Raw genomic sequence first — 72,089 nt, 5'->3', positions numbered from 1 at the left:
GAGCTTCAAATAAATTAAACTCCAACAAACAACACACAACAACCATACACAAAGCATAGGATCCATACACCCTAATATGGACAACTTATGCATACTCAAGCACAACTCCCCTTTCCCATCATCAAACTCATTTAAAACATGATAAAAACAAAGGATTCACTCTTACCCTTTGAAGAACAAAGGCTGGCGTGACCCCAAATTTGAAGAAATGAAGATTCAAGCTTCACAAGTTCTCAAACTCCACAACTTCTCAAAACTAGTTAAAACTCACCATAAACTTATTTTTCTTTGAAAGATTTGATTAGAAACTCAAGAAAATCACCAAGGGGAAACATGTGCTTGTTCCTGACCCAAAGGAGAGCTTAAGCACCTCCATAGTCGGTCATATCCACTTAAAAAAAGTGAACCACCGCTTCTCGTTCGGTGGCCAAAGCTATATGTAACACCTCATCACGTTCGGGGGCCGAACATTGAGTTTAGGGGGCCGAACATGAGCTACTTTAGGCGGCCGAACTTACACTTTAGGGGGCCGAAAGTGGCAAAACTTTCCTTAGCCTTGTTTCTTCAAAACTTATTCCTTTGCTAAAACAAAAGCTTAAAACATCTAAAAACATTTTAGAAAACCTCCACTCTCCCTTCAGGGATGCTCTGACATCCTCGATTCCACCGAACGATAGGAATTCTGATGTCTGAACATGCCGGGTATTACATTCTCCCCCCCTTAAGAACATTCGTCCTCGGATGTTCCTAAAACAAATTAGAAACATACAAAAAGGAGGAAACGAACCTCAAAACAGATATGGATACTGCTGGAGCATAGACTCCCGCGTCTCCCACGTGCACTCTTCTACATTATGGTGGTTCCATAGGACTTTCACCATCGGAATCTCCTTGTTCCTTAGCTGTCTGAGCTGTGTGTCCATAATCCGCACTGGCTGCTCTACATAGGTGAGATCTGTGTGAATCTCCACCTCAGGCTCACTCAGAACCTGAGTCGGATCTGACACAAACTGCCGTAGCATAGAAACATGAAAGACCGGGTGAATCCTCTCCATCGAAGCAGGTAAATCTAGCTTATATGATACATTTCCGATCCGCTGCACAATCTCAAAAGGTCCAATGTACCGTGGAGCTAATTTACCCTTCTTCCCAAAACGAACCACACCTTTCATCGGAGACACTTTCAGCAATACCCAATTACCCTCCTGAAATTCTAACTGCTTTCTGCGAACGTCTGCATAACTTTTCTGTCTACTTTGAGCTGTTCTGATTCTATCTCTGATCATGGGCACCACTCTACTAGTAATCTCGACTAACTCTGGCCCTGCCAGAGCCTTCTCTCCTATCTCTTCCCAACAAACAGGGGATCTGCATTTCCTCCCATACAACGCTTCATACGGAGCCATCCCTATGCTAGCATGATGGCTGTTATTGTAGGCAAACTCCACCAAAGGTAGATGCTGCCTCCAAGAACCGCCAAAGTCTAACACACACAATCGAAGCATATCCTCTATGGTCTGGATGGTCCTCTCTGACTGTCCATCAGTTTGTGGGTGGAAAGCAGTGTTAAACTCTAATCTTGTGCCCATCGCACTCTGCAGACTTCGCCAAAAACTAGAGGTAAACTGAGGTCCTCTATCTGAGACTATTGATACTGGAACACCATGTAATCTCACTATCTCATCTAGATAGACCTGAGCCAACTTATCCACAGAATAGGTACTCCGAACTGGAAGAAAATGAGCAGATTTCGTGAGTCTGTCCACAATCACCCATATCGAGTCTATTCTGTTGGACGCTGCTGGTAAACCCACTACAAAATCCATAGCTATGTTTTCCCATTTCCATTCGGGAATCGGTAATGGGTTAAGCATTCCTGCTGGTTTCTGATGCTCTAGTTTCACCCTCTGACAAACCTCACAGGTTGTCACAAACTGCGCTACTTCTTTCTTCATAGCTGGCCACCAATAGACCTTTTTTAGATCCTGGTACATCTTGGTGGCTCCTGGGTGAACACTATATCTCGCATTATGAGCTTCCCTCATAATGTCTTCCTTTACACTGCCCCTATCTGGTACACAAAGTCGACTCCCATAGCGAAGGATCCCTTTGCTGTCAAATCTGAACTCTGCACTGTTGCCTGACTGAACAGTCCTGGCAATTTTCATTAATTCAGGGTCCTCGTGCTGTCTCTGAGCTATCTGCTCCAGAAATACAGGTGTCACTCTCATCTGTGCTATCAATGCACCTGTACCAGACAACTCGAGCTGTAGTCCCTCTTCTAAGAGCTTGTAAAGCTCCATCACAACTGGTCTTCGCTCTGCTGATATATGGGATAAACTGCCTAGTGATTTCCGGCTGAGGGCGTCTGCCACCACATTCGCCTTACCCGGATGATACTGGATCTTACAATCATAATCACTGAGCAATTCGACCCATCGTCTTTGCCTCAAATTCAGTTCTCTCTGACTCAAGATGTACTGTAAACTCTTGTGATCAGTAAAGATCTCGCATTTAACCCCGTAGAGGTAATGCCGCCACATCTTAAGTGCAAAGATAACTGCTGCCATCTCTAGGTCATGGGTGGGGTAATTCAACTCATGCTTCTTCAACTGTCTAGAAGCATAAGCTATTACTCTATCACTCTGCATCAATACACAACCCAATCCTACTCGGGATGCATCACAGAACACTGTGAAATCCTCATGACTTACAGGCAGAGCTAAGACTGGTGCTGTAGTCAATCTCTTCTTGAGCTCCTCAAAGCTCTCTTCACACTGGGCTGACCAGACAAACTTCTGGTTCTTTTGAGTCAATTTGGTCATAGGAGCCGCTATCTTTGAAAAGTCCTGAACGAACCTCCTGTAGTAACCTGCCAGTCCCAGAAAGCTTTTAATCTCAGTCACTGTCGTGGGTCTGGGCCAGTTAGCTACAGCTTCTATCTTCTTGGGATCTACCTCAATACCCTCTGCTGATACCACATGTCCCAAGAAGGAAATGCTCCTTAACCAAAACTCACACTTCGAGAATTTGGCATACAAACCATGCTCTCTCAGTGTCTGCAGAACTATCCTCAGATGCTGGGCATGCTCCTCTGCATCTCTGGAATACACTAATATATCATCGATGAAAACAATGACAAAGTGATCCAGAAACTCACTGAAAACTCTGTTCATGAGATCCATGAATGCTGCAGGGGCGTTAGTCAACCCGAACGGCATCACTAAGAACTCATAATGCCCATATCTAGTTCTGAAAGCTGTCTTAGGCACATCTGCCTCTCGGACTCGCAACTGATGATACCCGGATCTCAGATCTATTTTCGAGAAACAACCTGCTCCAGCTAGCTGGTCAAACAGATCATCAATCCTAGGTAGAGGATACCTATTCTTGGTAGTGACCTTGTTCAACTGTCTGTAGTCGATACAAAGTCTGAGGGATCCATCCTTCTTTCTGACGAAGAGCACTGGAGCACCCCAAGGTGAGGTACTAGGGCGGATGAACCCTTTATCTACCAAGTCCTGCAACTGTTCTTTCAACTCTTTTAACTCTGCTGGCGCCATCCTGTAGGGAGGAATAGAGATAGGGTTGGTACCTGGCAGCAATTCAATTTCAAACCCTATCTCCCTATCAGGTGGTAGTCCTGGTAAATCGTCTGGAAACACATCAAGAAACTCTCGGACTACTGGTACTGCGGCTGGTTCCCTCACCTGACTGTCTAGCTCTCTCACATGAGCTAGAAACCCCTGACAACCCCTCCTAAGCAAACGACGAGCCTGAAGGGCTGAAATCAGACCTCTGGGTGTACCTCTCCTGTCTCCTCTGAAGACACACTCTGACCCATCCTGGTCTCTGAGACTCACTAGCTTCTCTCGACAGTCCAACGTAGCACTATATGCAGATAGCCAATCCATCCCTAGAATGACATCAAAATCCGTCAAATCTAGAACCACAAGGTCAGCTGGAAGGTATCTACCCTCTATGAACACTGGACTGAAACGACAGACTGACACTGCCACTGATGGGTCACATTTAGGTCCACTGACCCAGAGAGGATACTCTAACTCAGAACTGATCAAACCCAATCTCTCTATGGCTCTCGAAGCAATAAAGGAATGAGAAGCACCGGGGTCCATCAAAGCATACACATCTGAACACCCAATGATGAGATTACCTGACACCACTGTGTTCGACGTATTAGCCTCCTCCTGTGTCACAGTGAAAATCCGTGCTGGGGCTACCGGATTTCCACCTCGGGAACCTGCTGCTGAAGTAGAGGCTGCCCCTCTCCCTCTACCTCTACCGCTACTCTGAGGCATGACTGAAGCTGCTGGCCGAACACCTGGCTGTACCACACTGCCTGAACTCATCTGCTGGGATGGTGCAAAAGTCATCTGAGGACAATCCCGAGCAATATGCCCTTCCTGTCCACATTTAAAACAAGCTGTAGATCCCAACCGACAAACTCCGCCATGTGGTTTTCCGCATCTTCTGCAGACTGTAGCTGTGCCAGAGCTTGAGCCACTACCTATTCCCAGACCTGACTTCACTTTACTCCAGAACTTACTCTTTGTTCCTTTTGCTCGATCCCATCTCTTGCCACCTGCGGCTGCTGCACTAGGGGCCTTAGAACTCGAAGCCTGTGCCTTTGACTGTTTCTGAATATTGGCACTAGCCTCCATTTTCCTGGCTGCATCTACTATCGTATGAAAACTCTCCTTTTCTGCTGGAAGAATCAAGGAAGAATACCTGGGATGCAATCTCATAGTATATCTCCTTGCCTTCTTCTGGTCAGTATCATAGGCTTGACCCACATACTGAAGCAAATCTAGGAACTTATCTGTAAATTCATCAACACTCATCTCATCTGTCTGTCGCAACTGTTCAAACTCTATGACTTTCATCTCCCTGGAGCTATCAGGAAAAGCCCACCCTGCAAATTCATTGGCAAACTCTTCCCAAGACATATTATCCATCCTGGGTTCCACATAATTCTTGAACCATTCTCTGGCCTTCTTGCATTTTAACGTGAAACCTGCCATCTCAATGGCTCGACTATCATCAGCTCCCAACTCACTGGTTATCATCCTAACTGACCTGAGGTATTCAAATGGATCATCTCCCGTGTTATACTTAGGAGCATCCAATTTCAAGTACTCCGTCATTTGTACCTTACCTCCAGATGAGCTAGGTTGATGTCTGTCAACAACAGGGGCTACTGGTTCTGGTGGTGATACTGGCTCATTTGGTTCTGGGTGTGCTGCACTTGGATGAGTAGGGGAAGATGGATACATAGGATATGGTGGGTAATAAGAAGGATAAGGCATATATGGCATGTAAGGAGGATAGGGGACAAAACTCGAGTACTCCGACATACCTCCCATCTGATACTCTGGGTAGCCGAAGCCTGACGTCTGAGCGCCTCCCTGCGACTCTCCCATACCTTCCTCAAATCTGCCTATACCCATACTGTCATCCCTCGACTGCTCAATCTCCTCCTCTGATCTTCCTCCTCTTGCTGTACCTCTTCTGCTCTCGTCCACAGACCTTCTAGGGTCTATTGACGTACCTTCCCTGCTAGATCGCTGAGACCTTGCCCTCGGCAATGCAGGAGAACGAGCAGCTGGTCTCTCACTATCTAGTGGGACTCCAGTCAATCGAGCTGATCGACGAGTTCCTCGCATCTTTATTCTATCTGGAAAACAATACATAACATAACACTTAGCACATAAACATCACATATCAATACAGCACATGCATAACTTATGGCATGAAACAGATAGGACGCAACACCCTATCCTAGTGGACATGATTTCCTATTGTGCTTGACCACCCTCTATGAGCCCGACACTAGCGCTATAGGTCCGATCATGTGAACCTAGGGCTCTGATACCAATCTGTAACGACCCCAAAATGGACCATCACCGGCGCTAGGATTCAGGTCGGCTTAAGGCCGCCAGAACCCGTAGCAAGCCTGCTATACTCTCTGTGTACCTGTAAATCTCATACATGATCATACATTTTCTGTGAAATAAAAACTCTTTTCTGGCCCAAGGCTTAACCTGTGCATGCACTATCTCTGTACTCTGTACTCTGTACTCTGTACTCTGTACTCTGTACCCCTGACTAGAGCTTGCTCTAGATGGGTTCATTCATACCTGTTAAGCCTGGTAGTCCACATACAGTAAAACATATACATATACCGATCATGTACAACACAATAGATTTACAACTACTAAGTCAAGCACATATATAACTATTACATCTCTTTAACAGTACATGTCCACTCTAGACTATTACATTTCTCTTTATTCTTTCTCTGAACCCTGCTGGACTGTCCCTGTACACGGTATACTGAACCTGCAAAACTGGGGTTAAGGGAGTGGGATGAGCTCTATAGCCCAGTGAGTAGAACAGTAAAACAATTCATTAACAGATGCTCTCATGGAATGCGTCATAACACAAACATTTCACATCAAGAGTAAACCTGTCACCACATAGTCCCAGTAACTCTGTGCCAGGGCGTAGTCAAAGGCTCCTGGACTTCCTGTCATATATGTATATGTGTATATAACACCATTGTACTTACCATTGCCAGGGCGTAGTCAAAGGCTCCTGGACTTTACTATATACCTGCCAGGGCGTAGTCAAAGGCTCCTGGTCTTTGCTATACTTGCCAGGGCGTAGTCAAAGGCTCCTGGTCTTCCTGTCTGTGACTATGGGATCATTCAGCATTTACCCACATCAACAAATAACAATGCAATGCAACATATTCGTGGATACTAATGCAATCAACTTATGGCATAATCATGATGCATGAGATATGCTAAAACATGTCTTTGATCAATTCAAAAAGCATTAAGTTTAGTTCCACTCACCTCTGGCTATCTGAACTGACTGACTCTGCAGGCTCTGAAAACTCTGGAGCAGTACTCACTGCTGCTCTCTCTGGTTCCTCTGCTCTGTGCCTACACAGATAGACTCAAATGAGGGACCAAACATACTCGGACATACCGCTAAACATCTCCCCTTAAAACCCCTTAAAACACCTTAGACCAAACATAGAAAACATGCAAAGGAAGGCTGGACAGGGCACTTTCGGGGGCACCTTCGGCGGCCGAATGTCCCTTCCAGAGACGAAAGTCAGGCATGTTCGGCGGCCTAACTTGGACTTTCGGGGGCCGAACCTGAGTTCATCCAGAACTCAGTTTCGTGCACAAGGACGCCTGCCAATCCCTCCATCACCTGCTCAGACCTCAACACATGCATTTAACCCTTCTAAAACATGCATAAACACTTCAATAAGCATAAAGGAGCTTCAAATAAATTAAACTCCAACAAACAACACACAACAACCATACACAAAGCATAGGATCCATACACCCTAATATGGACAACTTATGCATACTCAAGCACAACTCCCCTTTCCCATCATCAAACTCATTTAAAACATGATAAAAACAAAGGATTCACTCTTACCCTTTGAAGAACAAAGGCTGGCGTGACCCCAAATTTGAAGAAATGAAGATTCAAGCTTCACAAGTTCTCAAACTCCACAACTTCTCAAAACTAGTTAAAACTCACCATAAACTTATTTTTCTTTGAAAGATTTGATTAGAAACTCAAGAAAATCACCAAGGGGAAACATGTGCTTGTTCCTGACCCAAAGGAGAGCTTAAGCACCTCCATAGTCGGTCATATCCACTTAAAAAAAGTGAACCACCGCTTCTCGTTCGGTGGCCAAAGCTATATGTAACACCTCATCACGTTCGGGGGCCGAACATTGAGTTTAGGGGGCCGAACATGAGCTACTTTAGGCGGTCGAACTTACACTTTAGGGGGCCGAAAGTGGCAAAACTTTCCTTAGCCTTGTTTCTTCAAAACTTATTCCTTTGCTAAAACAAAAGCTTAAAACATCTAAAAACATTTTAGAAAACCTCCACTCTCCCTTCAGGGATGCTCTGACATCCTCGATTCCACCGAACGATAGGAATTCTGATGTCTGAACATGCCGGGTATTACATCCGGGCAAATGTATGATTATTTATGGAAATGAGAGTTATTGGTGACAAGTCCGTCCTTAATGTGAAATGTCTGTGCTATGATGCATTCCATGAAAGCATGAATAATTAAAATGTTTTATGGTTCTGCTCACTGGGCTTTTTAGCTCACCCCGCTCCCTTGACCCCCAGGTTTGCAGGTACAGGATAGAGCAAGAGATCGGATAGAGTAAAGTTTTGGTTATGTAATAGCTAGTAGTGGACATAATTTATTATGTAATGTAATGACGGTATTGAGGTTTAGAAGTGTGCTTGACCCTAGATGTGTAATCTCTTTATGAATGCATGATCTTTTACTGATGTTTATGTTTTACCAAACTTAATGCATGATTATGGCGCCCCATTGGAGCATTGTTGAGGACTCTATGGTGGGGTTAATGTTAATGTCTATGTTAATGCATGCACAGGTTGAGTTTGGTTCATGAATGAAAATAAAAGTTTTAATGTTTATGTATGTTGTTAATCATGTATGGGATTAAACAGGTTCACAGGATGTATGTTAGGCTTGCTACGGGTCCCGGCAGCCTTAAGCTGATTTGGATCCTAGCGCCGGTAGCGGTCCGATTTACGGGCTGTTACAGATTGGTATAAGAGCCCTAGGTTCATATGGTTGGACCTATAGTGTGTCGGGCTCATAGATGTTATAGAAGGTCAAGCACAATAGGAAAGATCATGTCCACTAGGATAGGATGAGTAGTCCTGTCTTTTGATGATGATGTGAAATGCCATGACTATAAGCATGAGCATTAATGATATGTTATGTATGCTATGTATGTGATGCGGGTTCATGTGTTCTCACATGAACCATATGATGCTAATGTTTATGTGATGTGTACTGTTTTTCAGAAAACAGGATGAGGGGAACTCGTCGATCTGCACGATTGACTGGAGTACCACCTGAGGATGAGGGCATGAGTGCCCGTCCCTCTGCATTGCCAAGGGCAATATCTAGCAGGTCTAGCAGGGAAAGAGCAGTAAGAGACCCAAGAAGGTCTTTGGATATGAGCAGAAGTAGATTAGTGAGGGGAACAGTTCAAGGTGGGATGTCAGAGGATATGGAGGATCAGATGGATGTGGACCAGAGGAGGGATGGCAGTCTCGGAGTAAGTATGTCGGAAGAGGGAATGGGAGAGTCCCACGGAGGCACTCAGGCCTTGGGATTTGTTCAGCCACCTTACTACCCACCCTTTTTTCAAAACCCCAGGTATTCGATGGGAGGTACATCGGATTACCCCAGCTATAACCCTTATCACTCTCAGATGCCATACCCACCTTACTACCCACCATACTCACAGTACCCTATGTATCCACCCCCTCCCTACCATCCAAATCTAGCAGACCCTACCTCGGGGAATGCTGTACCTCCTCCACCCCCAGCAGAACCCACAGTTCAAGAAACCCACATACCTAAACCTAGCTCATCTGGAGGGAGCAAGGCGAAGATGACCGACTACATGAAGCTTGGTGCTCCTCAATATGACAAAGGGGATGACCCGTTCGAGTACCTCGGAAGGGTCAAAATGATTACAGATGAGATAGGAGCTGATGATAGCAGAGCCATTCAGATGGCTGGGTTCACATTCAAATGCAAGAAGGCCCGTGAGTGGTTTAAAAATTATGTGAACCCGAGGGTGGACAGCATGACCTGGGAGGAGTTTGCAAACGAGTTTGCGGGATGGGCTTTCCCTGATAGCTCCAGGGAATTGAAAATGATTGAGTTTGAACAGTTGAGGCAAACCGATGGGATGAGTGTGGAGGAGCTCACAGACAAGTTTTTGGAGCTGCTGCCGTTTGCAGTGCAAACCTTAGACACAGATCAGAAGAAGGCAAGGAGGTATATCATGAAGCTTGATTCCAGGTATTCCTCCTTAATCCAGTCAGCAGAAAGGGAGAGCTTCCATGCCATAATGGATATGGCCCGGAAAATGGAGGCTAGTGCAATCATCGAGGGGAAGGTTAAACAGCCAGTGGATCAGTCTTCAGCTTCTAAGACACCGAGCAGTGCAAAGTGGGATAGATCCAAGTCCAAAAAGAGCAAGTTCTGGAACAAGATAAAATCTAGTCTGGGAATGGGAGGTGGCTCGAGTTCTGGTTCGGGCGGACATGTCTGTATGAAGTGTGGTAGACCACACAAAGGAATCTGACGGGCTGGGACGAACACATGCTTCAGATGTGGACAAGAGGGACACATGGCTCGTGTCCTAGAGGAGTTTCAGGGGCACAGTCTCAGCAGACGGGTTCTGATAGTGCAGCCCAACCAGTAGCTCCAGCCATGACACAGGCAAGTGGCAGAGGCAGAGGGAGAGGAGCAGCCTCTTCTTCAGGTTCCCGGGGTGAAGGTCCATCAGCTCCAGCACGGATCTTCACCATGACACAGCAGGAGGCGAACACATCTAACACCGTGGTGGCAGTTAATCTCATCATTGGCTGTTCTAATGTGTATGCATTAATGGACCCTGGTGCATCTCATTATTTTGTGGCTCCGAGAGCAGTAGAGAGGTTGGGTTTGATGGTCTCTGGGTTAGAGTGTCCCCTCTGGGTCGGTGGACCCAAGTGTGACCCGTCAGTGGTAGAGTCAGTCTGCCAGTATAGTCCAGTTTTTATAGGGGGAAGATGCCTTTCAGCCGACCTTGTAGTTCTAGATTTGACAGATTTTGACGTCATTCTAGGGATGGATTGGCTATCTACCCATGGTGCTACCTTGGACTGCAGAGACAAGGTAGTCAAGTTCAGATGTTAGGATGGGTCAGAGGTTGTCTTCAAAGGAGACAGGGGGAGTACACCTAGAGGTTTGATATCAGCCCTACAGGCTTGTAGGCTACTCAGGAGGGGTTGTCAGGGTTTTCTAGCACATGTGAGAGAGATCGATAGTCAGGTCAAGGAGCCCGCCTCAGTGCCAGTAGTCAGAGAGTTCTTAGATGTCTTCCCAGACGAGCTGCCAGGTTTACCACCTGCTAGGGAGACAGAGTTCGAAATTGAGTTGATGCTTGGAACTAGACCGATCTCTATCCCTCCCTACAGGATGGCACCAGCGGAATTGAAAGAGCTTAAGGAGTAGTTGCAAGAGTTGGTAGATAGAGGCTTCATCCGACCGAGTACCTCACCTTGGGGTGCTCCAGTGCTATTTGTGAAAAAGAAGGATGGATCCCTCAGACTTTGTATCGACTACAGGCAGTTGAATAAGGTCACTACCAAGAATAAGTACCCGTTGCCAAGGATAGACGATCTATTCGACCAGCTAGCAGGAGCAGGTTGTTTCTCCAAGATAGATCTGAGATCGGGGTACCACCAGTTGAGGATAAGGGAAGAGGATGTGCCGAAGACAGCCTTCAGGACCATATATGGGCATTATGAGTTCCTTGTAATGCCGTTCGGGTTGACCAACGCCCCTGCAGCATTCATGGATCTCATGAACAGAGTGTTTAGCCAGTACCTGGATCACTTTGTTATTGTCTTTATAGATGATATCTTAGTGTATTCCAGGAATGCAGAGGTGCATGCCCATCATCTGAGGTTGGTTTTGCAGACCTTGAGGGAACATGGCTTGTATGCCAAGTTCTCCAAATGTGAGTTCTGGCTGAGGAGCATTTCATTCTTGGGGCATGTAGTGTCAGAAAATGGAATCGAGGTAGACCCCAAGAAAGTGGAAGCTGTAGCTAACTGGCCTAGACCCACCACAGTGACAGAGATCAATAGCTTCTTGGGTTTAGCAGGTTACTACAGGAGGTTCGTTCAGGACTTCTCTAAAATTGCAGCTCCCATGACCAGACTAACTAAGAAGAACCAGAGGTTTGTGTGGACCGACCAGTGCGAAGAAAGCTTTGAGGAGCTCAAGAAGAGGTTGACTTCAGCACTAGTGTTAGCTCTGCTATCTGGTAATGAAGACTTCTCAGTCTATTGTGATGCGTCCCGTGTGGGACTGGGTTGTGTGCTAATGCAGAATGAAAGGGTGATCGCTTATGCTTCTAGGCAGCTAAAGAAGCATGAGTTGAATTACCCTACGCATGACCTAGAGATGGCAGCAGTAATCTTTGCACTCAAGATGTGGAGGCACTACCTCTATGGGGTTAAATGTGAGATCTTCACAGATCATAAGAGCCTGCAGTACATCTTGAGTCAGAGAGATTTGAATTTGAGGCAGAGAAGATGGGTAGAACTGCTCAGTGATTACGAATGCAAGATTCAGTACCATCCGGGTAAGGCGAATGTTGTGGCGGACGCCTTAAGCCGGAAATCACTTGGCAGTTTGTCCCATATTTCGGCAGAGAGGAGGCCAGTAGTGAGGGAGTTCTTCGAGCTCATGAATAAAGGTCTACAGTTGGAGCTGTCTGGTATAGGTGCTTTGATTGCTCAGATGAGAGTGGCACCCGTGTTTCTGGAGCAGGTGGCTCAAAAACAGCATGAGGACCCAGAGTTAGTGAAGATCGCCAGGACTGTTCAGTCAGGCAAAGATAGTGAGTACAGATTCGACAGCAAGGGGATCCTCCACTATGGGAGCCGACTATGTGTACCAGACGACATAGGGCTAAAAGGAGACATTATGAGAGAAGCTCATAATGCCAGATACAACGTTCACCCTGGAGCCACCAAGATGTATCAAGATCTGAAGAAGGTCTATTGGTGGCCAGCTATGAAGAGAGAAGTGGCACAGTTCGTATCAGCCTGCGAAGTGTGTCATTGGGTGAAGCTGGAACATCAGAAGCCGGCTGGAATGCTTAACCCACTACCTATTCTAGAGTGGAAATGGGAGAATATAGCTATCGACTTCGTGGTGGGGTTACCGGCGACGTCCAATAGATTGGACTCTATATGGGTGATTGTGGAAGACTCACCAAATCTGCTCACTTCATCCCTGTCAGGAGTGGCTATTCTGTGGACAAGTTGGCGCAGGTGTATGTTGATGAGATCGTCAGGCTGTATGGGGTCCCTGTTTCTATAGTGTCCGATAGAGGACCCCAGTTCACCTCCAGGTTTTGGCGGAGTCTGCAGAACGCTATGGGTACCAGGTTGGATTTTAGCACTGCTTTCCATCCACAGACGGATGGACAGTCAGAGAGGACCATCCAGACAATAGAGGATATGCTCAGAATGTGTGTGCTGGACTTTGGCAGTTCTTGGAGGCAGCATCTACCTTTGGTGGAGTTTGCCTACAATAACAGCCATCATGCTAGCATAGGGATGGACCCATATGAAGTTTTGTATGGAAGGAAGTGCAGGTCACCTGTATGCTGGGAAGAAGTTGGGGAAAAGGCCTTGGTAGGGCCTGAGCTAGTAGAGATCACCAGCAGGGTGGTGCCCATAATCAAAGAAAGGATCAAGACTGCTGCAAGCAGGCAGAAGAGTTATGCAGACATTCGCAGAAGACAAGTAGAGTTTCAGGAGGGGGATTTGGTATTGCTCAAGGTGTCTCCAATGAAAGGGGTGATTCGGTTCGGGAAGAAAGGTAAGCTGGCTCCACGGTACATCGGACCCTTTGAAGTCTTGCAAAAGATTGGGAATGTATCGTACAAGCTGGACTTGCCTGCTTCAATGGAGAGAATCCATCCGGTTTTCCATGTTTCCATGTTGAGAAAGTTCGTGTCAGATCCGAGCAAGGTTCTTAGTGAGCCTGATGTGGAGATCCAAGAAGATGTCACCTATGTTGAACAGCCGGTACGGATCTTAGACACCCAGATCAGAAAGTTGAGAAACAAGGAAATCCCGATGGTGAAAGTCTTTTGGAATCACCACAACATAGTGGAGTGTACCTGGGAGACACGGGAGTCCATGCTCCAGCAATATCCTCATCTCTTTTGAAGTAAGTGTTATGTGTTTTATGTTAATGTGTATGTTGCATGCTATGTATGTTTATGTTTTATGCCATGCCAGGTTTGTTGGTGAACATTCGGGGACGAATGTTCTTAAGGGGGGAAGAATGTAATACCCGGCTAGACTCCGGTATCGGAATCCCTACCGTCCGGTGGGATCTCGGATGTCGGAAACCTCTAGAAGGGTAAAGTCATGTTTTCATAAAATGTTTTAATGTATTTTATGGTTTTACTCAAGTAAGAATGAGTTTTTGCATGAAAATAATCTTGGAGGAAGACCCAGGTTCGGCCGCCGAACCTCAAGTTCGGCCGCCGAACGTGCATGCGCTTCGGGTGTACCTTAGGCCCCCAAAACCATGAGTGAGGGAAGTCCAGGTTCGGCCGCCGAACCTTATGTTCGGCCGCCGAACATGGCATGCATGCGGGTGCACGTTCGGCTCCCGAATGTGGCCTGGCCAGCCACCTATAAAGGGGTCCCTTAGCCGAAATGGGCGAGCTTTTCTCCCCATTTTCGGCCAAGGTGAGCTCTCCGCCGTCTCTCACTGATCTTGAGTTTCTTCCTTCAAAATCTTTCACTATTTTCACAAGTTTTCACTTTGTTTTGAAGATTTTGAGCATTTGAGCAAGTTTTGAAGCTTGGAAGACACAGGAGCTCTTTTCCTTTGGTTTCCAAATTTAGGTCATTTTCCTCTCGATCTCCAAGAGGTAAGGGCCGATCTAGAGCTCACTGTATGTTTTAAACAAGTTTTAAGTTGATCTATGGGGTAGAAGTACATGTTTAGGTTTTGGTTGGTTTTATGGGTTATGTTAAGTTTTTTGAGCAATGTATGATATTTGTGGTTTCTTGATGTGTTGTAGTTGGGGTTTAAGATAGTTTGAAGCCTCTAGGAGCTTGTTGCTTGAGTATGCATGTTGTAGATCAGGTTTATGCATGTTTGAAAAATTTGGGAGGCGTTTGTGCATGTTGGAGTTGACTTTCTGCCACTTTGGAGAAACTCAAGTTCGGCTGCCGAATGGACTTTCGGCCGCCGAATCCGCTTGTGGAGGCAGCCTTCGGCTGCCGAAGCCTGCCCTCGAAAGAGGACTTTCGTCTCTGGAGGGCAGTTTCGGCCGCCGAAAGTGCCGCTGAACATGCATGAGTTTCGTCTCTGTCTAGGAGTTTCGACCGCCGAACCTACCTGACTTTCGGCTCTAGAGGGACTTTCGGCCGCCGAACCTGCTGCCGAAAGTGCCCTGTCCAGACATTTCTTGCATGTTTTTTATGATTGTTTTGAGGTGTTTTAGGGGGTTTTTAGGGGATGTTTTAGGGTTATGTTTATGTATGTTTGGTCCCTCATCTGAGTCCACCTGTGTAGGTTCGGAGCCGAGGAACCGAGGAGGTCAGCAGTGCTAGCTGCTTCAAAGTCCTTAAAGCATCAGCCAGAGGTGAGTGGAACAGAACTATGTTTTAAATTTAATAAAATGTTTAGCATGATCCATGCATCATAAATGCCATGTTTATGTAGGTTGTATTATATTAGTAATCACGAATATGATGCATTGTATTTTTACTGTTGATGTGGATGGATGTTGGATGACCCACTAGTTCTCAGTATGTAACCTATGAAGTCCAGGGCTGCCCATGCCACGTGTCCTGGCACCATGTTATGAAGTCTCGGGCTGCCCATGCCACGCGTCCTGGCACCATGTTATGAAGTCCCGGGCTGCCCATGCCACGCGTCCAAGCAAATGTATGATTGTTTATGGAAATGAGAGTTATTGGTGACAAGTCCGTTCTTGATGTGAAATGTCTGTGCTATGATGCATTCCATGAAAGCATGAATAATTAAAATGTTTTATGGTTCTGCTCACTGGGCTTTTTAGCTCACCCCGCTCCCTTGACCCCCAGGTTTGCAGGTACAGGATAGAGCAAGTGGTCGGATAGAGTAAAGTTTTGGTTATGTAATAGCTAGTAGTGGACATGATGGATTATGTAATGTAATGACGGTATTGAGGTTTAGAAGTGTGCTTGACCCTAGCTGTGTAATCCCTTTATAATTGCATGATCTTTTACTAATGTTTATGTTTTACCAAACTTAACGCATGATTATGGCGCCCCATTGGAGCATTGTTGAGGACTCCATGGTGGGGTTAATGTTAATGTCTATGTTAATGCATGCACAGGTTGAGTTTGGTTCATGAATGAAAAGAAAAGTTTTAATGTTTATGTATGTTGTTGATCATGCATGGGATTAAACAGGTTCACAGGATGTATGTTAGGCTTGCTACGGGTCCCGGCAGCCTTAAGCCGATCTGGATCCTAGCGCCGGTAGCGGTCCGATTTACGGGTTGTTACAGCATCCACCCTCAACAAACACTGGACTGTATCGGCAGACTGACTCTGCCACAGATGGATCACACTTGGGCCCACTGAAATAAAGAGGACACTTTAGCCCAGAAGCTATCAAACCCAACCTCTCTACGGCTCTCGGAGCAATAAAAGAATGAGAAGCACCAGGGTCCATAAGGTCATACATATCAGAACATCCAATGATGAGATTACCTGACACCATGGTGTTTGACGTGTTAACCTCCTACTGAGTCATGGTGAAGATCTGTGCTGGAGCTGATGGACCTTCTCCGTGGGAACCTGCTGAAGAAGAGGTTGTCCCTCTCCCTCTACCTCGACCTCTGCCCTGTGACATGGTTGGAGCTGCTGGCTGGGCCACGCTGCCAGAAGCTGTCCGCTGGGATTGAGCCATCATAGTTGCATTAGGACACTCACGTTCCATGTTCCCTTCCTGTTCGCATCTGAAACATGCTGTAGTCCTAAACCGACAGACCCCCTTGTGCGGCTTACCGCACCTCATACACTCGGAGCTATCCCAACCAGAGCTCGAACCACCCCCCATTCCCAGACCAGACTTTAACCTATTTCAGAACTTGTTCTTCTTGGGCTTGGACTTGCTCCACTTCTTACTCTTTATGGCAGCTTCACCTAGAGAGGAGAGATCAATATTCCCTGTACCTGGGGTTTTGGAACCCGAGGACTGTGCCACTTGCTGTTTTACTGTTACCTGAATAATGGCACTAGCCTCCATCTTTCTAGCTGCATCCACTATGGTGTGAAAGCTCTCCCTCTCTGCTGCTAGGATCAGGGAGGAATACCTTGGGTGGAGTCTCATGGTATATCTCCTAGCTTTCTTCTGCTCCGTATCATATGCTTCTCCCACAAATTGAAGCAACTCCAGGAATTTATGTGTGTACTCATCTACACTCATGTCTTCAGTTTGTCTCAGCTGCTCGAACTCAATTACCTTCAGCTCCCTTGAACTGTCAAGAAAAGCCCATCCTGCAAACTCATTGGCAAACTGCTCCCAGGATAAGCTATCCAGTCTCGGGTTCACATAATTTTTAAACCACTCCTTTGCCTTCTTGCATTTAAGAGTGAACCCCGCCATCTGAATGGCTTTGCTGTCGCTAGCTCCCAACTCATCAGTTATCATCTTCATCGTCTTAAGATACTCAAACGGATCATCTCCTGTTTTAAACTTTGGAGCATTCAACTTCAGATAGTTGGTCATTTTTACTTTGCTCCCATCTGATGGGTTGGGTCGAGAAGATCGGGTTTCTATTGGGGGAGGAGGAGGTGATGCAACATTCCTAGGGTTAAGGTTTGCTAGACTTTGATAAAAAGGTGGGGGTAAAAACATCGGGTAAGGTGGATATGAAGGGTAAAAGGGTATAATACCCGGCTAGACTCCGGTATCGGAATCCCTACCGTCCGGTGGGATCTTGGATGTCGAAAACCTCTAGAAGGGAAAAACCATGTTCATATAAAATATTTTAATGTATTTTATGATTTTAAATAAAAAGGAAGTTGAATTTTAATGGAAATAGCCTTGGAGGAAGATGCAGGTTCGGCCGCCGAACCTCAAGTTCGGCCGCCGAACATGCATGTGTTTCGGGTGTGCCTTAGGCCCCCGAAGGCATAAGTGAGGGAAACTAGGTTCGGGGGCCGAACCTTATGTTCGGCCGCCGAACATGGCATGCATGCGGAGGCACGTTCGGCTCCCGAATGTGGCCTGACCAGCCACCTATAAAGGGGTCCTTTAGCCAAAAACGGGCGAGCTTTTCTTCCCATTTTCAGCCAAGGTGAGCTCTCCGTCGTCCCTCACCGATCTTGAGTTTCTTCCTTCAAATCTTTCAAGATTTTTATGAGTTTTCACTTTGTTTTGAAGATTTTGAGCATTTGAGCAAGTTTTGAAGCTTGGAAGGCACAGGAGCTCCTTTCCTTTGCTTTCCAAGTTTAGGTCGTCTTTCTCTCGATCTTCAAGAGGTAAGAGCCGATCTTGAGCTCATTGTATGTTTTAAGTAAGTTTTAAGTAGATCTATGGGGTAGAAATGCATGTTCAGGTTATTGTTAGGTTTATGGGTTTATGTATGTTTATGAACAATGTGAGTTGTTTGATGTGTTGTAGTTGGGGTTTTTGATGGTTTGAAGCCCCTAGGAGCTTGTATGCTTGTTTTTGTATGATTGGGAGTGTTGTAGAATAGGTTTATGCATGTTGAAAGGTTTGGGAGGCGTTTGTGCATGTTGGAGCTGAGTTTCTGCCACTTTGGAGAAACTCAGGTTCGGCCTGTAATACCCGGCTAGATTCCGGTATCGGAATTTCTACCGTCCGGTGGAATCTCGGATGTCGGAAACCTCTAGAAGGGTAAAATCATGTTTTCATAAAATGTTTTAATGTATTTTATGGTTTTAAGTAAAAAGAAAATGAGTTTTTGCATGAAAATAATCTTGGAGGAAGACCCAGGTTCGGCCGCCGAACATGCATGCCCTTCGGGAGTGCTTTAGGCCCCCGAAAGCATAAGTGAGGGAAGTCCAGGTTCGGCCGCCGAACATGGCATGCATGCGGAGGCATGTTCGGCCCCCGAATGTGGCCTGGCCAGCCACCTATAAAAGGGTCCCTTAGCCGAAACGGGTGAGCTTTTCTCCCCATTTTCGGCCAAGGTGAGCTCTCTGTCGTCCCTCACCGATCTTGAGTTTCTTCCTTCAAATCTTTCACGATTTTCACAAGTTTTCACTTTGTTTTGAAGATTTTCGAGTATAAAGCAAGTTTTGGAGCTTTGAGGTTCAAGAAACTCAATCTCTCCCATCTCCGAGCTAGGGTCGTTTTCCCCTCGATCTTCAAGAGGTAAGGGCCGATCTTGAGCTCACTATATGTTTTAAACAAGTTTTAAGTTGTTTCATGAAGTAGAATGCATGTTTAGGTTGTTTTGAGTTTATGGGTTTAATGTGTGTTTTTGAGCAATGTGGGTATGTTTGATGTGTTATAGTTGGGGTTTAGGCTAGTTTGAGACCCCTATGAACTTGTATGCTTGATTGTGTATGATTGAGAGTGTTGTAGAATAGGTTTATGCATGTTTGTAAGGTTTGGGAGGCGTTGGTGCATGTTGGAGCTGAGTTTCTGCCACTTTGGAGAAACTCAGGTTCGGCCACCGAAGGAACTTTCGGCCGCCGAACCCGCTTGTGGAAGCAGCCTTCGGCTGTCGAAGCCTACCCCCGAAAGAGGACTTTCATCTCTGGAGGGCAGTTTCGGCCGCCGAACATGCATGAGTTTCGTCTCTGTCTAGGAGTTTCGGCCGCCGAAGGTGCCGCCGAACCTGCCTGACTTTCGGCCGCCGAACTTGCCGCCGAAAGTGCCCTGTTGAGCCTTCCTTTGCATGTTTTGCATGATTGCTTTGAGGTGTTTTAGGGGATGTTTGGGGGACGTTTTTAGAGTCATGTTCTAGTATGTTTGGTCCCTCATTTGAGTCCACTTTTGTAGGTTCGGACCCGAGGAACCGAGAACCCCAGCAGTGAGTCAGCTGCTTGAGTCATTGTCAGAGCTAGCTGAGGTGAGTAGAATAAACCTTTATGTTTTAAAGCAAATAAATTATAAAGTTTTGAGCATGTTCATGCATCATGAATGCCATGTGATGATTTTAGGTTGTTTGCATTAGAACCCACGAATATGTTGCATTGCATTTTATAATGTTGATGCGGATTGGTTATTGGATGATCCTTTAGTCCTCATATGATATGATGATGTTACGGCATGATATGGTATGGAAGTCCAGGTTGACCCATTCTACGTCCCTGGCACTATGCAAGAGAAAGTCCAGGTTGACCCATTCTACGTCCCTGGCACATTGAAATGTTATGATATGTTATGTTTAAGAGAAAGACCGGTTGACCCATTCTACGTCCCGGCACTTTGGAATGTAGAGGACTATTGGTGACAATACCATTCTTGATGTGATTTGTTGTGATGTGTTGCATTACATGAGAGCATGAGATTTTAAATGTTTAATTATTCTGCTCACTGGGCTCTAGTAGCTCACCCCTTTCCCTAATCCCCCAGGGTTGCAGGTACGGGCTAGACAGTGAAGTCATGATGGATGAAGTCATGTGTATGTAATAGATAGAATGTGGACATGATAAATTGTAAAATGATGTAAAGTTATGAATAGTTATGTTATGTAAAAATGATATTGAGGATTAGAGGTTGTGCTTGACCCTATGTGTATGGAGATCCCTTTTGTATACATGATCTATGATTTATGATGTTTATGTTCCACCAAGCTTGTGCATGAGGAGATGCCCCATTGGAGCATTTGATGAGAGCTCCAGTGTGGGGTTTATGTTTATGTTTATGTATATGCTTATGTGCATGCACAGGTTGAGCTTGGTAAAAGAAAAGAAAAGTTCAAATTTTTTTGTATGTGTTGATCATGTATGGGATTAAACAGGTTTATAGGATGTATGTCAGGCTTGCTACGGGTCCCGGCGGCCTTATGCCGATCTGGATCCTAGCGCCGGTAGCGGTCTGATTTTCGGGTCGTTACAAAATGGTATCAGAGCCCTAGGTTCATATGGTCGGACCTAGAGTGTCGGGCTCATAGATGTTATAGAAGGTCAAGCACAATAGGAAAGATCATGTCCACTAGGATAGGATGTGGAGTCCTGTCTTGTATGATGATGTGAAATGCCATGATTATATACATGTGCATTGATGCTATGATATGAATGATATGTATGTGATGCGGGTTCATGTGTTTCCACATGAACCATTTGATGCTAATGTTTATGTGATGTGTACTGTTTTTCAGAAAACAGGATGAGAGGAACTTGTCGTTCTGCACGATTGACTGGAGTACCACCTGAGGATGAGGGCACGAGCGCCCGTCCTCCAGCATTGCCTAGGGCAATGTCTAGTAGGTCCAGCAGAGAAAGAGCAGTTAGAGACCCTAGAAGGTCTTTGGATCTGGGTAGAAGTAGATCAGTGAGGGGAACAGTTCAGGGAGGAATGTCAGAGGATATGGGGGATGAGATGGATGTGGACCAGAGGAGGGATGGCAGTTTAGGAGTGAGCATGTCGGAAGAGGGAATGGGAGAGTCCCAAGGAGGCACCCAAGCCTCGGGATTTGTTCAACCACCTCACTACCCACCCTTTTCTCAAAATCCCGGGTATTCAATGGGAGGTACATCGGATTACCCCAGCTTTAATCCTTACCCTTCTCACATGCCATACCCATCTTACTACCCACAGTACCTCGTGTACCCACCTCCATCTTACTATCCAAATCCGGCAAACCCTACCCCAGGGGATGCTGCACCTCCTCCTCCACCAGCAGAACCCACAGTTCCAGAAACCCCAGTACCTAAGCCTAGCTCATCTGGTGGGAGCAAAGTCAAGATGACCGACTACATGAAGCTGGGTGCTCCTCAGTATGAAAAAGGGGATGACCCGTTTGTGTATCTTGAAAGGGTCAAGGTGATCACAGATGAGATTGGGGCGGATGACAGCAGAGCCATTCAGATGGCTGGGTTCACACTCAAATGCAAAAAGGCCCGTGAGTGGTTTAAAAATTATGTGAACCTGAGGGTGGACAGCATGACTTGGGGAGAGTTTGCAAATGAGTTTGCAGGATGGGCTTTCCCTGATAGCTCAAGGGAATTGAAGATGATAGAGTTTGAACAGTTGAGGCAGACTGATGATATGAGTGTGGATGAGTTCACAGACAGATTCTTGGAGCTGTTGCCATTTGCAGGGCAAAATCTTGACTCAGACCAGAAAAAGTCAAGGAGGTATATCATGAAGCTCCACTCCAGATATTCCTCCTTGATTCAGTCAGCAGATAGGGAGAGCTTCCATGCCATAGTGGATATGGCCCGGAAAATGGAGGCCAGTGCCATCATTCAGGGGACAGTTAAGCAGTCAGTGGCACAGCCCTCTGGTTCTAAGACCCCAGGCTCTTCTTCTCTGAGTGCAGCAGCTTCAGGTAGCAAAAGGTGGGGTAACACCACTAGGAAGCCCAAGAAGAACAAGTTCTGGAACAAGATCAAGTCCAGTCTGGGACTAGGGAGTGGCTCAAGCTCTGGTGCGGATAATGCAGTTTGTGCAAAGTGTGGTAGGCCACACAAAGGAGTTTGCCGGGCTGGGACAGCAGCCTGCTTTAGATGCGGGCAAGAGGGACACATGGCTCGAGAGTGTCCCAGGACAGTATCTATGGCTCAGTCCCAGCAGACAGCTTCAGGTAGTGTAGCGCAGCCAGCAGCTCCAGCCACGACTCAGGCCAATGGCAGAGGCAGAGGGAGAGGGTCAGCCTCTTTTTCAGCGGATTTCAGAGGTGAAGGTCCATCAGCTCCAGCACGGATCTTCACGATGACTCAGCAGGAGGCAAATGCATCTAACACCGTGGTGGCAGGTAACTTAGTCATTGGTTGTTCAGATGTGTATGCCTTGATGGACCCTGGTGCATCTCATTCTTTTATTGCTCCGAGAGCCGTAGAGAGGTTGGGTCTGATGATCTCTGGGTTAGAGTGTCCTCTCTGGGTCAGTGGACCCAAGTGTGATCCATCAGTGGCAGAGTCAGTCTGCCAGTGCAGTCCAGTGTTTGTTGAGGGAAGATGCTTGTCCGCCGACTTGGTGGTTCTAGATTTGACTGATTTTGACGTCATTCTAGGGATGGACTGGTTATCTACCCATGGTGCTACCTTGGACTGCAGGGACAAGGTAGTCAGGTTCAGAGGTCAGGATGGGTCAGAGGTTGTCTTCAGGGGAGACAGGAGAGGTACACCTAGAGGTCTGATATCAGCTCTTCAGGCTCGTAGATTGCTTAGGAAGGGATGCCAGGGGTATTTGGCTCATGTGAGAGAGCTTAGCAGTCAGGTTAGAGAGCCCGCCTCGGTGCCAGTGGTCAGAGAGTTCTTAGATGTCTTCCCAGACGAGCTGTCAGGTTTACCACCTGCTAGGGAGATAGAGTTCGAGATAGAATTGATTCCTGGAACCAGACCGATCTCTTTCCCTCCCTACAGGATGGCTCCAGCTGAGTTGAAAGAATTGAAAGAACAGTTACAAGAGCTGGTAGAAAAGGGCTTCATCCGACCGAGTACCTCACCTTGGGGTGCTCCAGTGCTGTTTGTGAGAAAGAAGGATGGATCCCTTAGACTTTGTATCGACTACAGGCAGTTGAACAAAGTCACTACCAAGAATAAGTACCCATTGCCAAGGATCGATGATCTATTCGACCAGCTAGCAGGAGCGGGTTGTTTCTCCAAAATAGATCTGAGATCTGGGTACCATCAGCTGAGGATCAGAGAGGAAGATGTGCCAAAGACGGCTTTCAGGACCAGATATGGGCATTTTGAGTTCCTTGTAATGCCGTTCGGGTTAACCAACGCCCCTGCAGCATTCATGGATCTCATGAATAGAGTGTTTAGCCAGTACCTGGATCACTTTGTGATTGTCTTCATAGATGATATCTTAGTGTATTCCAGGAATGCAGAGGAGTATGCCCATCATCTGAGGTTGGTTCTGCAGACCTTGAGGGAACATGGCTTGTATGCCAAGTTCTCCAAGTGTGAGTTCTGGCTGAGGAGCATTTCATTCTTGGGGCATGTGGTGTCGGAAAATGGAATAGAGGTGGACCCCAAGAAGGTAGAAGCTGTGGCTAACTGGCCTAGACCCACTTCAGTAACAGAGATCAAGAGTTTCTTGGGTTTGGCAGGTTACTACAGGAGGTTCGTTCAGGACTTCTCAAAAGTTGCAGCTCCTCTGACTAGACAAACCAGGAAGAATCAGAAGTTTGTGTGGACTGACCAGTGCGAAGAGAGTTTTGAAGAGCTTAAGAAGAGGTTAACGTCAGCAACAGTGTTAGCTTTGCCAGCTAGCAATGAGGATTTCACAGTTTTCTGTGATGCATCCCGAGTGGGATTGGGTTGTGTGTTAATGCAGAATGAAAGGGTGATTGCTTATGCTTCTAGACAACTGAAGAAGCATGAGTTGAATTACCCCACACATGACCTGGAGATGGCAGCAGTAATCTTTGCACTCAAGATGTGGAGGCACTACCTCTATGGGATTAAATGTGAGATCTTCACAGATCATAAGAGCCTGCAGTACATCCTGAGTCAAAGAGATTTGAACTTGAGACAGAGAAGATGGGTAGAGCTGCTGAGTGATTATGATTGCAAGATTCAGTACCATCCGGGTAAGGCGAATGTTGTGGCAGACGCCCTAAGCCGGAAATCACTAGGCAGTTTATCCCACATCACGGCTGAGAGGAGACCAGTGGTGAAGGAGTTTTACAAGCTCATTGAGGAAGGTCTACAATTGGAGTTGTCTGGTACAGGTGCATTGATTGCTCAAATGCGAGTGGCACCCGTGTTTCTGGAGCAGGTGGCTCAAAAACAGCACGAGGACCCAGAATTAGTGAAGATTGCCAGGGCTGTTCAGTCAGGCAAAGATAGTGAGTTCAGATTCGACAACAAGGGGATCCTCTGCTATGGGAGCCGATTGTGTGTACCAGACGACATAGGGCTAAAAGGAGATATTATGAGAGAGGCTCATAATGCAAGATACAGTGTTCACCCCGGAGCCACCAAGATGTATCAAGATCTGAAGAAGGTTTATTGGTGGCCAGCTATGAAGAGAGAAGTGGCACAATTTGTGTTAGCCTGCGAAGTGTGTCAGAGGGTGAAGCTGGAACATCAGAAGCCGGCTGGGATGCTTAACCCGCTACCTATTCCAGAGTGGAAATGGGAGAATATAGCTATGGACTTCGTAGTTGGGTTACCAGCAGCGTCCAACGGATTGGACTCCATATGGGTGATTGTGGACAGACTCACCAAATCTGCTCACTTCATCCTTGTCAGGAGTGGTTATTCTGTGGACAAGTTGGCGCAGGTGTATGTTGATGAGATCGTCAGGCTGCATGGGGTTCTTGTTTCAATAGTGTCCGATAGAGGACCCCAGTTCACCTCCAGGTTTTGGCGGAGTCTGCAGAATGCCATGGGTACCAGATTGGATTTTAGCACTGCTTTCCATCCACAGACGGACGGACAATCAGAAAGGACCATCCAGACAATAGAGGATATGCTCAGAATGTGTGTGCTGGACTTTGGCGGTTCTTGGAGGCAGCATCTACCTTTGGTAGAGTTTGCCTACAATAACAGCCATCATGCTAGCATCGGGATGGCTCCATATGAAGCTTTGTATGGGAGGAAGTGCAGATCACCGGTTTGCTGGGAAGAGGTTGGAGAAAAGGCCTTAGCAGGGCCTGAGCTAGTAGAGATCACCAGCAGGGTGGTGCCCATAATCAGAGAAAGGATCAAGACTGCTGCAAGCAGACAGAAGAGTTATGCAGATATCCACAGAAGGCAAGTAGAGTTTCAGGAGGGGGATTTGGTATTGCTCAAGGTGTCTCCAATGAAAGGGATGATTCGGTTCGGGAAGAAAGGTAAGCTAGCTCCACGATACATCGGACCCTCTGAAGTCTTGCAAAGGATTGGGAATGTATCGTACAAGCTGGACTTGCCTGCTTCAATGGAGAGAATCCATCTAGTTTTCCATGTTTCTATGTTGAGGAAATTTGTGTCAGATCCGGGCAAGGTTCTTAGTGAGCCTGATGTGGAGATCCAATAAGATCTCACCTATGTTGAGCAGCCAGTACGGATCCTAGACACCCATATCAGAAAGCTAAGGAACAAGGAAATCCCGATGGTGAAAGTCCTTTGGAATCACCACAATATTGAGGAGTGTACCTGGGAGACACGGGAGTCCATGCTCCAGCAATATCCCCATCTTTTCTAAATTAAGTTTTATGTGCTTTGTATGTATGTTATGTGTATGCCATGCTATGTGTTGTTTGGTGAACATTCGGGGATGAATGTTCTTAAGGGGGGAGAATGTAATACCCGGCTAGACTCCGGTATCGAAATTTCTACCGTCCGGTGGAATCTCGGATGTCGAAAACCTCTAGAAGGGTAAAATCTTGTTTTCATAAAATGTTTTAATGTATTTTATGGTTTTAAGTAAAAAGAAAATGAGTTTTTGCATGAAAATAATCTTGGAGGAAGACCCAGGTTCGGCCGCTGAACCTCAAGTTCGGCCGCCGAACATGCATGCCCTTCAGGAGTGCTTTAGGCCCCCGAAAGCATAAGTGAGGGAAGTCCAAGTTCGGCCGCCGAACCTCATGTTCGGCCGCCGAACATGGCATGCATGCGGAGGCACGTTCGGCCCCCGAATGTGGCCTGGCCAGCCACCTATAAAAGGGTCCCCTAGCCGAAACGGGTGAGCTTTTCTCCCTATTTTCAGCCGAGGTGAGCTCTCCGCCGTCCCTCACCGATCTTGAGTTTCTTCCTTCAAATCTTTCACGATTTTCACAAGTTTTCACTTTGTTTTGAAGATTTTCGAGTATAAAGCAAGTTTTGGAGCTTTGACGTTCAAGAAACTCAATCTCTCCCATCTCCGAGCTAAGGTCGTTTTCCCCTCGATCTTCAAGAGGTAAGGGCCGATCTTGAGCTCACTATACGTTTTAAACAAGTTTTAAGTTGTTTCATGAAGTAGAATACATGTTTAGGTTGTTTTGAGTTTATGGGTTTAATGTGTGTTTTTGAGCAATGTGGGTATGTTTGATGTGTTATAGTTGGGGTTTAGGCTAGTTTGAGACCCCTATGAACTTGTATACTTGATTGTGTATGATTGGGAGTGTTGTAGAATAGGTTTATGCATGTTTGTAAGGTTTGGGAGGCGTTGGTGCATGTTGGAGCTGAGTTTCTGCCACTTTGGAGAAACTCAGGTTCGGCCGCCGAAGGAACTTTCGGCCGCCGAACCCGCTTGTGGAAGCAGCCTTCGGCTGCCGAAGCCTGCCCCCGAAAGAGGACTTTCGTCTCTGGAGGGCAGTTTCGGCCTCCGAAAGTGCCGCCGAACATGCATGAGTTTCATCTCTGTCTAGGAGTTTCGGCCGCCGAACCTGCCTGACTTTCGGCTCTGGAGGGACTTTCGGCCGCCGAACGTGCCGCCGAAAGTGCCCTGTTCAGCCTTCCTTTGCACGTTTTGCGTGATTGCTTTGAGGTGTTTTAGGGGATGTTTGGGGGATGTTTTTAGAGTCATGTTCTAGTATGTTTGGTCCCTCATTTGAGTCCACCTGTGTAGGTTCGGACCCGAGGAACCGAGGACCCCAGCAGTGAGTCAGCTGCTTCAGTCATTGTCAGAGCTAGCTGAGGTGAGTAGAATAAACCTTTATGTTTTAAAGCAAATAAATTATAAAGTTTTGAGCATGTTCATTCATCATGAATGCCATGTGATGATTTTAGGTTGTTTGCATTAGAACCCATGAATATGTTGCATTGCATTTTATGATGTTGATGCGGATTGGTTATTGGATGATCCTTTAGTCCTCATATGATATGATGATGTTACGGTATGATATGGTATGGAAGTCCAGGTTGACCCATTCTACATCACTGGCACTATGCAAGAGAAAGTCCAGGTTGACCCATTCTACGTCCCTGGCACATTGGAATGTTATGATATGTTATGTTTAAGAGAAAGACCGGTTGACCCATTCTACGTCCTGGCACTTTGGAATGTAGAGGACTATTGGTGACAATACCATCCTTGATGTGATTTGTTGTGATGTGTTGCATTACATGAGAGCATGAGATTTTAAATGTTTTATTATTCTGCTCACTGGGCTCTAGTAGCTCACCCCTTTCCCTAATCCCCCAGGGTTGCAGGTACGGGCTAGACAGTGAAGTCATGATGGATGAAGTCATGTGTATGTAATAGATAGAATGTGGATATGATAAATTGTAAAATGATGTAAAGTTATGAATAGTTATGTTATGTAAAAATGATATTGAGGATTAGAGGTTGTGCTTGACCCTATGTGTATGGAGATCCCTTTTGTATACATGATCTATGATTTATGATGTTTATGTTCCACCAAGCTTGTGCATGAGGAGATGCCCCATTGGACCATTTGATGAGAGCTCCAGTGTGGGGTTTATGTTTATGTTTATGTATATGCTTATGTGCAAGCACAGGTTGAGCTTGGTAAAAGAAAAGAAAAGTTCAAATTTTTATGTTTGCTGTTGATCATGTATGGGATTAAACAGGTTTATAGGATGTATGTCAGGCTTGCTACGGGTCCCGGCGGCCTTATGCCGATCTGGATCCTAGCGCCGGTAACGGTCCGATTTTCGGGTCGTTACACGGCCGCCGAAGGAACTTTCGGCCGCCGAACCCGCTTGTGGAAGCAACCTTCGGCTGCCGAAGCCTGCCCTCGAAAGAGGACTTTCGTCTCTGGAGGGCAGTTTTGGCCGCCGAAAGTGCCGCCGAACATGCATGAGTTTCGTCTCTGTCTGGGAGTTTCGGCCGCCGAAGGTGCCGCCGAACCTGCCTGACTTTCGGCTCTGGAGGGACTTTCGGCCGCCGAACCTGCCGCCGAAAGTGCCCTGTTCAGCCTTCCTTTGCATGTTTCCTATGATTGTTTTAAGGCATTTTAAGGGGTTTTTGGGGAGTATTTCAGAGTCTTGATCATAGATGTTTGGTCCCTCATTTGAGTCCACCTGTGTAGGTTCGGACCCGAGAAACCGAGGACCCCAGCAGTGAGTCGGTCGCCTCAGAGTCAGTAGAGCTTCAGCCAGAGGTGAGTGGAATAAACTCTTTATGTTTTTAAGTAAATAAATTAATTCTTAGCATGATTCACGCATCATAAATACCATGAGATATATTAGGTTGTTTGCATTAGAATTCACGAATATGTTGCATTGCATAATATGTTGATGATGTGGATGAATGTTGAATGATCCTTTAGCCCTCCCATGATATGATATGGTATGATATGATACGGTACGGAAGACCAGTGAGGCCTATTCTACGCCCCTGGCACAGTTGGAATGTTATGCTATGATATGTTATGTAAGAGAAAGACCAGTGAGGCCCATTCTACGCCCCTGGTACAGTTGGACCACTTTGAGGGCTATGGGTGACAAATTCATCCTTGATGTGATATGATTGTGATGTGATGCATTCCATGTTATCATATGTTTTAAATGTTTTATTATTCTGCTCACAGGGCTTTATAGCTCACCCCTCTCCCTTAACCCCCAGATTTGCAGGTACAGGGTAGACCAGGAGGTCAGCAAGAGTAATGAAGTCTTGGCTATGTAATAGATAGTGTGGACATGAATAATGTTGAGATGTTATGTTTAGTCCAGTTATGTATAAGTACAGTATGGAAATGAAATGTAAAGATGTTCATGGATGTTAGAGGTGTGCTTGACCATAGAGTATTGTTATCCTTTTTAATACATGATCTTAGATGTTTTATGATGTTTATGTAAACCAACTCAACACGTGTTATGTCACCCATTGGGGCATTGATGAGATCCCAAAGAGGGGGTCAATGTTTATGGTTATGTTTATGTTCAGTGCATGCACATGTTGAGTTTGGTGTATGAGAGAATGAATGAAAGAAAAGTTTTAATTTTTATGTATGTTGTTGATCATGTATGGGATTAAACAGGTTCACAGGATGTATGTTTGGCTTGCTACGGGTCCCGGCGGCCTTAAGCCGATCTGGATCCTAGCGTCGGTAGCGGTCCAATTTTCGGGTCGTTACAGATTGGTATCAGAGCCCTAGGTTCATATGGTCAGACCTAGAGTGTTGGGCTCATAGAGGTTATAGAAGGTCAAGCACAATAGAAAGATCATGTCCACTAGGATAGGATGTGGAGTCCTGTCTTGCATGATGATGTAAAATGCCATGATTATATGCATGTGCATTAATGATATGTGATGTATGTGATGCGGGTTCATGTGTGCTCACATGAACCATATGATGCTAATGTGTTTGTGATGTGTGCTGTTTTTCAGAAAACAGGATGAGAGGAACTCGTCGATCTGCGCGATTGACTGGAGTACCACCCCAGGACGAGGGCACTGATGCCCGTCCTCCTGCATTGCCTAGGGCAATATCAAGTAGGTCTAGCAGAGAAAGAGCAGTAAGAGACCCTAGAAGGTCTCTGGATCTGGGTAGAAGCAGATCAGTGAGGGGAACAGTGCAAGGGGAAATGTCAGAGGATGTGGGAGATTAGATGGATGTGGATCAGAGGAGGGATGGCAGTCTCGGAGTAAGTATGTCGGAAGAGGGAATGGGAGAGTCCCAAGGAGGCACTCAGGCCTCGGGATTTATTCAGCCACCCTATTACCCACCCTTTTCACATAATCCCGGGTATTCGATGGGAGGTACATCGGATTACCCCAGTTTTAACCCTTATCACTCTCAGATGCCGTACCCACTTTTCTACCCACAGTACCCACAGTACCCCATGTACCCACCCCCATCTTTCTATCCAGGTACAGCAAACCCTACCCCGGGGGATGCTGCACCTCCTCCACCACCAGCAGCACCTACTGTCCCAGAAACCCAAATGCCTAAACCTAGCTCATCTGGAGGGAGCAAGGTCAAGATGACCGACTACATGAAGCTGGGTGCTCCCCAGTTTGAAACCGGTGATGACCCGTTTGTGTACCTTGAGAGGGTCAAAACAATTACAGATGAGATAGGAGCTGATGACAGTAGAGCCATTCAGATGGCTGGGTTCACACTAAAATGCAAGAAGGCCCGAGAGTGGTTTAAGAACTATGTGAACCCGAGATTGGACAGTCTATCCTGGGAGGAGTTTGCCAATGAGTTTGCAGGATGGGCTTTCCCTGACAGCTCAAGGGAATTGAAGATGATAGAGTTTGAACAGTTGAGGCAGACTGATGATATGAGTGTGGATGAGTTCACAGACAGATTCTTGGAGCTGTTGCCATTTGCAGGGCAAAATCTTGACTCAGACCAGAAGAAGTCAAGGAGGTATATCATTAAACACCACTCCAGGTATTCCTCCTTGATCCAGTCAGCAGATAGAGAGAGCTTCCATGCCATAGTGGATATGGCCCAGAAGATGGAGGCCAGTGCTATCATCAAAGGGAAAGTCAAGCAAGCAGTAGCACAGCCTTCTGGTTCCAAGACCCCAGGTGGGGGAAGGATAGACCCTTCTTCTCTGAGTTCAGGAAGTAAGAGGTGGAGCAGTACCACCAAGAAGCCAAAGAAGAACAAGTTCTGGAATAAGATCAAGTCAGGTCTGGGATTAGGGAGTGGCTCAAGCTCTGGTGCAGATAATGCAGTATGCAAGAAGTGTGGGAGGCCGCACAAAGGAGTATGTCTGGTTGGGACGACAGCCTGCTTCAGATGTGGGCAGGAGGGACACATGGCTCGGGAGTGTCCTAGGGCAACTTTTGGGGCACAGTCTTAGCAGACAGCTTCTGTAACGACCCCAAAAAGGACCGTCACCGGCGCTAGGATTCAGGTCGGCTTAAGGCCGCCAGAACTCGTAGCAAGCCTACTATACTCTCTGTGTACCTGTAAACCTCATACATGATCATACATTTTCAGTGAAAATAAAACTCTTTTCTGAACCAAGGCTTAACCTGTGCATGCACTATCTCTGTACTCTGTACTCATGTACTCTGTACTCTGTATCCCTGACTAGAGCTTGCTCTAGATGGGTTCATTCATACCTGTCAAGCCTGGTTTTCACATACAAGAAAACATATATACATATACAGATCATGTACAACACATACATCACTAGGTCAAGCAACAACTATTATATCTCTTTAATATTACATGTCCACTCTAAGCTATTACAGATCTCTTTACTTTTTCTGTACTCTGCTGGTCTGTCCCTTCCTGTACACTGTACATTGAATACTGAACCTGCAAAACTGGGGTTAAGGGAGTGGGATGAGCTCTATAGCCCAGTGAGTAGAACAGTAAAACATCTCAGTAAAATATGATCTCATGGAATGCACCATATCACAGACAAGCCACATCAAGAGTAAACCTGTCACCACATAGTCCCAGTAACTCTGTGCCAGGGCGTAGAATCGAGCACCTGGTCTTCCTGTCATATATGTATATGTGTATATAACACCTGTGAACTTACCATTGCCAGGGCGTAGTCAAAGGCTCCTGGACTTTACTATATACCTGCCAGGGCGTAGTCAAAGGCTCCTGGTCTTTGCTATACGTGCCAGGGCGTAGTCAAAGGCTCCTGGTCTTCCTGTCTGTGACTATTGGATCATTCAGCATTTACTCACATCATCAAATAACGATGCAATGCAACATATTCGTGAATACTAATGCAATCAACCTATGGCATAAACATGATGCATGAGATATGCTAAAAGCAGTTTGTGGTTCAATTAAAAGTTATAAGTTTAGTTCCACTCACCTCTGGCTATCTGGACTGACTGACTCTGCAGGCTCTGAAACTCTGGAGCAGTACTCACTGCTGCTCTCTCTGGTTCCTCTAGTCTGTACCTATACAGATGGACTCAAATGAGGGACCAAACTAACTTATCAATACCTCTATTAAACTCCCCAAGAATCCCCTGACACTCACTTAACTAATCATGCAAAGCATGCAAAAGAAAAGCTGGACAGAACACTTTCGGCGGCAGGTTCGGCGGCCGAATGTCCTCTCCAGAGACGAAACTCAAGCACCTTCGGCGGCACCTTCGGCGGCCGAATCCCCCAAACAAAGCCGAACATGCAAAAACACTCGGGGCAAGCTGTGGCAGCCTAAGCTACCATGCAAGAGGTTCGGCGGCCGAATGAACTTTCGGCTGCCGAACCTGAGTTCATCCAGAACTCAGTTTCAATGGCAAACCATCTCCCTCTTTCCTTCAACTTCTCAAACCATGCAAACTTCACTTCCTCAACATACATATACTCATGTATATGATCACAGGGGTCCAAAACTAGCTAATAACCCCAAACAACAAAACAAACATACATATAAACATGTAACCATGCATAATTCTTTAAAACTACCATTAATACCCTAAGCATGCATCTCCTTCCTTTATCCCCATAAACTCAGAAACATATACACATGTTCAAGTGCATCACTTACCTCCTGTAGCAAGAAGCTAAACACTCTGAACAAGGGAAAACGGATCACCTCTTCTCACACTCTCAAACTCTCTCAAACTCACTTTTTGCTTCAAACCCTTCAAAACTTGGTGAATGAGCAAACTCCTGCATGAGCTGCTCAAAACACTTGCAGATGAGTCATAGAAGACGTGGCTAATTCATGGCAAGAATCTGAGGCCAACATCTGTCAAAAGCCATGACTCAGCTTGGCTGGCCAACTCATCGTCGGCTGCCCAATCATATGCAAGACCATGCAACGTTCGGGGGCCGAACTTCCCTTCGGAAGCCAAACACTTTCGGCGGCCGAACTTACTTTCGGCGGCCGAACTTGGCTCAACTGCCTTAGGTCATTTCAACTCTAACTTAGTTCCATTTATCTTAAAAAAAACATTTAAACACATCATAATCCTTAGTAACACATAACTCCTACCCTTAGATAGAATCCCAACACCCCGGATTCCGCCAGATAATAGGAATTCCGGTGCCGGATTCTAGCCGGGTATTACATTCTCCCCTCCTTAAGAACATTCGTCCTCGGATGTTCCTAAAACACAAAACAAAACACAAGGAAGAAACTAACCTTAAAACAAATATGGATACTGCTGGAGCATAGACTCCCGCGTCTCCCATGTGCACTCTTCTAGATTATGGTGGTTCCATAGAACTTTCACCATCGGAATCTCCTTGTTCCTTAGCTGTCTGATCTGCGTGTCCAGAATCCGCACTGGCTGCTCTATATAGGTGAGATCTGTATGAATCTCCACCTCAGGCTCACTCAGAACCTGATTCGGATCTGACACAAACTGTCGTAGCATAGAAACATGAAATACCGGGTGAATTCTCTCCATAGAAGCAGGTAAATCCAGCTTATACGACACATTTCCGATCCTCTGCAACACCTCAAAGGGTCCAATGTACCGTGGAGCTAATTTACCCTTCTTCCCAAAACGAACCACTCCTTTCATTGGAGACACTTTCAGCAATACCCAATTACCCTCTTGAAACTCTAACTGCTTCCTGCGAATGTCTGCATAACTTTTCTGTCTACTCTGAGCTGTTCTGATTCTCTCTCTGATCATGGGCACCATTCGACTGGTAATGTCTACTAACTCTGGCCCTGCAAGAGCCTTCTCTCCTACTTCTTCCCAACAAACAGGGGATCTGCACTTCCTCCCATATAAAGCTTCATAAGGAGCCATCCCAATGCTAGCATGATGACTGTTATTGTAGGCAAACTCTACCAAAGGTAGATGCTGCCTCCAAGAACCGCCAAAGTCTAACACACATAGTCGAAGCATATCCTCTATGGTCTGGATGGTCCTTTCTGACTGTCCATCAGTCTGTGGGTGGAAAGCAGTACTGAACTCTAATCTCGTGCCCATCGCACTTTGCAGACTCCGCCAAAAGTGAGAAGTAAATTGAGGTCCTCTGTCTGAAACTATAGACACTGGAACTCCATGTAATCTCACTATCTCATCCAGATAGACCTGTGCCAACTTATCCACAGAATAGTTACTCCGTACTGGAAGAAAATGAGCAGATTTCGTGAGTCTGTCCACAATCACCCATATCGAGTCTATCCTGTTGGACGCTACTGGTAAACCCACTACAAAATCCATGGCTATGTTCTCCCATTTCCACTCTGGAATCGGTAATGGGTTAAGCATTCCGGCTGGTTTCTGATGCTCTAATTTCACCCTCTGACAAACCTCACAGGCTGTCACGAACTGCGCCACTTCTTTCTTCATGGCTGGCCACCAATAGACCCTTTTCAGATCCTGATACATCTTGGTGGCTCCTGGGTGAACACTATACCTCGCATTATGAGCTTCCCTCATAATGTCTTCCTTCACACTGCCCCTATCTGGTACACAAAGTCGACTCCCATAGCGAAGGATCCCTTTGCTGTCAAATCTGAACTCTGCACTATTGCCTGACTGAACAGTTCTGGCAATTTTTATCAACTCAGGGTCCTCATGCTGTCTCTGAGCTATCTGCTCCAGAAACACAGGTGTCACTCTCATCTGTGCTATCAACGCACCTGTACCAGACAACTCTAACTGTAATCCTTCGTCAAAGAGCTTATAAAGCTCCATCACAACTGGTCTCCGCTCTGTTGCTATATGGGATAAACTGCCTAGTGACTTCCGGCTTAGGGCGTCTGCGACAATATTCGCCTTACCCGGATGATACTGGATCTTACAATCATAGTCACTGAGCAATTCAACCCACCTTCTCTGCCTCAAATTCAGCTCTCTTTGACTTAAGATGTACTGTAAACTCTTATGATCAGTGAAGATCTCGCATTTAACTCCGTAGAGGTAATGCCGCCACATCTTAAGTGCAAAGATAACTGCTGCCATCTCTAGATCATGGGTAGGGTAATTCAACTCGTGCTTCTTCAACTGTCTAGAAGCATAAGCTATTACTTTATCACTCTGCATCAAAACACAACCCAATCCCACTCGAGATGCATCACAGAACACTGTGAAGTCCTCATTACTGACCGGCAGAGCTAACACTGGTGCTGTTGTCAATCTCCTCTTGAGCTCCTCAAAGCTCTCTTCACACTGGTCTGACCAGATAAACTTCTGGTTCTTCTGAGTCAATTTGGTCACAGGAGCTGCTATCTTTGAGAAGTTCTGAACGAACCTCCTGTAGTAACCTGCCAGTACCAGAAAGCTTTTAATCTCAGTCACTGTAGTGGGTCTGGGCCAGTTAGCTACAGCCTCTATCTTCTTGGGGTCTACCTCAATACCCTCTGCTGATACTACATGTCCCAAGAAGGAAATGCTCCGTAACCAAAACTCACACTTCGAGAACTTGGCGTATAAACCATGCTCTCTCAGTGTCTGCAAAACAATCCTCAGATGCTGGGCATGCTCCTCTGCATCTCTGGAATACACTAAGATATCATCGATAAACACAATGACAAAGTGATCCAGAAACTCACTGAATACCCTGTTCATGAGATCCATAAATGCTGCAGGGGCGTTAGTCAACCCGAACGGCATCACTAAGAACTCATAATGCCCATATCTGGTCCGAAAAGCTGTCTTAGGCACATCTGCCTCTCTGACTCTCAACTGATGATACCCAGATCTCAGATCTATTTTCGAGAAACAACCTGCTCCAGCTAGCTGGTCAAATAGATCATCAATCCGAGGTAAGGGATACTTATTCTTGATAGTGACCTTGTTCAACTGTCTGTAGTCGATACAAAGTCTGAGGGATCCATCCTTCTTTCTGACAAAGAGCACTGGAGCACCCCAAGGTGAGGTACTAGGGCGGATGAAACCCTTATCTACCAAGTCCTGCAACTGTTCTTTCAACTCTGTTAACTCAGCTGGCGCCATCCTGTAGGGAGGAATAGAGATAGGTCTGGTACCTGGCAATAATTCAATGTCAAACCCTATCTCCCTATCAGGTGGTAGTCCTGGCAAATCGTCTGGGAACACATCGAGAAACTCTCGGACTACTGGTACTGTGGCTGGTTCCCTAACCTGACTATCTAGCTCTCTCACATGAGCTAGAAACCCCTGACAACCCCTCCTAAGCAAACGACGAGCCTGAAGGGCTGAAATCATACCTCTGGGTGTACCTCTCCTGTCTCCTCTGAAGACACACTCTGACCCATCCTGGTCTCTGAGACTCACTAGCTTCCCTCGACAGTCCAACGTAGCACTATATGCAGATAGCCAATCCATCCCTAGAATGACATCAAAATCTGTCAAGTCTAGAACCACAAGGTCAGCTGGAAGGCATCTACCCTCTATGAACACTGGACTGAAACGACAGACTGACACTGCCACTGATGGGTCACATCTAGGTCCACTGACCCAGAGAGGATACTCTAACTCAGAACTGATCAAGCCCAACCTCTCTATGGCTCTCGAAGCAATAAAGGAATGAGAAGCACCGGGGTCCATCAAAGCATACACATCTGAACACCCAATGATGAGATTACCTGACACCACTGTGTTCGACGTGTTAGCCTCCTCCTGTGTCACTGTGAAAATCCGTGCTGGGGCTACCGGATTTCCACCTCGGGAACCTGCTGCTGAAGTAGAGGCTACCCCTCTCCCTCTACCTCTGCCACTAGTCTGAGGCATGACTGGAGCTGCTGGCCGTACAACTGGCTGTACCACACTACCTGAACTCATCTGCTGGGATGGTGCAAAAGTCATCTGCGGACAATCCCGAGCAATATGCCCTTCCTGTCCACATCGAAAACAAGCTGTAGATCCCAACCGACAAACTCCTCCATGTGGTTTTCCGCATCGTCTGCAGACTGGAGCTGTGCCAGAGCTTGAGCCACTACCTATTCCCAGACCTGACTTGACTTTATTCCAGAACCCTTTCCTTGTTCCTCTCGCTCTATCCCATCTTTTACTACCTGTAGAACCTGAATTGGGGGCCTTAGAACCCGAAGCTTGTGCCCTTGACTGTTTCTGAATATTGGCACTAGCTTCCATTTTCCTGGCTGCATCTATAATAGAGTGAAAACTCTCCTTTTCTGCTGGAAGGATCAAAGAAGAATACCTGGGATGAAGTCTCATGGTATATCTCCTTGCTTTCTTCTGATCAGTATCATAGGCTTGACCCACGTACTGAAGCAGATCCAGGAACTTATCTGTGAATTCATCAACACTCATCTCGTCTGTTTGTCTTAACTGTTCAAATTCAATTACTTTCATCTCCCTCGAACTGTCAGGAAAAGCCCACCCTGCAAACTCATTGGCGAACTCTCCCCATGACATACTGTCCATTCTAGGCTCCACATAATTCTTAAACCATTCTCTGGCTTTCTTGCACTTTAATGTGAAACCTGCCATCTCAATGGCTCTCCTATCATCTGCTCCCAACTCACTGGTTATCATCCTAACTGCTCTGAGGTAATCAAATGGATCATCTCCCGTGTTGTATTTAGGAGCATCCAATTTCAAGTACTCCGTCATTTGGACTTTACCTCCAGAAGAGCTAGGTTCATGTCTGTCAACAACAGGGGCTACTGGTTCTGGTGGTAGTACTGGTTCATTTGGTTCATTTGGCTCTAGGTGTGCTGCACTTGAATGTATAGGGGAAGATGGATACATAGGATATGGTGGATATGATGGGTAATAGTGAGGATATGGCATATATGGCATGTATGTAGGATATGGGTCAAATCGAGAGTACTCCGACATCCCCTCCATCGGATACTCTGGCTCCTGAAACAAGGATGGATAGCCAAAACCTGAGGCTTGAGCACCACCCTGTGATTCTCCCATCCCTTCCTCAAAACTGCCTATACCCATGCTGTCATCTCTAGACGGATCAATTTCCATAGCTTCCCTCCTTTCCTCTGATCTTCCTCCCCTCACTGTTCCTCTTCTGCTCTCGTCTACAGACCTTCTAGGGTCTATCGACGTACCTTCCCTGCTGGATCTCTGAGACCTTGCCCTTGGCAATGCAGGAGGACGAGCAGCTGGTCTCTCATTCTCTGGTGGGACTCCAGTCAATCGAGCTGATCGACGAGTTCCTCGCATCTTTACTCTGGAAACACAACATATAACATACCATTTTAGCACATAAACATCACATAGCAATCATACACTCATGGCATATCATAACAGATAGGACTCAAGACCCTATCCTAGTGGACATGATTTCCTATTGTGCTTGACCACTTCTAACCTGTCTGAGCCCAACACTGTCTCTATAGGTCCGATCATGTGAACCTAGGGCTCTGATACCAATCTGTAACGACCCCAAAAAGGACCGTCACCGGCGCTAGGATTCAGGTCGGCTTAAGGCCGCCAGAACTCGTAGCAAGCCTACTATACTCTCTGTGTACCTGTAAACCTCATACATGATCATACATTTTCAGTGAAAATAAAACTCTTTTCTGAACCAAGGCTTAACCTGTGCATGCACTATCTCTGTACTCTGTACTCATGTACTCTGTACTCTGTATCCCTGACTAGAGCTTGCTCTAGATGGGTTCATTCATACCTGTCAAGCCTGGTTTTCACATACAAGAAAACATATATACATATACAGATCATGTACAACACATACATCACTAGGTCAAGCAACAACTATTATATCTCTTTAATATTACATGTCCACTCTAAGCTATTACAGATCTCTTTACTTTTTCTGTACTCTGCTGGTCTGTCCCTTCCTGTACACTGTACATTGAATACTGAACCTGCAAAACTGGGGTTAAGGGAGTGGGATGAGCTCTATAGCCCAGTGAGTAGAACAGTAAAACATCTCAGTAAAATATGATCTCATGGAATGCACCATATCACAGACAAGCCACATCAAGAGTAAACCTGTCACCACATAGTCCCAGTAACTCTGTGCCAGGGCGTAGAATCGAGCACCTGGTCTTCCTGTCATATATGTATATGTGTATATAACACCTGTGAACTTACCATTGCCAGGGCGTAGTCAAAGGCTCCTGGACTTTACTATATACCTGCCAGGGCGTAGTCAAAGGCTCCTGGTCTTTGCTATACGTGCCAGGGCGTAGTCAAAGGCTCCTGGTCTTCCTGTCTGTGACTATTGGATCATTCAGCATTTACTCACATCATCAAATAACGATGCAATGCAACATATTCGTGAATACTAATGCAATCAACCTATGGCATAAACATGATGCATGAGATATGCTAAAAGCAGTTTGTGGTTCAATTAAAAGTTATAAGTTTAGTTCCACTCACCTCTGGCTATCTGGACTGACTGACTCTGCAGGCTCTGAAACTCTGGAGCAGTACTCACTGCTGCTCTCTCTGGTTCCTCTGGTCTGTACCTATACAGATGGACTCAAATGAGGGACCAAACTAACTTATCAATACCTCTATTAAACTCCCCAAGAATCCCCTGACACTCACTTAACTAATCATGCAAAGCATGCAAAAGAAAAGCTGGACAGAACACTTTCGGCGGCAGGTTCGGCGGCCGAATGTCCTCTCCAGAGACGAAACTCAAGCACCTTCGGCGGCACCTTCGGCGGCCGAATCCCCCAAACAAAGCCGAACATGCAAAAACACTCGGGGCAAGCTGTGGCAGCCTAAGCTACCATGCAAGAGGTTCGGCGGCCGAATGAACTTTCGGCTGCCGAACCTGAGTTCATCCAGAACTCAGTTTCAATGGCAAACCATCTCCCTCTTTCCTTCAACTTCTCAAACCATGCAAACTTCACTTCCTCAACATACATATACTCATGTATATGATCACAGGGGTCCAAAACTAGCTAATAACCCCAAACAACAAAACAAACATACATATAAACATGTAACCATGCATAATTCTTTAAAACTACCATTAATACCCTAAGCATGCATCTCCTTCCTTTATCCCCATAAACTCAGAAACATATACACATGTTCAAGTGCATCACTTACCTCCTGTAGCAAGAAGCTAAACACTCTGAACAAGGGAAAACGGATCACTTCTTCTCACACTCTCAAACTCTCTCAAACTCACTTTTTGCTTCAAACCCTTCAAAACTTGGTGAATGAGCAAACTCCTGCATGAGCTGCTCAAAACACTTGCAGATGAGTCATAGAAGACGTGGCTAATTCATGGCAAGAATCTGAGGCCAACATCTGTCAAAAGCCATGACTCAGCTTGGCTGGCCAACTCATCGTCGGCTGCCCAATCATATGCAAGACCATGCAACGTTCGGGGGCCGAACTTCCCTTCGGAAGCCAAACACTTTCGGCGGCCGAACTTACTTTCGGCGGCCGAACTTGGCTCAACTGCCTTAGGTCATTTCAACTCTAACTTAGTTCCATTTATCTTAAAAAAAAACATTTAAACACATCATAATCCTTAGTAACACATAACTCCTACCCTTAGATAGAATCCCAACACCCCGGATTCCGCCAGATAATAGGAATTCCGGTGCCGGATTCTAGCCGGGTATTACAACTTCTGGTAGTGTGGCTCAGCCAGCAGCTCCAGCCACGACTCAGGCAAGTGGCAGAGGCAGAGGGAGAGGGGCAGCCTCTTCTTCAGCAGGCTTCAGAGGCGAAGGTCCATCAGCCCCAGCACGGATCTTCACCATGACTTAGCAGGAGGCAAATACATCCAACACCGTGGTGTCAGGTAATCTCATCATTGGGTGTTCAGATGTTTATGCCTTAATGGACCCTGGTGCATCGCATTCTTTCATAGCTCCGAGAGCTGTCGAGAGGTTGGGATTGATGGTCTCTGGGTTAGAGTGTCCCCTATGGGTCAGTGGACCCAAGTGTGACCCGTCAGTGGCAGAGTCAGTCTGCCAGTGTAGTCCAGTTTTTGTTGAGGGAAGATGCCATTCCGCCGACCTTGTGGTTATAGATTTGACAGATTTTGACGTCATTCTAGGGATGGATTGGTTATCTACCCATGGTGCTACCTTGGATTGCAGAGGCAAGGTAGTTAGGTTCAGATGTCAGGATGGGTCAGAGGTTGTCTTCAGAGGAGACAGGGGGAGTACACCTAGAGGTTTGATATCAGCCCTACAGGCTCGTAGGCTGCTCAGGAGGGGTTGTCAGGGTTTTCTAGCTCATGTGAGAGAGCTGGATAGTCATGTCAGAGTGTCCGCCTCAGTGCCCGTGGTCAGAGAGTTTTTAGATGTGTTCCCAGACAAACTGCCAGGTTTACCACCTGCTAAGGAGATAGAGTTTGAAATTGAATTGATGCCTGGAACCCGACCGATCTCTATCCCTCCCTACAGGATGGCACCAGCAGAATTGAAAGAGTTGAAAGAGCAGTTGCAAGAGCTGGTAGATAGGGGTTTCATCCGATCGAGTACCTCACCTTGGGGTGCTCCAGTGCTATTTGTGAAAAAGAAGGATGGATCTCTCAGACTTTGTATCGACTACAGGCAGTTGAACAAGGTTACTACCAAGAATAAGTACCCGTTGCCAAGGATCGACGATCTATTTGACCAGCTAGCCAGAGCAGGTTGTTTCTCCAAAATAGATCTGAGATCGGGGTACCATCAGCTAAGGATAAGGGAAGAGGATGTGCCGAAGACAGCCTTCAGGACCAGATATGGGCATTATGAGTTCCTTGTTATACCGTTCGGGTTAACCAACGCCCCTGCAGCATTTATGGATCTCATGAACAGAGTGTTTAGCCAATACCTGGATCACTTTGTTATTGTCTTCATAGATGATATCTTAGTGTATTCCAGGAATGCAGAGGAGCATGCCCATCATCTGAGGTTAGTTCTGCAGACCTTGAGGGAACAAGGCTTGTATGCCAAGTTCTCCAAGTGTGAGTTCTGGCTGAGGAGCATCTCTTTCTTGGGGCATGTGGTGTCAGAAAATGGAATAGAGGTGGACCCCAAGAAGGTAGAAGCTGTGGCTAACTGGCCTAGACCCACTTCAGTGACAGAAATCAGGAGTTTCTTGGGTTTGGCAGGTTACTACAGGAGGTTCGTTCAGGACTTTTCAAAGATTGCAGCTCTTCTGACCAGATTGACCAGGAAGAATCAGAGGTTTGTGTGGACCGACCAATTCGAAGAGAGTTTTGAAGAGCTAAAGAAGAGGTTGACTTCAGCACCAGTGTTAGCTCTGCCATCTAGTAATGAAGACTTCTCTGTGTATTGTGATGCGTCCCGTGTGGGATTGGGTTGTGTGCTAATGCAGAATGAAAGGGTGATTGCTTATGCTTCTAGGCAGCTGAAGAAGCACGAGTTGAATTACCCTACACATGACCTTGAGATGGCAGCAGTAATCTTTGCACTCAAGATGTGGAGGCACTACCTTTATGGGGTTAAATGTGAGATCTTTACAGATCATAAGAGTCTGCAATACATCCTGAGTCAAAGAGATCTGAACTTGAGACAAAGAAGGTGGGTAGAGCTGCTGAGTGATTATGATTGCAAGATTCAGTACCATCCGGGTAAGGCGAATGTTGTGGCAGACGCCCTAAGCCGGAAGTCACTAGGCAGTCTATTCCACATCGCGGCAGAAAGGAGGCCAGTAGTGAGGGAGTTCTTCGAGCTCATGAATGAAGGTCTACAGTTGGAGTTGTCTCGTACAGGTGCTTTGGTAGCCCAAATGAGAGTGGCACCCGTGTTTCTGGAGCAGGTGGCTCAGAAACAGCATGAGGACCCAGAGTTAGTGAAGATTGCCAGGACTGTTCAGTCGGGCAAGGATAGTGAGTTCAGATTCGACAACAAGGGGATCCTCCGCTATGGGAGCCGATTGTGTGTACCAGATGACATAGGGCTAAAAGGAGACATTACGAGAGAGGCTCATAATGCAAGATACAGCGTTCACCCCGAAGCCACCAAGATATATCAAGATCTGAAGAAGGTTTATTGGTGGCCAGCTATGAAGAGAGAAGTGGCACAGTTTGTGTCAGCCTGCGAAGTATGTCAGAGGGTGAAGCTGGAACATCAGAAGCCGACTGGAATGCTTAACCCACTACCTATTCCAGAGTGGAAATGGGAGAATATAGTTATGGACTTCGTGGTGGGGTTACCGGCAGCGTCCAACAGATTGGACTCCATATGGGTGATTGTGGACAGACTCACCAAATCTGCTCACTTCATCCCTGTCAGGAGTGGCTATTCTGTGGACAAGTTGGCGCAGGTGTATGTTGATGAGATCGTCAGACTGCACGGGGTTCCTGTTTCAATAGTGTCTGATAGAGGGCCCCAGTTCACATCCAGGTTTTGGCGGAATCTGCAGAATGCCATGGGTACCAGGTTGGATTTTAGCATTGCTTTCCATCCATAGACGGACGGACAATCAGAAAGGACCATCCAGACGATAGAAGATATGCTCAGAATGTGTGTGCTGGATTTTGGCGGTTCTTGGAGGCAGCATCTACCCTTGGTGGAGTTTGCCTACAATAACAGCCATCATGCTAGTATCGGGATGGCTCCATATGAAGTTTTGTATGGAAGAAAGTGCAGATCACCTGTTTCCTGGGAAGAAGTTGGAGAAAAGGCCTTGGTAGGGCCTGACCTAATAGAGATCACCAGCAGAGTGGTGCCCATAATCAGAGAAAGGATCAAGACTGCTGCAAGCAGGCAGAAGAGTTATGCAGACATCCGCAGAAGGCAAGTAGAGTTTCAGGAGGGGGATTTGGTATTGCTCAAGGTGTCTCCAATGAAAGGGGTAATTCGGTTTAGGAAGAAAGGTAAGCTAGCTCCACGGTACATCGGACCCTTTGAGATCTTGCAGAAGATTGGGAATGTATTGTACAAGCTGGACTTGCCTGCTTCAATGGAAAGAATCCATCCGGTTTTCCATGTTTCTATGTTAAGAAAGTTTGTGTCAGATCCGGGCAAGGTTCTTAGTGAGCCTGATGTGGAGATCCAAGAGGATCTCGCCTATGTTGAGCAGCCAGTATGGATCCTAGACACTCATATCAGAAAGCTAAGAAACAAGGAAATCCCGATGGTGAAAGTCCTTTGGAATCACCACAACATCGAAGAGTGTACTTGGGAGACACGGGAGTCTATGCTCCGGCAATATCCTCATCTCTTCTAAGGTAAGTTTTATGTGCTTTGTATATATGTTATGTGTATGCCATGCTATGTGTTGTTTGGTGAACATTCAGGGACGAATGTTCTTAAGGGGGGAAGAATGTAATACCCGGCTAGACTCCGGTATCGGAATCCCTACCGTCCGGTGGGATCTCGGATGTCGGAAACCTCTAGAAGGGAAAAACCATATTCTTATAAAATGTTTTAATGTATTTTATGATTTTAAATAAAAAGGAAGTTGAATTTTAATGGAAATAGCCTTGGAGGAAGATGCAGGTTCGGCCGCCGAACATGCATGTGTTTCGAGTGTGCCTTAGGCCCCCGAAGGCATAAGTGAGGGAAACCAAGTTCGGTCGCCGAACCTTATGTTCGGCCGCCGAACATGGCATGCATGCGGAGGCACGTTCGGCTCCCGAATGTGGCATGGCCAGCCACCTATAAAGGGTCCCTTAGCCGAAAACGGGCGAGCTTTTCTTCCCATTTTCGGCCAAGGTGAGCTCTCCGCCGTCCCTCACCGATCTTGAGTTTCTTCCTTCAAATCTTTCAAGATTTTTATGAGTTTTCACTTTGTTTTGAAGATTTTGAGCATTTGAGCAAGTTTTGAAGCTTGGAAGGCACAGGAGCTCCTTTCCTTTGGTTTCCAAGTTTAGGTCGTCTTTGTAACTGCCCGGAAACCGGTACCCCTCTGTAACGGTCCGAACCATCACTGGCACTAGGATCCAAATCGGCTTAAGGCCGCCGGGACCCGTAGCAAGCCGACTATACTCTCTGTGTACCTGATAAATCCCATACATGATTAAAAATACTCAACAATCCTGTAAAACTCTCCAGGCTTACCTACGGCTACTCAGATATGCCAATCTGAAATGGCCCTCAGGGCCTTTACCAGTGACTACTATCTGCTGTGGGTTAATGGATTGAAACCCTTTTAATCTGTAACACAATCCACTGGTATCTCATCAAGCCATACATTAAGCTTGATACACACATTTCTCATCAAGAAACGTAAAACAGGATTCATGTACAAGGGATTCATCATACATCATACTAAAGCAAAGACACTAGGGAAAGCACAAGTCTATCCAGTATATGACAGTACATATCTATACATTACATTACAACTAATCTTTTATTTACATCATGTCCTCTACGCTATTACAAACATACATTCATGCATATCTTTCTTTATTCTTGTTGACTCTAACTTCCCATAGCTATCTCGAAACCTGCATAACTGGGGTTAAGGGAGTGGGATGAGCTCTATAGCCCAGTGAGGAGGAACAATAAAACAATTCATTCATTACATGCTCTCATGGAATGCATCACATCACAAATATAGCATCTCACGGATGAATTTGTCACCAATAGCCCTCTACTACATGTCATAATATGTCCTGCTGTGCCAAGGAGACTAGGTCATCACCTGGACTTCTCTTATCTGACTCATATCATAACATGTCCCACTATGCCAAGGAGACTAGGTCATCACCTGGACTTCTTTGATCTCTGATCTGAAAGGCTGTCTGTCTAACTCATAGTACCAGGAGCGACCTGGACTATCCAGGAGCGACCTGGTATGGCTACCTCATGCCATATCTCAACTCATAATCTCTGATCTCATATCAAGGGCTAAGGATCATCCAACATTCATCCACATGAACAACATCTTATGCAATGCATCATATTCGTGAATTCTAATGCAACACAACCTAATACATACCATGGCATTTTATGATGCATGGATCATGCTAGAAACGTGTCATTTCGCAATGAAAATATCAAGTTTAGTTCCACTCACCTGTAGCCAATGCTTGGCTAACTCTGGGCTACCTTTCACTCTGAAACAGCTATTACTGCTAAACCCCTCGATTCCTCGGGTCTAATCCTACAATGGAGGACGCAAATGAGGCACCAAACATACTATATGCAATTGATAAACAACTCCCCAAAACCCTTCTAGAACACCTCAAAACATGCATGCAAAACAAGCAAAGGAAGGTTGGACAGGACACCTTCGGCAGCACCTTCGGCGGCCGAATGTCTCCTCCAGAGACGAAAGTCGAGCATGTTCGGCGGCCGAATCCTCCTTCGGCTGCCGAACCTGAGTTCATCCAGAACTCAGCTTCGTGCATAAACACGCCTCCCACACCTTCCAATCCTTCCCAACATGCATCCAACCTCTCTAACTCAGCCATATCTCAAAACAACAAGCATATAGGAGCTTAAGACAACTTAAACTCCAACAAACAAGCTCAGCAAGCAAACATAAAGCATAAAGGGTCCATAAACCCTAATATGCACAACCATGCAAACTCATGCATAAACTCCCTTTTCCCTTCATAAACCTCATAGAAAACAGTATAAAAACCAAGGATCTCCACTTACCTCTTGAAGAACAAAGGCTGGTGTGATCCAAACTAGATATGGAGATCCAAGCTCCCAACTTCTCCAAGCTTTCACACTCCTCAAAAACACATAAAACTTACTTAAAACTTGTTTAACTTTGAAAGATGTGATGAAAAACTATGAAAACAATCCAAGGAGATCAAGAACTCACCTAGGCCAGAAAGAGAGAAGAATCCTCCTCCTTTTTTCTGGACTCGGTGCCCTTTATAGATGAACAACCGCCTCAGCTTCGGCAACCGAATCGCATGCAAAACCATGCAACGTTCGGCGGCCGAACTCAGACTTTCAGGGGCCGAATCTAGGGCATTTTCAGCGGCCGAACATTACCTTCGACGGTCGAACATGGCAAAATGCCTCCTTGGCCTTTTCTCTTCAAAACTCAATCCATTTCCATTCTAAACCGTTTAAACACTCGAAAACACTTGAAAACCTTTTCGAAAACCTTTCTCTTACCCTTCTAGAAACCGCTGACATCCTCGCATTCCACCGGACGGTAGGAATTCTGATGTCTGAATCTAGTCGGGTATTACAGTCTTTCTCTCGATCTTCAAGAGGTAAGAGCCGATCTTGAGCTCATTGCATGTTTTAAGTAAGTTTTAAGTAGATCTATGGGGTAGAAATACATGTTTAGGTTATTGTTAGGTTTATGGATTTATGTATGTTTATGAACAATGTGAGTTGTTTGATGTGTTGTAGTTGGGGTTTTTGATGATTTGAAGCCCCTAGGAGCTTGTATGCTTGTTTTTGTATGATTGGGAGTGTTGTAGAATAGGTTTATGCATGTTGAAAGGTTTGGGAGGCGTTTGTGCATATTGGAGCTGAGTTTCTGCCACTTTGGAGAAACTCAAGTTCGGCCGCCGAAGGAACTTTCGGCCGCCGAACCCGCTTGTGGAAGCAGCCTTCGGCTGCCGAAGCCTGCCCCCGAAAGAGGACTTTCATCTCTGGAGGGCAGTTTCGGCCGCCGAAAGTGCCGCCGAATATGCATGAGTTTCGTCTCTGTCTTGGAGTTTCGGCCGCCGAAGGTGTCGCCGAACCTGCCTGACTTTCGGCTTTGGAGGGACTTTCGGCCGCCGAACCTGCCGCCGAAAGTGCCCTGTTCAGCCTTCCTTTGCATGTTTTCTATGATTGTTTTAAGGTATTTTAAGGGATTTTTGGGGAGTATTTCAGAGTCTTGATCATAGATGTTTGGTCCCTCATTTGAGTCCACCTGTGTAGGTTCGGACCCGAGGAACCGAGGACCCCAGCAGTGAGTCGGTCGCCTAAGAGTCAGTAGAGCTTCAGCCAGAGGTGAGTGGAATAAACTCTTTATGTTTTTAAGTAAATAAATTAATTCTTAGCATGATTCACGCATCATGAATACCATGAGATCTATTAGGGTGTTTGCATTAGAATTCATGAATATGTTGTATTGCATAATATGTTGATGATGTGGATAAATGTTGAATGATCCTTTAGCCCTCCCATGATATGATATGGTATGATATGATACGGTACGGAAGACCAGTGAGGCCCATTCTACGCCCCTGGCACTATGTGAGAGAAAGACCAGCGAGGCCCATTCTATGCCCCTGGCACAGTTGGAATGTTATGTTATGATATGTTACGTAAGAGAAAGACCAGTGAGGCCCATTCTACGCCCCTGGCACAGTTGGACCACTTTGAGGGCTATGGGTGACAAATTCATCTTTGATGTGATATGATTGTGATGTGATGCATTCCATGTTATCATATGTTTTAAATGTTTTATTATTCTGCTCACAGGGCTTTATAGCTCACCCCTCTCCCTTAACCCCCAGATTTGCAGGTACTGGGTAGAGCAAGAGGTCAGCAAGAGTAATGAAGTCTTGGTTATGTAATAGATAGTGTGGACATGAATAATGTTGAGATGTTATGTTTAGTCCAGTCATGTATAAGTACAGTATGGAAATGAAATGTAAAGATGTTCATGGATGTTAGAGGTGTGCTTGACCATAGAGTATTGTTATCCCTTTTAATACATGATCTTAGATGTTTTACGATGTTTATGTAAACCAACTCAACACATGTTATGTCACCCATTGGGGCATTGATGAGATCCCAAAGAGGGGTCAATGTTTATGGTTATGTTTATGTTCAGTGCATGCACAGGTTGAGTTTGGTGTATGAGAGAATGAATGAAAGAAAAGTTTTAATTTTTATGTATGTTGTTGATCATGTATGGGATTAAACAGGTTCACAGGATGTATGTTTGGCTTGCTACGTGTCCCGGCGGCCTTAAGCCGATCTGGATCCTAGCGCCGGTAGCGGTCCGATTTTCGGGTCGTTACAAAGGGAGGATAAGGCATGAAGGAAGGGTATGGATTATAACTTGAGGAATCCGATGTGCCTCCCATCGGATATCCTGGTCCCTGAGGATAGGGTTGGTATTGGGGTGGATAAGCAAAACCCGAGGCCTGAGCGCTTCCTAGAGATTCTCCCATACCTTCCTCTGACATACTCACACCTAAATTGCCATCCCTCCTCTGATCATCTTCCTCAGATCCCCTCACATCCATCGACATCCTTTCCGGATCGGTTCTCCTCCTGTTTACATCAAAAGTCCTTCTAGGGTCCCTTGATGTTTCCCCTCTGCTGGTTCTACTAGACCTTGCTCTTAGCAAAGCAGGGGGTAGGGCATCCATGCCCTCATTCTCAGGTGGTGCTCCTGTCAACCTTGCAGATCGACGTGAGCCTCACATTCTATTTTCTGAAAAATAACATACATCTCATAAATATTAGCATCATATGGTTCATGTGGATACACACGAATCCACATCATACATAGCATATCATTAATGCACATGCATATAATCATGGCATTATACATCATCATCAAGACAGGACTCTACATCCTATCCTAGTGGACATGATTTTTCCTATTGTGCTTGCCCTTCTGTACCATCTATGAGCTCGACACGCTAGGTCTGACCATATAAACCTAGGCCTCTGATACCACTCTGTAATGACCCGGAAACCAGACTGCTACCGGCGCTAGGATTCAGATCGACTTAAGGTCGCCGGAACCCGTAGCAAGCCTACTATACATCCTGTGTACCTGATAAAATCCCATACATGAACATACATTTTCATAAAAATTTAAACTTTTCATATACCAAGCTCGACCTGTGCATTCAACATAAACTGTATACATAAAACCCACACTAGAGCCCTCATCAAATGCTCTAGTATGGTCAACATCACATACATTAAGCTTGGTTCAACATAACTCACTATAAAAACTTTCACATAAAAACATGTTCATTGGGATTTACAACATAAACTAGGGCAAACCACAATTCTAATCCATTAAATTTTACATGTCCACTACTAATCTATTACATAACTATACCAGCCTCTAGCCGACTCCCCGAGCTAATTTTGACCCTGCAAACCTGGGGTTAGGGGAAAGGGATAAGCTACAAGAGCCTAGTGAGCAGAACAGTAAAAACAGTTTAATAAACATGTACTTTCATAAAATGCATCACAACATAAACAATACACATCAAGGATGGACTTGTCACCAGTAACCCTCTACATATCCAATGTGCCCGGCCCTCGACGGAGCTCCTCAGGAATTTCGCTTAAACATAACATAATATATCCATATCATATCATATCGAGGGCTAGTGGGTCATCCAATATCCATCCACATCAACAGCAAATTATGCAATGCATCATATTCGTGAATTCTAATGCAAACAACCTATTACATAACATGGCATTCATGATGCATGAACATGCTTAAAAGTTTGATAACTTTAAAATCAATAGATTAGTTTAGTTATACTCACCTCTGGCTGACGCTTTACTAACACTGGAGCAGTTACCTCACTGCTGGCCTCTACGGTCTCCCAGGTCCGATCCTACACAGATGGACTCAAATGAGGGACCAAACATACTCTAACAAGACTCTAAATATCTCCCCAAAACCCCCCTAAAACATCATAAAACATGCATATAAAGCAAAGGAAGGCTGGGCAGAGGACTTTCGGCGGCAGGCTCGGCGGCTGAAGGTCTTCTACAGATCCGAAAGTTGGGGTCCTTCAGGGGCAGGTTCGGTGGCCGAAAGTCCTCCACAGATCCAAAAGTCAGGGACTTTCGGGGGCGGGTTCGGCGGCCGAAACTCCCTTCCAGATCCGAAAGTGCATGCTTTCGGAGGCATGTTAGGCGGCCAAAAGGCTGCCTCCCATGCAGGTTCGGCGGTCGAACCCTGCTTCGGCGGCCGAACCTGGGTTCGCCAGAATGGCAGAACTCGATTCTGCCACATGCATTTCAACTCCAAACTCTCAAATCCTCACACCCAACTTCCTAAAACATGCATACTCACTCCAAAATGCACAAGGGGTATAAAACTAGCCTAAACCCCAACAAACAACAACAAGACATCACATAAGCATACATTTATCATAAAAACTAACATAAACCCTTAAAACTTTAGATCTATCCAAAATATGCATTATAACCCCTAAACCTCTTAAAACTTACTTAAAATATAATTAAAAGCAAGGATCTACACTTACCTCTTGAAGATCGACGGTAGATGTGACCCAAACTTGGAGTTGAGGAGAATCGATCTCCAAACTCTAAAACTTGGATTAAGCTTAAAATCTTCAAAAACAAGATAAAAACTCATAAAAATCTTGAGAGATTTGAAGGAAAAACACAAAATCATCAAGGGGTGGCGGAGACTCAACTTGCTCAGAAATGGAGAGAGAAAACTCTCTCATTTTCGGGCTGAGTACCTCTTATAGGTGGCTGGTCAGGCCACCTTCGGAGGTCGAAAGGAGAGCTCCCGTGGTAGCACCACTTTCGGCTGCCAAACTTGAAGTTCGGAGGCCTAACCTGGTGTTTTCCCTCAAACTATTTTTTTTCATTTTTTAAAACTTTAATTCAAAATTCAACAATGAAAATCATTTTGTAAAAACATATTTTACCCTTTTAGGAGGTTCCGACATCCAATATTCCGGATTCCAACAGGGATTCATTCAGAAGGTTGGAATTTCGACACCGGAGTTTAGCCGAGTATTACAATGGAAACGGCTAATGGCTTTGGAAAATTCTTATGTTGGAGGAGAAGCAAATAGATTTATTATAAAAATATCATAAAATTTTTAAAATATGTATAAAATTGAATGTGATGTTATGTAATTTTATATTCATAATATATTATACTGATTTTTTTTTCAAATTTTTAATAATGCAAATAATTTATAATATAATATTATATATAAAAAATAATATATATATATATATATATATATATATTATAAATATGCATAATAAATAGAATAAAGTGCATTGCACGTTAAAAAAACGTTAATATAATAAATATATATTATTATGAGATCGAGGGATCATGCACTTAAAATCAAGCTACTATTTATAATAAATTTTCTTTTCTTTTTTTCTTTTTATATTCACTTTGATAAAAAAAAGGTGTCATGAAAAGGGACCCACAAATTCAAATTTTAGATAAGGCTTATAGAGCTTCCCTCTTTTTTCCACGTCACCCTCTTTGAATGGACAGACATAGCTAGCAGAAATTCAAGAAAAGCAGTAAAAAAAAAAAAAAAAGATGGAAAGAAGCCAGCAACGATATGTGGTGTGATGAGAGATAAAAAGGAAATAGGAATTTTATTTTCCCTTTCTCTTTCTTTCCTTTTCTTTCTCTTTTTTTTTTCTCCTCTTTTTCATACTTACAATTATTTGATGTTTGTATGTAAATTATGTGCAATACATATATGGTTTTGCTTGTTCTTTGTTTCTAATACAGGAAAAAGAAAAGAAAAGAAAAGAAAAGAAAAGAAAACAAAGTTCTCTTTTACTCTTTTTCTCTTCACGCCAATCCTTGTAGAGAGAGGCATTTTATTCCCAAAGTACCCAAAAAGCAACCTTCTGTCTGCTATCCTACACTGCATTATTGGCTCTTTTTTCACTCATCTCTCTCCTTTCTTCATTCTGCAATCGCTTTTTGTCTTAATTCCATCTCCTTTACAATAACTCACTTTAAAAGCTTTTTCTTTCCCGAATGAAGTAAAAAATAAATATAATATGTTATTCATTAAATAAATAATATAATAATAGAGATTTAACTGTATTATGAACCAATTGATTTTTTTTATATTATAAGTATTAAATAGTTAATTTTTAATAATATAGAGAATTAATAGGTAGATGCACTCATATGTTTAATCTAACGGTAAGTATATTTGAATAAATATGAGAGATTTCAGATTTTACTCCTCCAATCCACAGGCCCATCTCAAAAAAAAAACACAAATAGATGGATTTAACTAAACTAAAGGGTCTGAAAGTTTGTCCCTTTATTATCTTAGTTCACATTTTATTCTTACTTTTAATTATTTTTAACTTTGTTGTTTCACATGTATATAATTGTAAATACCTTTAGCTACTTTCACCTTAATTATTTATTCTCTTTTCCCACTTCCTTTCTTTCTTTTAAATTTTATTTCTAAAATTAAAAATTTTATAAAAATTCGATTCAATTTAAATTAATTATTTTATTTAAAATAAAAAATTTATTTTTTTAATTTATAAAATTTTTATTTTTAAATAAAATTAAATTATATATAATTTTATAAAAAATTATTTAAATTTTTTTATTGTAAAATAAATCATGATAAAAGAAAAAATTATAATCTAATAAAATATTTTTTTAGTCACTAGCACAAAGATCAAGAAAATTTAATCCAATATATTAATCTAAAATTAAGTAAACAATTTGAAGTAACCCTCGTAATTATAAAGTTTTAACAATGATGCTACATAATAATCAAACAAAACAAGTCATGAACTGTTATCATGAAAATAGAACGCATAATACATAATAATCAAATAAAACAAGTCATGAACTGTTATTATGAGAATAGAACGCGTGATAAAGATATGATAAGTAGGAAATATGGTCTAACATAAGAAAAGGAAGACCTAGACACTTTAAATACTCGATTTATCATAAAAAAACTCGCCCTTCCCTCGACATGACGAGTCTCGGTATCAAGTTATCATTAAGTAGAGACAGTGCAATATATCCCCATTATACCTGTAATCGCGGGATTTTCCTCCCATTAGCAGGCGATATCCATTGTCAAGCGGCCGGCCACATCACCACTAGTTTATTGGAAAATGCGATATTTATCTTTACCTAATTACAGTATAAAATGGAAGGAATCACAGAGGTAAAAGTACGCTATTTTTAAACACTACTCAATTTCTAAGCAATTCATTGCATTCTCCCGATTTTTCAGTGTACTGATTTGAGCATCGAGTGTCTGTTGTGGGCACCCACCACCACCTCACCTTCTATTCCTTGCAGGTCTAACCAATTATAGCATAGTTACATTCTGACTACGTCATCAATCTAATCTCTGTAATATCATTTGGTTCCATTACCGAGAAATCTATCAAATTCTCTTTGTTCATTTGGGTTAAAACTGATCTCTTTTTTCTTTTTCCTCTAAAGCGAGGGAATCCCTCCTCTCTATCTTTAGAAATAATCGAAATGGTACATGTCATCACACGAGAACTTGATAAGGGTAAAGGAAAACATAAGCGTATAGCAAAAGTTATCTTGTTAGTTGATAAAGAGCCATGGGTCAAACAAGAGGTAAGGTTTGGTCCTACTAAAAAAGCAATCAAATTCTTTCAAAATGACCCACTGATCATTAAGATCCTCTTAAACCTATACGAGGTAAGGCGACTACTGGTGGACACAGATAGTTCTGTAAACTTCTCATCTTAAATGTCTTTAACAAATTAGGCTTGGATAAAAACAGCCTTGTCAGAGTTTTCTATCCTCTAGTAGGGTTAGGAGATGAGACTGTGGAAGTACTGGGTACCATTAACCTCCCCCTAGTACTGGATGATAAAAAATACAACTGAGAGTTCTATGCAGAGTTTGCGGTGGTGGATATCCCATTTGCATACAATGTGGTACTTGGACACCCCATCTTAAACTATCACGGTATTATTATTAACATGCATGCTATGTATCTTAAGCTTTTAGCTCTAGGGGGAATTGCAGTGATTTAAGGCAATCTAAGATTGTCCATAAAAGGTTACGGACACCCAGTAAAAAACCTCAAGAAAGCAACCATGCCCATCGACTTGTTGGAGAAGCTGAAATCTCACATAAATCCAGAACCGGCAGACTCGATAAGGGAGGTCTAGATAGATAAGGAGAAAAAGGTACGGTTCGACACTGTGTTGACTGGTGAAACAAAGACTCCTCTAATATAACTACTAAAAAGTTGAGCAACCACTTTCGCTTGGTCTCCAAAAGATGTAACAGGTGTGGACCTGACTCTCATCACCCATAAGCTATCTGTTGACAAAACCGTCAAACCAGTACAACAAAAGAAAAGAAAGTTTGCACCAGAGAGGCAGTAGGTGATCAAAAAAAGGTTGATAAGCTTTTGAGTGCAGGGTTGATAAAGGAAGTCCAGTATCCCACATAGCTGGCCAATGCAGTCTTGGTAAAGAAAGCTAACGAAAAGTGGAGGATGTGCGTGGATTTCAATGACTTAAATAAAGCATGTCCAAAATATCATTACCTGTTAATGTCCATCGACAGATTAGTAGACTTGACCTCGAGTCACATAATAGTTTCTTTCCTTGATGCCATTTCAGGATATCACCAAATCAAGATGGATACGGAGGATGCAGAAAAGGCTACATTCATAATAGATGGAGTTTACTGCTAGAAGGTAATGCCTTTTGATTCAAAAAATATAGGAGCGATGTACCAAAGGTTGGTGTCAGGAAACTTTAAGGACATTGTGAGATCAACCACTGAAGTATATGTAGACGACATGGTGGTAAAGAGTCGATCATTGAAAGACCATATAAAAGACATCCAAAAATTCTTTGACATCCTGGATAAGGTGGGTATGAAGTTGAACCCTGAAAAGTGTACCTTCGGGGCAAAGGTTGGAAATCAATGGTATCCAAAACATGAAAGCTCCCAAAACCATTAATGAAGTGCAAAGGTTGAATGGGTGAGTCACTACCCTGGGTCATTTCATGTCATGCTTGGCCAGAAGATGTCTCCCGTTCTTCAAAGCCTTAAAAGGCAAAGGTAAGTTTGAGTAGAGGAAAAATTTGCAGAGTCATTCAAAAGTCTTAAAACCTTTTTATCATCTCCTCTGTTGCTAAGTCGCCTGTCGAAGGTGAAGTTTTATTTCTATATTTGTCTGTTATGCAGGAAACAGTTTGCTTAATAATTGTTCATGAAAAAAATGAAGAACAAAGCCCAACATATTATGCCAGCTAAGTTTTGAAAGGGGCGAAATTGAATTATCCTCCTCTCGAGAAGTTGGCATTCGCAAATCTAATGTCAGCTACAAAGCTACGACCATACTTTGAGTCGCACACCATAGAAGTCAGAACAGATTATCCTCTACAGAAGGTTCTTTATAGGCCAAAGCTGTCAGGGCGATTATCCATCTGGGCAGTAATATTGTGGGCCTATGACATCAGGTATGTTCCAAGAAAGGCAATGAAAGTCTAAGTACTAGTCGATTTTGTTGCGAAAATGACTTCGCCATTAGAACCTTTGGAACCCCCTGAATCAACCATAGAGTAGTGGAAAGTTTGGACAGATGGATCTTACGAGGCTGGGGATTTTGGAATAGGGATCCTGTTGCAGTCTAAAATTGGTATAAAGCTTCAATATGCGACAAAGCTCGCCTTCAATGCCACCAATAATGTAGCCGGATTCAAAGCTATAATAATGGCTCTAAAAATGATCAAGAAATTAGGTATATAAAAATCTATTATTTTTAATGACTCATAATTGATTGTTAATCAATACCATAGATAATTTAAAGTCTGAGAATCGAATCTTATCAAGTACGAGAAACAGGTTTGATCCCTGATGGAAAGGATCAGAGATGGGCAAGGAAGCTGCGAACTTTGCCAGGTGGCTGAAGACAACAATGAAGAGGTGGATCTTTTAGCCAAGATGGCAGTTCCCGACCATTTCAATTCGAAGAATTACACACACGGGCGATAGAAGCGGAAGTGTATTTTCCCATTGAGGAGGGGGAATCATGGATGACGCTAGTATACAAGTTTTTTACTCAAGATGATCTTTCGGCCGATTAGTTATCAACCAAACAGGTAATAAAGAAGTCTTCTAAATACACACTAATTGATGGTTGATTGTACAGGAGGTCCTCGACACATTTATGACTGTGGTGTGTTATAAAGGAGGAAGGCCAAGAAATCCTAAGGGATATCCATAAAAGAGTTTGTGAGAGCCATGAAGGGTTATAGTATGAGCATCCATATGCTCATATTACTTTGGGAGCTCTAGGGACATAGAGGAAAACCTGATATATGTTGCCTACTCACTATTCTCAATATGCTTTTGCTAAGCATCATGCTCCTCAACAAGGCATTATCTTAAGGAACTAAGGGAATAGCCTTATCCAACACATAGACCACCTTTTTATATCTAAGAACGATTTTCAAGTTTCGATACCAGTCTATAAAATTTGAGCTATTTAGTTTGTTCGCGTGGAAAATACTTCTCAAGATAAAGTTTGAAGTGCTCATGATATTGACCTAGATATAAAGAAGACATGTTAGAGTATGAATATGAATGCATTAATATGGTCTTTTAATCATATAATTTACTCCCATTATTTTATTGTGAATTAATAGCCCTCAGTATTGACTCGGAAAAGCTCATTGGGGCTTTGCTAGTGGATCAATATCCAATTACATTAAAGTTAAGCCTTGAATATGCTCATTAACTAATTTTATATGGTAGGTATCTCATACCAATTGCATCTCATACAACTACTAAATCATTGGGATATCAACTCTTGTTTAATATATATCTTATATATATATTTCTACCCTTGTCTCTAATTTTAATAGTCTTGAGTATGCTCAACAAACTAAAGAAATTAGTTAAGATAAATTTGTTAACATAGCTTAAACATATTCGATGTAGAATAAGTTTGAGTATGCTCAATAACTCAATTATAAATAGAACTCTAGTACTCACTTTATTAATAGAAGGCATTATGTTTTAATAATATTATGAGAGATTTCTTCCTTTTAAGTCTTGTCATAAATGGTTAGCATACTTTAGCATGCATATGATATACATACATTCATCATATATTAGTAAATATGATTTAGCTATGGATTATTCTACATTAGGTTCCTCAAGCCATGAAGAAATCCAATTGATCTCACCTAGGTAGAATGCATGATTTCACAATAAAAAAAATAACTAAATCTTATTTATTTATTTTTTGGTGCTCCTTGAAATCACCTCCTCCAAGTCTCCATATGAAACTCCTTGTTATGATCTTTAATTCTAATCTAACCCTATGTAATCTAATTACATAATTCATTTAAAGAAATCTAAAGTTACATTTGAGGGGAGTAAGATGAGAAGAGAAATACAACAGAGATAAATAGAAAAAGACAGGACACATACTCTATTTTCTAAAAATAAAATTCATGTATGAACAATCACATTGGTCGTTTTAGTCCATAACTAAATAATCATGCCATCATACACCCTTAAATACAAAATCTAAGGTGTAATAGAACATCATACGTGTTTTAGCCACATTGATGGGATTTTGAGCGTTCAACTCTTTAATCTCAATTTTCATACATATGTCTATTTTCAATTATGGAAAATCAAATTTAATTAATCTCATCAATTTAATTTGAAAACCAAAATTAAATTCTGAATTTTTTAAATTAAAATTTACAATCTCATTGCAATTTGTAATTTTCTTACTCGAAAATTAATACAAATTGATGTAATACAATACAATCGCCTAAAAAGTAAGTCATGAGTTGTCACTATAAGATAGGGCCACGTGGTAAGAGTTTGATAAATCGATACACAATCCCACCTGTGGAAAGGATGACCTGAACACTATAGCACCCAATTTTTTATCAAAACTCGCCCTCTCCTAAATAGGTCGAGGCTTCACATGAAATTACTGTTAATCCAATAGATCCTACTACATCTATAATCATGGGATCCCCTATCAATTGGCTAGCACCAATCAAATTTGTAGGAGATGCGATAATTAACTCCATCTTTTTACAATATAAAAGCTAATAATAGCAGAAATCAAGATATGTATTTTTACACAACTACTCTTAAATTCTAAATAATACCTTACATTCGTCTTTTTTTTCAGTTTACTGACTTGAGCGTCGGAGTAGACGTCAACCACCTCACATTCTCTTTCTTGCAGAGTGATCAATCGCAGCACAATTTTACTTTGACCAATCGCGTTCTCTTTCTTGCAGAGTGACCAATCGTGGCACAATTTCACTTTGACCACATCACAAATGACTTTGACATACTTTCAAACTTTATAAATATATATAATAACATATTATAATCAATTTAATTAATTAATAACAGCTCCTTGGAGCCTCTAAGCTGAAACTAACCCTAAGAGTTACTAACAGCTTCTAAACTTAATAATAATTAATATTTAAGTACCTAATATTTATGCAAACTGATTTAATTATTAAAATAGTTAAATTTAACTTCGATAATGTCACATATTTAATAACATTATATCTGGAATTGTTTCAAATTGATGGTGTAAAAAATCCTATGGAGTGAATTAAAATTACAATACAATTCTATTTGACTTAGATTTCACATTGGCCAAAATTTACAATTTTAATTGCAATAAAATTCCAATTAAATACTAATTTAATTTTAATTGCAATATATTAGGTGTTTGATTAGATCTGCTTATTCATTTCATGAAAAATCTTAAACAACGCCAACATTTTAAAGATTGTAGCTCAATAGCATAGCATGGACCAAAAACACACCGTGGCTAAATTTTGCATCAATTTTTTTTTATCAAAATTAGATTTTAATTAATTTTTAACACTTTTAAAATATTTATAATTAATTTAGATTATATTATTCATCTCATAAATTATCAAAAATTATTGTACAAAATAGATCCAATCACGTTCTTACCTAAACAATTTATATATGCTTAATCTTGCACTTGTTTTTGAATGAATTTCATATTTTAGATAATATTAAAAGAATTTTAAAAAATTTAAGAATAATTTAGATTGATTATTCATCTCATGAACTATCCTAATCAAATTGAACAATTGAAAGAAACTAATCTCCATCACAAAATCAAGAATTGTCAAAAGTTTCTTTGTGCTTTTTATCAATTCTTTGATTATAACTTGACTCTAATACCATTGTTGATTTAGAATATGGCAATAGAAAATAAAACATTGAATTCCCAAACAAAGGCAAAAAACCATCAAAGAATTACTTTCTTATACATCACAAATTTTTTGGTCGTAAATGGTATCTTTTTTAGCAGTGACTAATATTTCTGATAGGTGAAAATTATCTTTTTCTACCCATCAATACTAATATTCATGAAATATTTAAATATTAAATTTTGAGAGTAAAATAAGTTGATTGCGATGAGAGAAAACTGAAAATAAAAGTCAAGTTATGGACCTAATTGATATTTTGAAAAAGATGAATTTTAAGTTTAGCAAAATTGGCAAATTTGGCTTGATGAAAATTTATAAGAGATATGTGGAGAAAAATTATTATTTGATGATAATTAAAGATTAAATGTGAAATATAAGAAAGTTTAAATATTGTATAATACAAGAATAATAGAAAGTTAATTTTTAAGTTTAATTAAAAAGATTAAATAAAAATTGAGGGTAAAAGTAAAATTTTAAAGAACTTAAAATTGAGTTTTAATCTTTGACCATTAGATTGTATAGTACTTGAATTAGTCCTAACCTTCCATCTTTTATAAAAGAGACAAAAGAAAGAAAAGCACTATTCATCTTCTTTTTCTTCTTCATCTCTTAATGGCCAAAATTCTCTCCAAAAAATATCCATTTTTTGCTTCTTCTTCCATGACCAAATTCTACCTTTTTTTTTCTACTCCACATCAATTCTTTACTTTATCCAAACACTCATGCAAGCTAAAATTTAAAGAAAAGAGGTAAAATCAAAATGAAATCAAAAGAGAAATTTTAGGTGAATAGTAACTTCTAGTGAGAGAATGTGTTAAATAAGTTTAAATTGTTTAGGAAAAAGATTAGTTTCCTTTTCTTTTGCATTTTAATGATTTTTTTTTTTTTGCTTTTACATGATTTTCTATACATTGAATATTGAAGGTAAAAGAGGCTTAAACATGGGAACATGCAAAGGAAAGAAAAAGGTGGATGAAAGAGGTTTTAGGAAGTTTTGAGCTTTTAGAGTAATTGAGGAAAGTGTCTTCATTCTCTCTAAATCTTTAGAATTTTCTCTTTTTCTTGTTAGGTTAAATTTAAGACTTTTCATCATTAATGATAATTTCATTGAATTGAATTGGTTTTGGATTAATTTGAGCAATAAATGTTAAGTTTTTGGTTGAGTTGGATTGAAATAAATTTCTTGTATGTTACATAATTGGCTGAAACATATTCAATAAAAAATAAAGTTGCGTTATGCTTTTTCATAGTAATTTTTCCTTTGAAATTGTTGTATTTTTAATGACTATAAATGTTGGATTTGGAAGAATAAATATTTTGAACACTTGATATTTTGGCTAAAATTTCCTAGCAAATTTTATGTGAGTGTATTATTTTCTTTTCATGTAAAGCCTTTCTATTGAACGGGTCTTGGTTGGTAAATGATGAAGATTTTAAGTAAAGGAAAAAAAATTGGGGCTTCAGATGTAAAGTGGTTGCATTAAAAAAAAAAAAGTTGATATTATGTTATTTCTTCAAAGCTGACACGGAGCAATTAGCCTTAAACTTTACGGTAGACTTAAATTGGGTCTAACTTTTGCTATTGACGTTCGAGAGAGACCCACGATAGTTTTTCGGAAATAGTTTTTCAGAAAGAGAATTTCGAGACGCACGACTTTTAAAAGTGTGATGAGGGTCATAGGCCTGGTCACAACGTTTGATATGGAAATTCCACCATTTAAGAGGTCAATTATGCATTTTAATTATTTTTTAGATATTTTTATAATTTTAAATATTAGGGTTTTTTTTTCTATTATAAATAGTCTTCATTGACTATTTGAAACTCACTTTTTAATTTTTAAAAAATTTCAATAAGACTTTTCGGTTTCTAGTCTATATTTTCTCTTATATCGTCTTAGCCAAATGATATTGATTAAAACTCTTGATAGAGTCTAATTAGTCCTTATCAGAATCTCTTGAATATGATACAATACAAATTATAATAAGTATACCAAATATTTATGGAATGTAATTTGAAGTATGATATTTTTTTTTTCGAATAGATTTCCTTCAGAATTAATTGGCTACTTGATGACTAAAAATGTTAAATTGAGAGAATAGGAGGTTAGAGATAAACTCCATGCTGTTTGAATTGCTTTAATGAAAATTTAAGAATGTATTTTACTTCCTTTCAATGTGAAAATTGTTTAGTTTGGATGTGTTTTTATTAGTTAATATTAAAAGGGAATTATAATTTTATGGGTTATAATGGTGAACCGGTCGAACCTTGTGGATAATTGGTAGGTTTAAAAAGCTTAAGATAAGATATTTAGTTCATGTGAAAAATAAATTAGGAAGAATTAATTAGACTTTGCTCTTTTTATGATTGTTTCCCTTCAAATTTCTTAACTTTACAAAGGTGATTATTATTGGAACGAAAGAGAGAAGACTTTTAATAGAGTTGTTTAAATAAAAAATATCGGGTGAAATTTTAAATCCATATACGTATAATTTTGCTAAGGAGATTGATAGATCTTTAAGGGTGTAGAATGATGAAATGTTATGTGGTATTTTCCGCAAATATGTTTATAGGTTTTTAAGTATTGGAAGTTGTCAAAGGAGTAGAGATCTTAAATATGAAAAAAAATATAAAAACATAGAATAAATAGGCTTGGATGAGCCATATTGAATATATAAAACTTGTAATTTGCCATATAAATGTGTTTATATAATATAAAAGACATTAAATATCAATTTCTTGGTTTTAGTAAACTTGATAGGAGTGGCAGACTAGATTAAGAGTACAATATATGGTTACATGATATGGATCTTGGGGTTACAATAAGATACTCCACAAGTCCAACTTTTGAGTTTTACCACCACTGTGATAAATGTGGTCGTCAAACCCTACAGTTTTGGCACTCAGTGCCCTATAGTTTTTGATTTTCGAGTCCAACTATTTTAACACATGACGTGCCCTATAGTTATTAGCTTACAAGTCCTAATGTTTTGATACTTCATGCCTTACTATTTACGGTACCTTTATCTAGTTTAGATAGTCCTATTGAGAGTTACATAAGATATATTTTATATATTCATAAATATTAAAGAGTAATAGCATGATATGCAAAACATTATAGAGCCTCATAATTTTATACGATTTTGTATAATTGATAGAAAAATTTTGAATTATAATATATTAATATGTTTACACGAATTTTCCCATATAGTATACTGTAAAATAACTCACAAAATATTAGATGATGCTATGAAAAAAGGAAATTTCACTTTAACTTTTAATTAATGTAGTTTTATAAAAATATGTTCGATGTGTGAACTTTTAGAACTATTATTAATATTACTATAATTTAAGTAGGCTATATTTAGTAAATATTACCTATGAGATTGTATAAGAATAATTGAGTTATACTAAGAAAAATACTTAACATGATGGATTTTTGCCACGCACAACAAGTAGATAATAATAGCTGCTAAAAAAGGGAGTTAAGTTGGTCTGCATTTGTAAGTAAATTTACATCATGTTAATATAGCTTTTTAGTTATTCTATAATAGAAAAAGATATAATGGCGATCACTTTTGATAGGGAGTGACAAAAATTATTTAAAATTTAATTACTTGTAATTGTAAAATAAAATAATTATTGTAAAGATTATTAAAATTACTTTTTTTTTGTGATATATTATGATGATTTATGAATGATCTAAAAGAAAGAACAATAAGAATAACATTTTTAAAATGGGATGGATGAGAATAGATTTGAGTGTAAATGAGAACACATATAAAAGTAATTGAGGAGTTGCTTTTTAGTAAAATAAGTTGTCGGGTAATATGGATGGTACTTATAGAGATAGTACTTGTAGAAGTGTTTTTAAATATGTCTATAGATTTAGGAATAGATTTAGGAATAATAGAAATATAGGAAAAACTCTTGCAGTTTCTCTGTTTAAATTACGAATAGTAAATTTGATATTTTAAAATAATAAATGAGAATTTTGCAAGAAAATAAATTAAAGTTCACTCCAACCATGGACTTTTCTTAACTTAAATTTTCTTACAACACCTTTAAAGATTGAAGTTACCACATTCCAAAATTTCGAAATAGAGATAGAGGAATTACTAGACTTAAGTTGTATTATTCTAAAGTTAGGGTAACTGACTTTAGAGGAGGCGCTAGCTTAACCTCGAGCTAATTAAGGGAGTTGCTAACTTATCCTCAGTTGCTTGACACACAATTCGCCTATAGGTAGAACATTAAAAGTAATGTTTAGAGGTCCAACTTGTATTTTATATAGAGTTATACATGCAAAGATAGAGTTAAAATAAGAATGACCAGTAATAATATTTTAAAACCTTTAAGCTCTAATAACTGAATCATAGAAAATTCAAATAAGAAAATAGACATAATCTAAAAATAGAGCAGACAGTGTGATAAGCAAGTTAAAATCGAGTCACTTTTAGGGAATACTTAAGGGTTTCCTAACGTGCTTATTAAATTTTACGTGCTTACCTAAATGAAATCCACTCCTAAATGTCAAAATTGTAACTTTAATAGGTTCATATATGAATATTGAAAATTTAAAAACTAAATTGAAACATGGTAAAAGGTTTAGCAACATAGAGTGTAAAAATAGAAAGTTTAAAAGAAAATTTTAAGTTTGGATTTTCATTTTTCTTCCTCTGCACTTAAACCCTCCATGTTTCACCTAAATATACATGGAAGAAATAGAAAAGCGTAAAAGAGAAAGTTTGTCTTCATTTACTCTACCATGGCCGAACCTACATCATGGAAAGAGCCAAAATGAATTTTTTTTCTTTCCTTCCACTTTCCATCTAATTTTTCCATAAAAGTAAGAGTTATATCCATGCAAACCTCTTTCTTAGTAAAATAATCCGCAAAGGAACCATAGAGAAGGAGAAAAGAAAGAGAGAAGTTTAGGTGCTTAAGTGGTAAGTGATAGAAATTGAAAATTAGATTAGAAAAATATGATCTCCCATGCTTCAATGAATTTTATATTGCTAAATGAATAAAACTTTTTATTTTTCTTATTCTTTATGTAACAGCCCGGAAACCGAACTATTACCGGCGCTAGGATCCAGATCGGCTTAAGGCCGCCGGGACCCGTAGCAAGCTTGACATATAACCTATGTACCTGTCAAATCCCATACATACTCATAAACCTGTAAACTTTTTCTTTCCATAAACCAAGCTCAATCTGTGCATGCACTAACGCTGTACTGTAAACCCCTACTAGAGCTCTCATTTTTGCTCTAGGTGGGCTACACTCATTCTGTGGTAAGCCTGGTTTTCAAATACATAAAGTAAAACATGTACATAAAAAGACCATGTATATACAAAAGGAAAACAACTCTTATAAGTCAAGCACACTTCTATACATTGTACCACATAACCTATCTCTTTAGTATTACATGTCCACACTAGCTATTACATATCACTTGGCTCTTCTAAATCCTGCTGACTCCTCTCTAAACTCTGAACCTGCAAAACTGGGGTTAAGGGAGAGGGATGAGCTATACTAGCCCAGTGAGCAGAACTATAAAACATTCATTAAAACATGATCTCATGGAATGCATCACATCACAGACAAGCCACATCAAGGGTAAACCTGTCACCAAGTAGTCCCAACATCATAACATATGCCAGGGCGTAGTCAAAGGCTCACTGGACTTCCTGTAAACATAACATAACTTACACTGCCCCAGGGCCTTCTTAGGCACCTGGTCTTGGCGTCCTTTTCTTTGCCAGGGCGTAGTCAAAGGCTCACTGGACTTTCATAACATATCATATGCCAGGGCGTAGTCAAAGGCTCACTGGACTTTCATAGGGGACTATTGGATCATCCAGCATTTACCCACATTCACAATAACGTATGCAATGCGTCATATTCGTGATCTCTAATGCAATCAACCTATAACATTGTCATGATGCATGAAACATGCTAAAAGCATTTACTTGGTCATATTTCAAAGAGTAAGTTTAGTTCCACTCACCTCTGGCTGACTCTGGACTCACTCTGCAGGTTCTGAAGCAGTGCTCACTGCTGATCTATCTGGTTCCTCTAGTCCGTTCCTACACAGGTGGACTTGAATGAGGGACCAAACTAACACAAGAACATCTCTATAAAACTCCCCAAAAAACCCTCTAAAACACCCTAGAACAATCACATAAAACATGCAAAAGAAAGCTGGACAGGGCACTTTCGGCGGCAGGTTCGGCGGCCGAAAGTCTCGTCCAGAGATGAAACTCATGCACTTTCGGCAGCCGAACTTCTTCTTTTGGCGGCCGAAAGTCCCTTCTTAAACCGAAAGCCTAGCTTTCGGGGGCAAGCTTTGGCAGCCGAAACTGCCTCCACAAAGGGTTCGGCGGCCGAACCTTCCTTCGGCGGCCGAACCTGGTTTTGCCTGTTGGGCAGAACCCTGCTCTGTTTCATGCAAACTTTTCCCCAAACTTACCCAACATGCATATCAACTACTCCCAACTAGCACATACCATACAACATGCATAAATAGGCCTAAAACTAACCTATAACCCCAAGAAACACATCAAACAACACTTCAACATGCTTGAACACAAAAACATGAAAAACCTCAACCAAAACCCTATCCATGCATACTAACCATACAACTCCCATAAAACCTTCAAAAATCAAGAAAGGGAGTTCAGGATCTTCTCTTACCTCTTCCAAACAAGAGACTAAACGATCCCAACGTGGAGATATGAAGAAATCCTCTCTCAACGTCTCCAACTTCTAAACTTAGCTTCTTTTGTTCAAAACTTCAAAATAACATCAAAACTCTTAAAAACCTTGAAAGATTTGATGAAAAACATGAAGATCATGAAAGTCAACTTCAGAAGGCTTGGACTCACCTCTGGCTGCAAGTGGAAGAGAAATATCCTCCTTCCACCGACCTTTGGCCCTTTTATAGGTGGCTGGCCAGACCACCTTCGGCAGCCGAAGGAGAACCCAAAACCATGCAACGTTCGGCGGCCGAAAGTGACCTTCGGCGGCCGAACCTTTGCATTTCTCCCTTGTTGCTTTTCTTTCAAAACTCAAGTCTTTTAACACTTTAAAACAGTAAAACATGTTAAAATACCTTAGAAAACATATGTACTACCCTTCTCGAAGGTTCTGACACCCGAGATTCCGCCGGACTACAGGAATTCCGATGCCGGACTCGAGCTGGGTATTACATTCTCCCCCCCTTAAGAACATTCGTCCTCGAATGTTCCTCAAACAACTAACACATATACACAGAGAAAAGGGGAAAACCTAACCTTAAAACAGATAGGGATATTGCTGAAATATGGACTCTCGTGTCTCCCAGGTGCACTCTTCTAGATTGTGGTGGTTCCACAGGACTTTCACCATTGGTATTTCCTTGTTTCTCAGCTTTCTAATCTGGGTGTCTAGAATCCGCACTGGCTGCTCTACATAGGTGAGATCTCCTAGGATCTCTACATCAGGCTCACTGAGAATCTTATTCGGATCTGACACAAATTTTCTCAACATAGAAACATGGAATACCGGGTGAATTCGTTCCATCGAGGTAGGTAAATCCAGCTTATACGACACATCCTCGATTCTCTGCAAGATCTCAAAGGGACCAATGTACCGTGGAGCTAATTTACCCTTCTTTCCAAACCGAACCACTCCTTTCATCGGAGACACCTTTAGCAATACCATATCCCCCTCCTGAAACTCTATCTGTTTCCTATGGATGTCTGCATAACTCTTCTGTCTACTTACAGCTGTTCTGATCCTCTCTCTGATGATAGGCACCAACTTGCTAGTAATCTCAACTAACTCTGGCCCTGCAAGAGCCTTCTCTCCAACCTCTTCCCAGCATACAGGTGTTCGGCACTTCCTCCCATACAGAGCTTCATAAGGGGCCATCCCTATGCTAGCATGATGGCTGTTGTTGTAGGCAAACTCTACCAGAGGTAGATGCTGCCTCCAAGAACCGCCAAAGTCTAACACACACATTCTCAACATATCTTCAATAGTTTGGATGGTCCTCTCTGACTGACCGTCTGTCTGCGGATGGAAAGCAGTGCTGAAATCCAATCTTGTGCCCATTGCAGCTTGCAGACTCTGCCAAAACCTGGAGGTAAACTGTGGTCCTCTATCTGATACGATCGACACTGGAACTCCATGCAGCCTCACTATCTCTGCTACATACACCTGCGCTAACTTGTCCACAGAGTAGTTACTCCTGACTGGAATGAAGTGAGCAGATTTAGTCAGTCTATCCACAATCACCCAAATGGAGTCTAGCCTGTTGGACGTCGCCGGTAACCCCACTACAAAATCTATAGCTATGTTCTCCCATTTCCATTCTGGAATCGGCAGTGGGTTAAGCATTCCAGCCGGCTTCTGGTGCTCTAGCTTCACCCTTTGACAAATCTCGCAGGCTGACACAAACTGTGCCACTTCTCTTTTCATGGCTGGCCACCAATACACTCTTCTCAGATCTTGATACATCTTGGTGGCTCCAGGGTGAACGCTATACCTCACATTATGAGCTTCCCTCATAATGTCTTCTTTCAAACTGCAGTCATCTGGTACACATAATCTCTTCCCGTGCCGAAGAATCCCCTCATTATCAAATCTGAACTCTGCATTATTGCCAGACTGAACAGTCCTAGCAATCTTCACTAACTCAGGGTCTTCGTACTGTTTCAGAGCCACTTGCTCCAGAAACACGGGTGTAACTCTCATCTGTGCAATCAAAGCACCTGTACCAGATAACTCTAACTGTAGCCCTTCCTCCCTGAGTCTGTAAAAGTCCTTCACCACTGGCCTTCTCTCCACTCTAATGTGGGATAAGCTGCCAAGTGACTTCCGGCTTAAGGCATCAGCTACAACATTAGCCTTACCCGGATGATAATGGATCTTGCAATCATAATCACTGAGCAGTTCTACCCATCGTCTCTGCCTCAAGTTCAGCTCTCTCTGACTCAAGATGTGCTGTAGGCTCTTATGATCTGTGTAGATCTCACACTTTACTCCATAAAGGTAATGCCTCCACATCTTAAGTGCAAAGATAACAGCTGCCATCTCCAGATCATGTGTCGGGTAGTTCAGCTCGTGCTTCTTCAACTGTCTAGAAGCATAATCTATCACTCTGTCATTTTGCATCAACACACAACCTAATCCCACTCGGGATGCATCACAGAATACTGTGAAATCTTCATCACTGATCGGCAGAGCTAACACCGGTGCTGAAGTCAATCGTCTCTTTAACTCTTCAAAACTCTCCTCACATTCCTTAGACCATACGAACTTCTGATTCTTTCTGGTCAGTCTGGTCATAGGAGCAGCTATCTTCGAAAAGTCCTGAACGAACCTCCGATAGTAGCCTGCCAAACCCAGAAAACTCTTGATCTCTGTCACCGTAGTGGGTGTAGGCCAGTTGGCTACTGCTTCTACCTTTTTGGGATCTACTGCTATTCCGTCCTCTGATACTACATGTCCCAAAAAGGAAATGCTCCTCAGCCAGAACTCGCACTTGGAGAACTTGGCATACAAGCCATGCTCTCTCAAAGTCTGTAAAACTATCCGCAAATGCTGGGCATGCTCCTCTGCATTCCTGGAGTACACCAAGATATCATCTATAAAGACAATTACAAAGCGATCCAGGTACTCTCTGAAAACTCTGTTCATGAGATCCATGAATGCTGCAGGGGCGTTAGTCAGCCCGAACGGCATTACTAGGAACTCATAATGCCCATATCTAGTTCGAAAAGCGGTCTTAGATATATCCTCTTCCCTAATCTTCAATTGATGGTATCCGGATCTCAGATCTATCTTCGAGAAGCAACCTGCTTCTGCCAACTGGTCGAATAGATCATTGATCCTGGGTAAAGGATACTTGTTTTTGGTAGTGACTTTGTTCAACTGCCTGTAGTCGACACAAAGTCTAAGAGATCCATCCTTCTTCCTGACAAATAACACTGGAGCACCCCAAGGTGAGGTACTCGGGCGGATGAAACCCTTGTCTACCAACTCCTGCAACTGCTCTTTCAACTCTCTCAGCTCTGCTGGTGCCATCCTGTAGGGAGGAATAGAGATCGGTCTGGTACCAGGCATCAATTCTATCTCGAACTCTAGTTCCCTATCAGGTGGTAGTGCTGGAAGCTCTTCAGGAAACACATCTGGGAACTCCCTAACCACTGGTACTGAGGACGGTTCCCTAACCTGACTGTCTAGCTCTCTCACATGAGCTATAAACCCCTGACAACCCCTCCTCAACAACCTATGAGCCTGAAGGGCTGATATCAATCCCCTAGGTGTCCCCCTCCTGTCCCCTCTGAAGACACACTCTGACCCATCCTGGTCTCTGACACTAACTACCTTGTCCCTGCAGTTCAAGGTAGCATTATACGTAGATAACCAATCCATCCCTAGAATGACATCAAAATCTGTCAACTCTAGAACCACAAGGTCAGCTGGAAGGTATCTACCCTCTATACACATTGGACTTAACTGACAGACTAACTCTGCCAAAGATAGATCACACCTGGGTCCACTAACCCAAAGAGGACACCCTAACTCGGAGACTATCAAACCCAATCTCTCTGCGGCTCTAGAAGCAATAAAAGAGTGAGAAGCACCGGGGTCCATCAAAGCATACACCTCTGAACACCCAATGATGAGATTACCTGACATCACTGTGTTCGAAGTGTCTGCCTCCTGTTGCGTCATGGTGAAAATCCGTGCTGGGGCTGACGGACCTGCACCCCGGGAACCCATCCCTGATGAAGAGGCTGACCCTCTTCCTCTTCCTCTGCCACTGCTCTGAGGTACTGCTGAACCTACTGGCTGTACCACACTGCCCGAGGTCATCTGCTGGGATGGTGCCATTAAGGTCGCCTGGGGACATTTCCGAGCAATATGTCCCTCCTGCCCACATCTGTAGCAGGCTGTAGTTCCCATCAGACAAACTCCTCTGCGTGGTTTTCCACATTTCTTACATACTTGACTGTCCGTGCCAAAGCTGGAGCTGCTACCCATTCCTAGACCTGACTTCATCCTGTTCCAGAACTTGCCCTTTTTCCCCCTTGGTCTGTCCATCTCTTCTTGCTCATACCTGCTGTACTCTGTGAGGAGGAAACTGGCTTAGACCCAGAAGTCTGTGCCTTAGGCTGTTTCACTGTTCCCTGTAGAATGGCACTAGCTTCCATCTTCCTAGCAGCGTCCATAATGGAGTGGAAACTCTCCTTCTGTGCTGGAAGGATCAAGGAGAAATACCTGGGATGGAGCCTTGTGGCATATCTCCTTGCCTTCTTCTGGTCAGTATCATACGCCTGACCCACGTATGGTAACAATTCTAGGAACTTATCTGTATATTCGTCCACAGTCATCTCCTCTGTCTGTCTCAACTGTTCAAACTCCACAACCTTCATCTCCCTGGAACTGTCAGGAAAAGCCCACCCGGCAAATTCATTGGCGAACTCTTCCCATGACATGCTGTCTATTCTAGGGTCCACATAGTTGTTGAACCATTCTCTAGATTTCTTGCACTTTAATGTGAACCCTGCCATCTCAATGGCTCTACTATCATATGCTCCTAACTCACTGGTTATCATTCTGACTGCACTGAGATACTCAAAGGGATCATCTCCTGTGTTGAACTTAGGAGCATCCAACTTTAAGTACTCCGTCATCTTCACTTTACTTCCCTTTGAGGAGGTTGCTGTGCTTCAACAACAGGGGC

Source organism: Manihot esculenta, chromosome 14 (genome assembly GCF_001659605.2).
Source record: "Manihot esculenta cultivar AM560-2 chromosome 14, M.esculenta_v8, whole genome shotgun sequence".
Taxonomy (NCBI): domain Eukaryota; kingdom Viridiplantae; phylum Streptophyta; class Magnoliopsida; order Malpighiales; family Euphorbiaceae; genus Manihot; species Manihot esculenta.
Note: the sequence above shows the minus strand (reverse complement) of the source record.